The sequence below is a fragment of the Mytilus edulis genome, chromosome 3 (genome assembly GCF_963676685.1).
Source record: "Mytilus edulis chromosome 3, xbMytEdul2.2, whole genome shotgun sequence".
Lineage (NCBI taxonomy): Eukaryota > Metazoa > Mollusca > Bivalvia > Mytilida > Mytilidae > Mytilus > Mytilus edulis.
The window spans coordinates 12,697,094-12,755,589 of record NC_092346.1 but is presented as its reverse complement, the minus strand read 5'-3'; the positions used below and the strand labels follow the sequence as shown (position 1 = coordinate 12,755,589).

Genomic DNA, 58,496 nt, shown 5'->3' with positions numbered 1-58,496 from the left:
TTTCAAATATTTAGTGACAAGAGTTTTTAAAATAAATATGCTATCAGATGTTCTGTGATTTGAACGAAATCCAAATTGATGACTGGAGAACTTTTTTTCATAATACTTTACTAGTCTTTTATTCAAAATAGAGCTATATAATTTTGCTAGACAGTTTAAAATAGAAATACCTCTATAGTTACATATGTCTTCTTTATCTCCAGACATATGGATTAAAACAATAAAAGCTTTCCTCCAGTTGGTGGGGTAAATACCAGATGATAGAATAAGATTAAAAAGTTTAACTATGGCTGTAACTGTAACAAAGCTACTATATTTTATAATTTCATAAGATATTAAGTCAGGTCCAGCGCTTTTCCCTGATTTTAATTCTTTTATACAGTTCTTTAGTTCTGATATTGAAAATGGACTATCAGTACAAATATTATGTTCTAAAGTACTCTCAAGCATATTTAAATCTTTTTTTAACTTTTAACTTTTTCTTTAAAAGAGTTATCATATTTTTCAGCTTTACCAAGATTTTGAAAATGTTCTTCATAGTTATTTAATTTAATATTTGAACAATGATCCTGTTTAGTGTCTTCATTTTTTAATGAGTTCCCAATATTTTTTTGGGTCATTTTCTTGCAAATTTGTTAATGTTTCATATAAGTTCTTTTTAAATATAATTTTCTTTCTCTTTACTAATTTTTAAAGTTTTTTCGCATGTGTAAAAAAATTACATTTTAGCTCTAAATTAAATGGTTCTCGTCTCAGTTTAGCTCCTTTTGCTTTAATAGTTTTTTTAAGATCACGTACTTCATGGTCAACCCATGGTTTTCTGTTTAGTATTTTTTGTTTAACTTTTTTTATATCTTACAATTTTACATGATTTATTTGCTAGGCTCTCAAAAATATTTTTTATATCAGAAGTGTCTCCCTTTGTTGCTGTGAATCTGCCAGTGTCAAAATTGTTTTGATGATTGTGTTTGTTCTTTGTCATAATATGTTTCTAGTCAATGTAATAATTGTATGAAATCCATACCCGCAAGAGTCCATTTAATTGGTTGAATAAACTTTACTTTATATATAAGAATTTGCCAATTCGTTCCACATGTATTCTCTGTTTATCATTTTTTTTTTAGTTTTTGTAATATCTGTAGTCAAACGACATCTGCCTTTTCCTTGAGCACATTTTTTGGTGAAAGGAGGAAGGTTCAGAGTTGCTTTCCCTTCCAGTAATAAATCGCGAATCAGAAACCCTCTAACTACCATAACTCCATCTCCTGCTTTGATTTTATCAAGAAATCCGGAATGCTCTGTCCGATACATTACTACACCACAAATTCGAAATTAAATTAAATGCTCCTGTAGTAGTAATAGACACACGCATTTTGTATGTAGTATGCTGCTTGTATGTGCTGAATTTACGGGCTTGAGCTGATGGTGTTGTCGGTTTCTGAATAAATATCTCGGTACAGTCAATTATACATGTTGTTTTAGGAAAAATTGTTCTAAAAGATTTTGGAAGATGTTTTCTGACCTTTTTCTGAATTTGGCCACTTTAATAAAGGAGCAAAAACAGTATTCATAAAATTGATCCAGGTTGAAAAAAATTGTGAAAAATATCTCCAAAAAGAAATGAAGGTAAAGCCAAACTGATTTTTAACCCTCTTGCTGCCGACCGGTTTTCAAGGTTGCATTTCATATGCCGGAAAATACGACAGCTCAACGTCTGTGACGTAACATGCCAAACAACAACGTCATTCGATATATGACATCACGACAAAATGACCACTACATTTGGGACCAATTGGAGAAAAACATAACCCTGTTTATTCTTCCGTATTTTAATTGAAAGAGATACAGCATTGATAAGAAGCTTGCATAAATTTATCCATGGACATATGTGTCCCTCCGGCACTGCCGGTTTGGACATATGTGTCCCTCCGGCAGCAAGAGGGTTAAAAGTGTAATTCTAATGCAAATATTTTGTATCAATGGTTCTGATTGGATGACAGTTAGCGTAAAATTCTCTGTCTCCTTGTCTGTAACTAAGGAAGCCGACATTTTGAATTGCTGAATGTATTGACATATAATTTCTACAATAATAAGCCAAAACACTCACATGTTGCACCTAAAAATCTTCTTTTTAATTAATTTTATTACATTTTGAAGCGGCACAGAAGCCAAAAAAGGCCCGATGTTAATGTTTGACGCCAGAAGCATACCCATGACGTCACCTAGTGTAGGGACCAAAGAAGATAACATCTTTTCGCGAATTTTTTTTCAAAGAACATTTTACACTGAAATAATGATTGCAATTTAATCATGAATTTGTTTTGCATTAGAATAGAGATAACTTTATTGTATTTGAAGCTTTGCGGACGTCCATCGGTAGTTTTACTGTCGCAAATACCCGTTTATTTGTCTCCGCTACGCGTCGCCAGGTAAACTAAATTTGCGACAGTAAAACTACCGATGGACATCCTTAAAGCTTCAAATACAATACAGTTTTCTTGAAGGACCAGGTTTTTTTGTTCAGCTGTCTAACTGGTATTTTGCATCATGATGTGTTCCTTCACTCCAGCTCTTCAATGATGGGGATGTCGTCAAGTAACTGAAAAGAAAATAATATTTATCAGTCTATGGCTTGACTACAGATTCTAAATCCTAATAATAAGATGAAAGAGCCATAAAAGTCCATTAAAATACATTGAACAAGGTCAGAGTTGATCGTACATATATGATGTGTTGCGTACACTTTGTCTTTATGTGTTAAACCTGTTAAAAAATAAGCGAGGATAATGAATTTTGCAAACACATGCTCATATGGAATTTATAGCTAAAGTATCAATATAGCATGATATGTAGGTATAGGTCAATGATACAGCAACACGGTGACAAAATAAACTAATAAACATTTACAGGACAACAATGTGTAGTCCTCAGTTATTTTTTTTTTGTTATTACATGCACATACCATATGGTCTTCATAATTTGAATCATTTAAAGCATATTTACAAAAAGATTCAAAAGATTTGCCAAGAATCATGTTGAAAAGAGATTATTTTCAAATGCTCACGGATTTTTTTTTTATATTCATGATCAGTTGAATGATTCGGTTTGAGTTACAAACAGTACAAGGATTCTCACTAAAGTGTATTTGAGTCTTGGAAATGTAAAAATCTTTCAAATCTGTTTACTGCAAGGATGATGAGAACCCTGAATGTATATGCTTTAATGCAAATTATTACATTTTGTATTTACCAAATATCCCAATAAAAGCCACTACTGACGGAATGCCAATGTATGAAGACACATTCTTGTCTGTTGAAGTAATTTTGTCTACAAATTCAGCAGTCAAACAAAGTTTTTTTCTTCTGTCTTGACTAAATTATCTTAGTCAAACTTCATCTGCTTTAAATTAGCCTCTAATTCAAATATATTATTCATCGACAAAAGTGTTTGGGTCTCTCTGTCACAAAATGTTGGGTGATAAGGAATTTGATTTATGTACTCGTGATGTAAAGGCATCTCTGAAAAATATTGTATACTAAATTAAGTTAGCTGTGTCAGTGGAGTAATTGTTAACAGCGAGCAATACTGTTGTTGAATAAAAAAAAAAATAAAAAATTAAGTCTTAAATCTTTAAGGTTAATCCAAAGAACAATAATCTATTTTTCTAGTTATAAAATTAGACAGTATGAAGAAAAACATACATTTTGTATGCATTTAGCCATCATTTTGAGTACACTAAGATACTTAATGAACATTGTTTCACTGCTAGTTGGATTCTTGGTGGTTTCTACAGTCACTTCACTATGATTTGAATATGGCAAAAATATAGTATGACAGTTCCCTTCTTCATCAACGTGCAATAAGCAATACATATCAATATAAAACTGATGAATTATATCAAACCTATCTACAAAAATGTACAATTTTCCAAAGAAAGAAAAAAATTATACATAAAAAGGCATATTTAAATATAATACTGAACTAATTATATATATATAGTATTCATAAATCTATGTGTTATTGTTGAAAAAATTAAAACTATAATTTTAATGTCTTTAATCTTGAACTAAAGAAATTCAAATATAAAAAGGACAAGGTATTGCGAATAAGTTAATTGTATTTAATACAAACAATATAAAAATGAGCAGAAAACAGACGTGGTATGATTCCCAATAATACTTGTAACTAATAACAAAAACAAGTAGAAGATTTGGTTTGTATTTATATTCTGCTTTCAACAATAATTTAGAAAATATGGTGTGACAGCTTATGAGATTGAAATACATAGATTAAAGAAGTTACATGTAGCAATGAACCCATAACAAAATTAAATAGAAAGTTATAATAGTCAGATAGATAAATTAAAGGCCCCAAAAAGATAAGAACAATTATATTTCTACCTGGAGTCTTATTTTCAAACTGTTGAAAGAAAAGAAAAACTTGTACCAAAAATTTTAAAACCTTAAAGAAAGTAGTTACCAGGTATGATCTTGATGTCTGTTTATTGAAAGTCTCTCTAACATCAGTATCATTGCTGTGTGAATGTGGTGTAACTGTGTTTCAAGATTGACGATTTCCCCCTCTGATCATTGACTTCCTTGTAGTTGTTATAGGCGAAAAACTCTGGGTACGGGTGCAGCACACCTGATTCTCCATCAATAAAATAACGAGAACACAGACGGGAGAACTTGCCAGGAACAAAATACTCTCGCCTTATCAAGTCCGCCCATCTCTTCTTTTTTTTTTGGTTTGCAAGTGAAGGAAACGGGAAGAAACGTATGCCTGCCGTAAATCCGTATCTTCCTCGTTTCCTGTCGTCGGCATTGCAGCTCTCCGCTGCACAGGAAGACTTTGGCATGTTTTTCAAATGCAAAATTTCACGGGTTTTCAATGTAAATAATAAAACCGGAAATAAACATGCCGCCTAGTTCATTGATATCACGTGACTCATGTACAAAATAATCAAAGAAACATTGACGGAATGGATTAACATGAAAGTTGTCTATTGTGAAAACTTTAAAATAAATGCAAATGGTTGTTATAGGCGAAAAACTCTGGGTACGGGTGCAGCACACCTGATTCTCCATCAATAAAATAACGAGAACACAGACGGGAGAACTTGCCAGGAACAAAATACTCTCGCCTTATTGATATCACGTGACTCATGTACAAAATAATCAAAGAAACATTGACGGAATGGATTAACTCGAAAGTTGTCTATTGTGAAAACTTTAAAATAAATGCAAATGGTTGTTATAGGCGAAAAACTCTGGGTACGGGTGCAGCAACAAGTTTAAAATTTTAATACGCTAGAAGTGTATTCTACCTGGAGTCTTATTTTCAAACTGTTGAAAGAAAAGAAAAACTTGTACCAAAAATTTTAAAACCTTAAAGAAAGTAGTTACCAGGTATGATCTTGATGTCTGTTTATTGAAAGTCTCTCTAACATCAGTATCATTGCTGTGTGAATGTGGTGTAACTGTGTTTCAAGATTGACGATTTCCCCCTCTGATCATTGACTTCCTTGGGATAGACAAGTACACTTCTAGCGTATTAAAATTTTAAACTTGTTGCTGCACCCGTACCCAGAGTTTTTCGCCTATAACAACCATTTGCATTTATTTTAAAGTTTTCACAATAGACAACTTTCGAGTTAATCCATTCCGTCAATGTTTCTTTGATTATTTTGTACATGAGTCACGTGATAAGACTCCAGGTAGAATACACTTCTAGCGTATTAAAATTTTAAACTTGTTGCCTTTTGTTGGCTGTTGTTCGTGTGATTCTTTGTCAATTGTGTTCTCCAATTTATTTATATTGTAGTCCTGTGTTGTCATTTTGATGTTATATTTCATATGGCCATAAAAGTGCGAGGTTTGGCATGCCACAAAACCAGGTTCAACCCACCATTTTTTCCTTTAAAAATGCCCTGTACCAAGTCAGGAATATGGTCATTGTTATATTATAGTTCGTTTCTGTGTGTATTACATTATAACGTTGTGTCGTTTGTTTTCTCTTGTTTTTGAGTGTAGATTCACATTGCGATAAGACGTGTCACGGTACTTGTCTATCCCAAATTCATGTATGATGTTATATATATATGTTATATTTGTTATTCTCGTGGGATTTTGTCTATATGTGTTACATTTTAGTGTTATGTCGTTGTTCTCCTCTTATATTTAATGCGTTTCCCTCGGTTTTAGTTTGTTATCCCGATTTTGTTTTTTGTCCATGGATTTATGAGTTTTGAACAGCGGTATACTACTGTTGCCTTTATTTGACATTAGATTGTGCACTGTATAACATTTCAATTTTTTGGTGAAAGTATCCGGAGAGGCGCTCTGTCTGCAACTTATTGTAAAAAAACTACTGCAGTTCCTCATCTTAACGAAGTTGATATGATTCAAGCTGAACATGACTGACATTATTGACTTTAAGCTTTAATTACATTCACAAATTTATAATTAATGTCAAAATATACTACTCTTTACATGGAATTATTTCCATTCATATAAATAACTTTCTATCAAACATAAAGCCCAAAGAACTTTTTATATCATTTATATTAACAATAACAACAAACACACATGTTGGCGTATAAATAGATAACGTCAGAGTGAGAGGATGAATGAACAGTCATGACCATTTTTTAAAATGTGATTGAAAAGTGAAGTTGCATCTGGATCAGTTTTCAATATCAGCAATTTCAATGAAACAATTGGGCAGTGATCGACTTCATATGAAAACATTCGTTTTTCATTTATAGTCTTAATTCGCCATGCCAATTTTTCTGTTTCATTTCGTGTGACACAAAATTATCCAAACATTGTTTAATTCCTTAGTTTCAATAGTTGTGAAATCCAATACTTGATCCAGGCCTTTCATAAACCATTCTTAAAAATAACAAAATAAGAAATTCAATTTAATTTTCAAAAATAGGAAAGAGGAAATTTTTTTGAGAGGTCCAAGGTTCAAATCCTGGTCTGAATTTACATTGTTTTATTTTGAGTGTATGCAACTCGTTTAACTGAGTATTACAAAATCATAAACAGGGTTTCTAAAAGGTTGTATTTACCTTGGAAAACTTTGACTTCCCACTTTATGTTTTGTTTGGTTGATTTAGCCTGTCGACTGTCTTGCAGGTCTTTCAGTTCTTCTGGTGTAACAGTTTCAAATCGTTTCTGTGTTTTTTTTGCCAACGGAATTCGCGATTGGGCGCATGGTTGCGGTTGTGGTGCCAATCCAGGATTTTCGAGAGCAATATGAAGCTCAGTATTTTGCAAGTCATCCTTTAACAACCATCCCAATAAATCTTCTTCGCTGTACGAGTCCATTTCAATCAGCTTTTCGCCCCCCACCGATATAGACGTCCGGAACCTCTTCCATCTTTGCCTTACTAGTATTGAGCAGACGACAGGAGTCATAGTTTGGGGGTAAGATGCATGGGAAGGATAACACAATTTAAACATTTACCACAACAGTTTTTGGCTATACCTTTTGGACCTTTTGGATTATAGCTCTTCATCTTTTATATCACTGAAGAGACATGTACTGTCGAAATGCGCATCTGGTGCAGGAAAATTTTCTGTTAATGTTATTATTATACCCCCGCTTTAAAAAAGGGGGGGTATACTGTTTTACCTCTGTCTGTCAGTCCGTCCGTCAGTCAGTCCGTCCCATGAAACTTTCGTCACATTTTTCTCAGGAACTACACATCCACCCTTTCTGTAATTTGGTATCAACATTTATATATGTCAGCCATACCGTGTGATGCGTTTTCAGATTCATCACTTGACAACTTCCTGTTTACCGAACACTTGTCTGATTTTACACATGATAGCCAAGTTGAAAATTTTCGTCACATTTTTCTCAGGAACTACAATACAAGGATTTCTGAAATTTGGTTTCAGGATTTATATAAGTCAGCTATACCGTGTGATGCGTTTTCAGATTCGTCACTCGACAACTTCCTGTTTACCGAACACTTGCATATTTTTACTCTATTAATATTATCCACTTGCGGCGGGGTTATCATCAGTGAGCAGTAGCTCGCAGTTTCACTTGTTGAACAAGCCTTAAGGCCGTTAGTTTTCTCTGGCGCTTCCGATTCTAATTTTGGAATTTCAGTAATGGCGTACTCGCAACCACTCGCTTCTATTACAGTCTTGTATTGAAAAACCTTGACTTGAATGTTCCGAATGTATCATTATTTTTATCGACCAATGGATATATTTAATGTATGTATTAAGCTATGGGTAATCACATAGCGAAATGTTGAACCACTCGTTAGGTAAACGTTATTGAATGCATTTACTGCTCCTACATAAACATAAACATACGCGACCAAAAATTCTTCTTTTAAATAAAACTATTATTCATTTAACAACTTCCAAGTCAAATTTTCAAATATATTCATTTGATTATACCGTATTTTTTTTTACAAAATCAGGTCAGGAAAGAGCTTTAAAAAGACAGTTTCATAAAAAAAGACAAATGAAGTAAAAGTTCTACAAAGTAAGCTTGCACGATCAAGAGAACAGAAAAAACAATATTACAGACTTTATTTACAAGCTAATAGATCACATATTCAGTTAAAACAAAGGATACCGTCAGGTGAAATAAAACTTACCAATTTACAGAAACAAACGGAACAAGATTATGCAAATTTGAATGACATTAATTGTAAATTTCAAGAAAGTGAACAAAGTTTGCATAATGTGCAAGATCTTTTCAACGACAATTTTGAAATTGAACTATTCGACAAATCATCAAACAAATACACTACAGAAACTGCCAGGTGTGTCATGAATCTTACCAACTTAGAAGTGCCATCTGAAAAAGTTGGTAAAGTTATAAACGAAGTTTCCAAATTGCATGGTAAAATTCATAATGCAGTTCCTTCTGCAACAGCTGTTAACAGAATTGTAGACAGTTGTTAGCATTATCACACTAACAATTAGATAAAGTACCAGAAGGAAAGGAACAAAATACATTATACACAGACGAGACTAGAAAGTATGGTAAATATATACACATATATTCTAACGGACGATACAAAGACATCTTACATTTTAGGATTACGGGAAATTTTTAATAAAAGTGGGCAATGTACTTTAGAAACATTTAAAGAAATATTAAAGAATATAAACGAACATTGTCATCAATCAGAGGGAAACAGAAATATGCATGCTAGGTATCAAATATTGGCCAGTATTAGGGATACAATGTCTGACCGTGCATCGACAGAAAAGAATTTTAATAAGTTGTTAGAACAATTTAGAACTGATATTTTACCTGAGGTTATTGATAACTGGAATGAATTTGATGAAAATCAAAAGACTTTATGCTTAAGGATGAATAATATTTTTGTGGCCTCCACTTACTTGTTGGACTTGCAGTCTCCAAGGAGCCTAATTTATAAGTGTCCTGTTTTTTTCAGGATTGAGGATACGTTTTAATTTATCTATATCATTTAAATTATTATATTTATTATCATTTAAAAACTATTCTTATTATAATTAGTTGTTAATTTATTTTACATTTAAAAAAGAAATGAAACTCATCATCTAGTACATCACAATGTGTACATAGTCTTAAATCTCTGGGAATTTTCCTGTATCTACCAGTTTCTATTAATAAACAGTGGTCACTTATTCGAAATTTACAAATTAGTTGTCTATGTTCAAAGTTTTGAGAAAGTAGGTATGGTTCAAAGTTATAGTTTTTTTTTAATTTTTTAAAAAGTTGGAGTTTACTATTCTCTTGTAAATTTAATATTTTATCATTATATAAATTTTCATAGGAGTTTTCTAAATTTTGTTTGTATATTAGCCTATTATTTTTATCCTTATTTTGGTTAACAATTTCTAAATCATTTTGACTTCTGTTTAAATGTAAATGAATATTTAGCAAAATAAGAATGTTATTGTTTGCAAAATAATTACTAAAACTTGTATTCATGGATCTCTAATAGTGGTTTTGAGTCATATCCGACGAACTATTTTTCATTTCGCTATATTTATTTTTTTTCAAAAATGGATTGCCCATGCTCTTTAATTGTCAGTAAAGTGTTTAATGACTTAAATATGTCCTATAACTGGTGACAATTTTTGTTGTTGAGTAGAGAACCCTCCCTTATATGGCATACTTGAAAGTGGTACAACAATAGCAATTTTTAAACGCACTACAATTGTTGGTACAATGTCTACATACTTGCTTTAGTCTTTATAAGCACCCATGATGATACATGTGTACTGTTTGTACTCACTGATCACCTTGTGTTTATTACATCAACCGTTTTCTCAAAATGATGATACAATGAGCTAATTTGAAAGTCCATAAAGCGTACATTTCAAATATCAAATTAACGTCCCCCCAACAAATGGGTTGGGTGACTCATTGAGTGAAAGAAATATTGTCTTCTAAGGTAAGGTTGTTGTATATCAAATGACAGGTAACAGGCCTCTACAATAACTTTTTTTTTAACTTGTCCTGTAGGACAAGTACTTACCAAATTGAACTTGTCCGAATGGAGCTTTACTTGTCCGAAAAATAATTGTGAACTTTTTTTTCTTTTAAAAATATATAGTTAATTTTTATGTTAATGCACAACGTGAAATAAAAAAATATAACAGTTATAGTTTATATATTTATTATCTAGTGACATCCTAGTCAAAAATGGCTACTGCATTTAGTCAAAAGGATTCTAATTATCTAATTGGCATCAATGTCATCATCAGAGTGAGTCTGTTCCACGTCAGGATCTGGTAGTGCTCTCAGTCCTCTAAACTCATAAGGGTTGTAGCCTGGTCTTTTCTGTCTTCCACTTGACCACCAGTGATTAAAGACTGAGTTTGTATCAAAATGATTGAGTTCAGGTCCTTTAACAGTTATGAATAGTAACATTATCAACATTTCTGGTTTTAGGGAAGATCTCCAGTCAGTTTTGACGCTTTTCATAGCAGAGAAGCCTCTTTCACACACAGCACTATACAGAGGAAAAGAAAGAAGCAGCTCTAGTACCAAGATCATATTAATAAATCTTCTTTTCAGATCAGCGTAAATAAAAAAGTTTTTCAACAGCCACTGTTGCCTTGTGTCTCCCTATATATGCCTTAATTGGTTATCAAAGGTACCAGGATTATAATTTAGTACGCCAGACGCGCGTTTCGTCTACATAAGACTCATCAGTGACGCTCATATCAAAATATTTATCAAGCCAAACAAGTACAAAATCTTTCGATTCCCCGTTTTGGTCCATGATTGCATCTAAATTACATCCATTTCTTTCCAGAATTTCACGGAAATTCTCTAACAGGTATGCCAGATCTTCATTCCCATATGTGGCTAGGTCATTTCTATCTTGTGGCCATTCACTAAAAGAAAGAATGAGTGATGCTGCCTTAAGTACTGTGTCTTTCTTCATGGGTTCAAACCTGTTGTCCTGAGCAGCAACAATCAAGTCAACTATTACTTGTTTCTGTCTTGTAAAATCTTCATCTATGTTCATGTTTGAAAGTTGAATGTCTTTATATGTACTGTTCTGGGAATCTACAGTAGCAAGAACATTTGTCAACTCTTTGCCATTTACAGTTTTTAGTTCAATCAAAGACAGATTTGCAGTAGAAATTGCATCAAACATTCCTGACAGGGTCAGGTAATCTTGCTGAAATTTTAAACTAAGAACATTGAGTACTTTTAAAATGTCAAGGAAAAAAAATACTATGTACAGAAACTTGCAATCTTTGAGTTTTTTGCTGATAAAAGTAGCTCTACCTTGGACCTCTGCAGATCCAGACCTAGACTCCCGAATATGTTCAAAATGTGCTAGCAATACTCTGGACTCTTTAACTAAGACTTCAAGGGCCCTGTGAATATGTGGCAGCCATCTTGTACCAGCAAGTTTTGTGGGCTTTTCTTCTAAAGCTTCCCCTGTCTGCCTTAATTCTCGTAAGGCCTTTGGGGAGTACTGATAGTGCTTATACAAATACTGCAGCAAATCCTGAATTTCTTTCATATGTTTGTGGTTTTTAATTGCACTATTTGCTGCTAACTCAAGCCTGTGTGCTATATAGTGTGTAATAACTAAATGTGGAACATCACGTTTAATCAAAGTGGCTATACCACCACGGCATCCTAAATTTACAGAGGCTCCATCCGAACCAAACCCAATCAATTTATCCTTCCAATTGGGTATCTCATTCCTAGTGAAGGCCCCTTAAATTTCTTTCAGAATCCCCTGGGTATCTGCTTTTTCTACATCTTCTACACTGAGGTAGTGGTTAACTGGCCTTCCGTTTTCAACAAATCTAAGATAAATTAATTTTTTTTCTGTGACAGAAGAGTCTGTAGCTCCATCAATCAGAATTGAATAAAAGTGCAAATCATTCTCTTTTTGCATCTTCACACCTTTGAATAAGTCTTCATATATATAATGGATAAATCTGAAAATATCAGGGATGATAGTGTGAGAAAAAACACATCTATAAAAAAAGAAGATGTGGTATGATCGCCGATGAGACAACTCTCTAAATAAAGTCACTTGTATTAAAGCATAACAGCAATGATTGATCAGTAATATTGGGTAAGGTATATTAGTTTAGCAACCATGATCATACTAAAATAAATAATTATATCATACAATACATGAATTGAAAGCATAAATAACAGATGCAAGAAAAGTGCAAGTAGAAGCAGGTATATTATCAGAAGGCTGCTGTAGTGCAGACTAGTACATTGTGATGATGAGGATGATGATAAATATACTAGTACGTCATGTATACAAAGTAAAACTCGCAGTATAAAAATCTAATTACAATATATTTGCTAAAATTACAAATAATTGAGTAATTCAGTTTACCTTCTACAAGCATTATCAGATCTATAAAAATTTCCCATGTCTAGACCATTAACCTCTTGTAACTCAACCAATCTTGGAAAGTCTGTAAAGGGCTTTTCATGCTTGCAAATAAAGTAGGCAGTGTTGATTAGTTTCTTGATTTTGTTCTCATTTTCCTAACACAGGACAAAAGAGGCCCAGACTGAGAGGAACTACAACTTCCAGATGCCTCAATTTTTTTCATTTCATCTGCTTTTTTCTTCTACTCACATTTCCTGTGTGAATTGCTTTTCCAGTGAGCGAGTAATGTATCTTTTCTGAAAGCACTTGTTCCTATAAACATAGAGCAAATTCTATCTGCTAAATCAGGATAGTTGTTACACGTTAGGCATATCATAGTTTTTGATTTTGACTAATCAACCTTCCCATCATCGTCCGTATGAACAGCATATTTAAACCCAAGGAATTCCTCTTCCCAGCTCAGAAATAGGTCCTCTGTCTTTTAAGCTCGTATTCTTTCTTCCTTTCTTTATACTCTTTTTCGTCTTTTGATTTTTCTTTTTTCCCAGATGTAGTGAAACCAAATTTTGTTAAGTCCATGATTGTATCGAAGTGGTTTGTTTATAAAATGTCCGTCTCAGTCAATATTGTTATTTAAATCTCAAAGCTGAGTTCCGTATCGTTAAAGCGCATCACTAATAAAGTTTCTCAAGTTGAGGTTGTTCTAAATGGTCAGATGAAGATTCAGTACTAAGAGTGTCGTTGACTTGTTTACGTTTACAGAATGTGTTTTTTTCTATGCCGTAGTATATGACAAGACAACAGATTAAATTATCGATTGATTTTGTAATCTTAAATAACATTTTTAAAACCTTATTTTCTACAGATTATTTTACTTGTCCCATCGGACAAGCTCTACTGGGGTTTTACTTGTCCGCCCCTTTTTACCTGTGGTAGCGGGCAATCGGACAAGCGTTATTGTCGAGCAGTGGGTCATAATGTGTACATTTTAAATATTAAATTCCTGTCCTCCAAAAATGAGTTAGATGGGGTTATTAAGTGCAAAATATCAACCTTTCTAGAATATGGCAGTGTCGCTACCAAATGATCGGTAATCAAGTCTACATTACAAATATCATACTCCGGATCTCAACAAATATAGTGGACGGGGTCATTAAGTGTAAAAAGTGAAATTTTTCAGAAGGTATGCTTGTCGTAAAGAGTACATTACAAAAACATCACTTGACAGGAAAGATCTTTCAACTGTTTTACAAACAATTGAGATGCTAGTTGTTTAAATATTTTTTTGACGATGGTCTGTCAGTTATGTCCAACACACATTCTCCAACTATAACTACTTTTTGTTAGTCCAACAATACAACCAAGCCCTGCAGCTATATCTGAAGAGTTCTTGGGCTTTCATGTTTCTTGTTTTCTTGTTCAGAACTACTTGGCTAATTCTTTGGGAAGCAGTAGTTTGAGATTATAAATTAAAGAAAGTCTGTTATCTGGTCTTTATCCGTGTTGAATTGCGGAAAGTCAGAAGATCCGACTCTCCATCTTAACCTATCCATATGAAAATGTGAATCCACTTACTAGAAGTTGATATTACCTGGAGGTCTATATAGTTGAAAACTTTTTTTCTGTAGTTATATCAAGGTATCTAGAATCAAAAGCGAGTAAACAAGGTACTTTACAATGAAGAGAAGAATATAAAGTGACGGCTGGGTATGGTTTCGTGTATGCTGTATCCGGTTCTAAAGGGTTTATACGGTTGCATGGTATCATACGTAAAATTAATGCAAAAAAAAACAAGGTAGCAGAAAACTGAAAATTAAAAGGAATGCCTCAAGGGACTCTTTAATCAAGTTAATGAGGACACGTTAAGAAGAAAGACCTAAATTCAGCATGGAACTGTTAGAGGGAACATCAACTGCAAATTTAAAGAAAGAGTGCCATATGTAAAAGATTTAAGTGCTTCACGATGCACATATCCTTTATAGAAATATTTCTGATACAAGTGATCAGGCTATATAGCCAGTGGAAGTAATACAAATCCTGAACATAATGTGTTATTACCAGTCATATCATCACCACAGAGACATTAGAGGCCATCACATATGAGAACATTAGCTGTTAATGCTAATGCTACTGTAGATCTAATGACCCGAGTGAACAGAGTAGTGATGAAGAACTTCCTGGTCCAAGTTTAAATGGAAGGTAAAGAGGGAGAAGATGTTCCGGAGCCATGAATCTATTGATGTTACAGAAACATTAAATCGTTCTTAAACTCCTGGATCTGCTCCAATAAAAGTCTTAGTACAACTAGACAGAAGAACGACAAAAGGCAGAAAATTGGAATTAAGAGGCAGAAGACCAAACACAAATTCTGTAGTAAAATTATGAGTGCGATTCCTGCAAGACGTAAATTAGTTAGAGATACAACGCAGAATGAGGTTGAGATAGCGATAAAGACTTAAAGGAGAGATCTTCAAGCACAACAGAATGTGGAATATTAGAGGTGTTTGTCGACAGAAAAAAAAGAAAAAACTCTAGGAAATGACAAGAATAAACATAACTAATAACAATTAATTTGAGTAATATTGTTGACCGACAAAGATTAAACTTTTTTTAGAACTTGGAGAATAATTGATTGATTGATTAGTGTTTGCTTTACGCCGCCTTTGCGCTAAAAGGCTATATCGCGGCGTGAGCTAAATCACATATTTGAACTTTTAAAATCAGACAAAAAGGTCCTTCAATATACGAAAACTCAAGTCTAAAGCAAAATTGATTATTTACAAATAAAATTCAAGACTAAGATAAGGCGATAAAAATGAAAATCATTTAAAATTTATACAATATTTTACAACATTTTTATATTGTAACATTGTATTCAGATGTATTTATCATTCAATATGTATGTAAAAGAATATATGTTGATCTTTCTTTACTTTGAACGACAAAATTATTTCATGTCTACCTGTGCGAATTTCAAACGCGCAATTTTCACCAGTACTCAAAACCCTCCTTCCTTGATGGGTGCATTTTACATAGACAAATAAAATCGTATAATATAATCAAAATGAGGATGTTAATTTGATGTATGCCTTTTTGTGCTTCTTCATTACATTTGTTGTTTTTATAGTGATTAAGATGATAACACAATGTTGACTGCTGTACCCCTATTTTTGACATTTTTACCTATTGTGTCTGTTTGTTTTGTTCACGCATCGGTGACAATATAATGGAATTTGATGCGACTGTCATACAAGTGAGAGGTTTAGCTAGCTATAAAACCAGGTTCAATCCACCATTTTCTACATTTGAAAATGCCTGTACCAAGTCAGGAATATGACAGTTCTTGTCCATTCATTTTTGATGCGTTTTGTTATTTGATTTTGCCATGTGATTATGGACTTTCCGAATTGATTTTCCTCTGAGTTCAGTATTTTTGTGATTTTACTTTTTACATTTTAATGAAATAAAGACATTATCACTAAATGTTCAATTTGTAAATTTTTATTCATATTTCATCGTCACAATGAAAATATCATTTTATACTTTGGTGCTTCCTAACTGCTTTTCTAGCTTTACCTTCATCAGGAATGACTTTTTAGGATACACTGCAAGAAAGTTGTGTAATGCCAAATTGGTTGGCGAAGATGGCATTGCCATAAGTTGCCTTTTTGGCTTTTTTTGCAAACATCAAGTAATGTTTTTGAGGAAATATTAATTATCAACAGCTCGTCGTCAACTGTTACAAATTCAGACAGATACCATGCAAAATGTTGTTGATTATTTAATCCATGCAAAAGCTTATTGATTTTATATGACTTTCCTATAGATATCATTTACACCATTATACTGAAATTTTCATGCATCAGTGTAATTAAAATCCTGTCAAAGACCAGATAACTACATATATGCAAGATGTGTGTACTTGGGTGCCATCTTTGTGGAGGAGATTTGTGCACTGCCTTTAGCACTTATGGTCATGGTTGTCAGCAGAGTCTTTTTGGTTGTAAGTGAGAAATTCCTGTTTGATATTATATCAGTTTTCTGCAGCCGACATTTGGGATTCATTTACACCACAAATTAGATTCTGTTTCATGACCATTTCACTTTTTTTCCAATAGATGCGAGATTCACCGAATTTTACATATCTACAATTGCTTTTGGGAAACAAAACGGAATTGACAGTGACAAGACCGACGTTCTTTGTGCATATGAAGATCCACAACTGGTAGATTAACGCCTCGTCATTGTCCATTTTTTACATCGCGATGACCGTATATGAAGTGTGTAAGAAGACAGCTCTCAAACCCATAACTAAAGAGGGAAGACAAAAAAGGAAGAGAAAGAGATTTGCAATAAAATAAAAATGAAATAGATCAAATGAAAAGAAAATTATTACTACTTGCAAAGAGTTATGCCTGTGGCCTTCAAGACCATTATTCAAAGAACATAGGTATGCCTTATCTTTAAACAGCAGTGTTAAAATTCTTCTACTTTCTTTTTCAGATATGCATTGCTTCATATGTGCAATTACATTTTTTTTATACAGATAAATCAACATCCGCTGAGCCTTTGTGTCAGCTAATGACAGGTATACTAAGTTAGTATTGTATATATTAATTCCTCAACTCCTGGATCTGCTCCAATAAAAGTCTTAGTACAACTAGAAACAGAAGAACAACAAAAGGCAGAAAATTGGAATTAAGAGGCAGACGACCAAAAACAAATTCTATAGTAGAATTATGAGTGCGAGTCCTGCAAGACGTAAGTTAGTTAGAGATACAACGCATAATGAGGTTGGGATAGCGATAAAGACTTCAAGGAGAGATCTTCAAGCACAACAGAATGTGGAATATGAGAGGTGTTTGTTGACAGAAAAAAAAGAGAGAAAACTCTAGGAAATGACAAGATTGATTGATTGATTGTTGGTTGCTTAACGTCCAGTGGCAAATATTTCATGCATATTCAGGACGAGAACAAGTTCACAATAAATACAATAGGTAGGTCTTGTCATAATAGAGGCCATAATGGATGATAGTCGGGGAAATTTCGACTGCCCACTGGAAAATGAGGGTATATTGGATAGGGACAGAAATTTTGCCTTACAACAGGCCACCTACGAGCCCTCAAAGAGCTGTTGTAAGGGTTCTTAACGTGCAAAGAGCGTGGCAGCCCTCTTTACAAGAGACATCGGATTTAACGTCCCCATTCTGACCGGACGTGACTGCGAACTTAATACATCCTGCACAGCAAAACGGACGCCTCATTTCGGCAAGCGTTTTACTGCCGGTCAGGAGATGACCAAGTGACCATATCTCTATTCCCCAGTCACCCTTGGGGGTGGAAATTACAAGAATAAACATAACTAATAACAAATAATTTGAGTAATATTGTTGACTGTCAAAGATTAAACTTTTTTTAGAACTTGGAGAATAATTGATTGATTGATTGGTGTTTGCTTTACGCCGCCTTTGCGCTAAAAGGCTATATCGCGGCGTGAGCTAAATCACATATTTCAACTTAAAAAATCAGACAAAAGGTCCTTCAATATACGAAAACTCTAGTATAAAGCAAAATTGATTATTTAGAAATAAAATTCAAGACTAAGATAAGGCGATAAAAATGAAAATCATTTCAAATTTTTACAATATTTTACAACATTTTTATATTGTAACATTGTATTCAGATGTATATATCATTAAATATGTATGTAAAAGAATATATGTTGATGTTTCTTTTACATTTTAATGAAATAAAGACATGATCATTAAATATTCAGTTTGTAAATTTTTATTCATATTTCATCGTCACAATGAAAATATCATTTTATACTTTGGTGCTTCCTTACTGCTTTTCTAGGTTTACCTTTATCAGGAATGACTTTTTAGGATACACTGCAAGAAAGTTGTGTAATGCCAAATTAGTTGGCGAAGATGGCAATGCCACAAGTTGCCTTTCTGTTGTTTTTTTGCAAACATCAAGTAATGTTTTTGAGGAAATATTAATTATCAACAGATTGTCGTCAACTGTTACAAATTCAGACAGGTACCATGCAAAATGTTGTTTTATCCATGCAAAAGCTTATTGATTTTATATGACTTTCCTATAGATATCACTTACATCATTATACTTATATTTTTCATGCATCAGTGTAATTAAAATCCTGTCAAAGACCAGATAACTACATAGATGCAAAATGTGTGTACTTGGGTGCCATCTTTGTGGAGGAGATTTGTGCACTGCCTATTACACTTATGGTCATGGTTGTCAGCAGAGACTTTTTGGTTCTGAGTGAGAAATTCCTGTTTGATATTATATCAGTTTTCTGCAGCGGACATTTTGGATTCATTTACACCACAAATTAGATTCTGTTTCAAGATCATTTCACTTTTTTCCAATAGATGCGAGATTCTACAATTGCTTTTGGGAGACAAAAAGGAATTGACAGTGACAAGACCGACGTTCTTTGTTCATATGAAGATCCACAACTGGTAGATCAACGCCTCGTCATTGTCCATTTTTTACATCGCGATGACCGTATATGAAGTGTGTAAGAAGACAGCTCTCAAACCCATAACTAAAGAGGGAAGACAAAAAAGGGAGAGAAAGAGATTTGCAATAAAATAAAAATGAAATAGATCAAATGAAAAGAAAATTGTTACTACTTGCAAAAGAGTTATGCCTGTGGCATTCAAGACCATTATTCAATGAACCAAAATATGCCTTATCTTTAAACAGCAGTGTTAAAATTATTCTACTTTCTTTTTCAGATATGCATTGCTTCATATGTGCAATTACATCTTTCTATACAGATAAATTACCATCCGCTGAGCCTTTGTGTCAGTTAATGACAGGTATACTAAGTGAGTATTGTATATATTAATTCCTCAACTGCTGGATCTGCTCCAATACAAGTCTTAGTACAACTAGAGACAGAAGAACAACAAAAGGCAGAAAATTGAAATTAAGAGGCAGACGACCAAAAACAAATTCTATAGTAGAATTATGAGTGCGAGTCCTGCAAGACGTAAATTTGTTAAAGATACAACGCAGAATGAGGTTGAGATAGCAGTAAAGACTTAAAGGAGAGATCTTCAAGCACAACAGAATGTGGAATATGAGAGGTGTTTGTTGACAGAAAAAAAAAGAGAGAAAACTCTAGGAAATGACAAGATTGATTGATTGATTGTTGGTTGCTTAACGTCCAGTGGCAAATATTTCATGCATATTCAGGACGAGAACAAGTTCACAATAAATACAATAGGTAGGTCTTGTCATAATAGAGGCCATAATGGATGATAGTCGGGGAAATTTCGACTGCCCACTGGAAAATGAGGGTATATTGGATAGGGACAGAAATTTTGCCTTACAACAGGCCACCTACGGGCCCTCAAAGAGCTGTTGTAAGGGTTCTTAACGTGCAAAGAGCGTGGCACCCTCTTTACAAGAGACATCGGATTTAACGTCCCCATTCTGACCGGACGTGACTGCGAACTTAATACATCCTGCACAGCAAAACGGACGCCTCACTTCGGCAAGCGTTTTACTGCCGGTCAGGAGATGACCAAGTGACCATATCTCTATTCCCCAGTCACCCTTGGGGTGGAAATGACAAGAAAACATAACTAATAACAAATAATTTGAGTAATATTGTTGACTGTCAAAGATTAAACTTTTTTTAGAACTTGGAGAATAATTGATTGATTGATTGGTGTTTGCTTTACGCCGCCTTTGCGCTAAAAGGCTATATCGCGGCGTGAGCTAAATCACATATTTCAACTTTAAAAATCAGACAAAAGGTCCCTAAATATACGAAAACTCTAGTATAAAGCAAAATTGATTATTTAGAAATAAAATTCAAGACTAAAATAAGGCGATAAAAATGAAAATCATTTTAAATTTATACAATATTTTACAACATTTTTATATTGTAACATTGTATTCAGATGTATATATCATTAAATATATATGTAAAAGAATATATGTTGATGTTTCTTTTACATTTTAATGAAGACATGATCATTAAATATTCAGTTTGTAAATTTTTATTCATATTTCATCGTCACAATGAAAATATCATTTTATACTTTGGTGCTTCTTAACTGCTTTTCTAGCTTTACCTTCATCAGGAATGACTTATAAAGATACACTGCAAGAAAGTTGTGTAATGCCAAATTGGTTGGCGAAGATAGCAATGCCATAAGTTGCCTTTCTGGCTTTTTTTGCAAACATCAAGTAATGTTTTTGAGGAAATATTAATTATCAACAGATCGTCGTCAACTGTTACAAATTCAGACAGGTACCATGCGAAATGTTGTTGATTTTTTTATCCATGCAAAAGCTTATTGATTTTATATGACTTCCCTTTAGATATCACTTACACCATTATACTGATATTTTTCATGCATCAGTGTAATTGAAATCCTGTCAAAGACCAGATAACTACATAGATGCAAAATGTGTGTACTCGGGTGCCATCTTTGTGGAGGAGATTTGTGCACTGCCTATAGCACTTATGGTCAAGGTTGTCAGCAGAGACTCTTTGGTTGTAAGTGAGAAATTCCTGTTTGATATTATATCAGTTTTCTGCAGCGGACATTTTGGATTCATTTACACCACAAATAAGATTCTGTTTCATGATCATTCCACTTTTTTTCCAATAGATGCGAGATTCTCCGCACTTTACATATCTACAATTGCTTTTGGGAAACAAAACGGAATTGACAGTGACAAGACCGACGTTCTTTGTTCATATGAAGATCCACAACTGGTAGATCAACGCCTCGTCATTGTCCATTTTTTACATCGCGATGACCGTATATGAAGTGTGTAAGAAGACAGCTCTCAAACCCATAACTAAAGAGGGAAGACAAACAAGGGAGAGAAAGAGATTTGCAATAAAATAAAAATGAAATAGATCAAATGAAAAGAAAATTGTTACTACTTGCAAAAGAGTTATGCCTGTGGCATTTAAGAACAATATTCAATGAACCAAGGTATACCTTATCTTTAAACAGCAGTGTTAAAATTATTCTACTTGTTTTTCAGATATGCATTGCTTCATATGTGCACTTACATCTTTCTATACAGATAAATTAACATCCACTGAGCCTTTGTGTCAGCTAATGACAGGTATACTAAGTTAGTATTGTATATATTAGTTACTGCATGATTTTATTGATATATTTTGCAACTCATATCAATGTTTATGCAGCTCGATTTTAAAGTTTAAAGTTTTGTGGATGCCAATCATAAGTTTGATACCATTATGGAATAAATATGCGACAGACTCAACAGATATGATCCAAGTGTCAAAATAGGAAATACTTGCTTTATTTACTAATTATGAAAACAATTAAAAGAGGTTTAAACTGGATTTGTACATGTACATGAGCATCACAATGGGAGTCACTTGCAAAGCTGAATTGCCAACCACATGCATATATGTGAAGTACTTTATTTTGAACATAAATTTTGCACATTCAGCCAATGTGGAACGTTCATTTTTCAGATTCTTATATTACACTGTTCAACAGCTAAGTCACTTTGTGATTTTTATTTGCTAAGAAATCATCCAATACCATTAGTACTTGATCAAAATATTTAATATATGATGTGAAAAAGCTTACCTGTTTAAATATATTCCTAACATACATTTTTCATTTCAGGATGTTCACTTGCCAAGTTTAGAAATTTTAGTCAAGATTTTCGAAATCTTCAAGGTTTTTTCATTTCCGTGCCTTAACATATTTTCCCATTCACCCCCATTTTTCTTTTAATAAATTTTGTACATGTACAATAACAAGTTATTTGTAAAATCTTACTAAAGCCATATTATTTTTACTAGTTATCAGGAACTAAAATTTAGCGAGTCTTTGGAGGATCAGACATCACATACTACAAAATCCACAAACCCTTAGATAAAAAGAGTTGCATGATCCGAAATTGAGGACCCTTAATATATTGAAGATATGCATACAGCAAACGAGTCTATAGAAGCACACACTATCATAAATTACCTAAATACCTCATGGGATTTTAATAGCTCATTGGAAAGCTGAAATCGTGTAATTTTTGAAAATCAATGTGAAAGGTCGTCACTTAAAAAAATCCTATTTTCATCTGGAGAAACAATACCAATGAGATATTTCGAAATTAATAATCTATTCAATGAATTATATGAATAGTATTATGTAGAAATGCGTTGGTTCATACAAAATCTTTTTCATATTTGCACAATCGTCAGAACAACGTTTATTTAACTTTAAGCTAGTCTGTGTTTACTGGTATACAAATTATAATGCCTAATAAAACACAGTAACAGAATAACCTTGATATTTGACCGCGACAAATAGCATTTCTTGAATACTTTATGATAAAAGTTTTCAAAAGAGTATCCGAAATGCATAGTTGATAAATCAAACAAAATGTGCAGTCAACTTAAATTTCCTTTCAGTTTTCAAGGATTCGACATGTCACTGAGTTTTGAATTCTAACTTCTAGTATCTCCATACAAGATACCTTTTCATATAATATAGTTTTGGGAGTGATATTTATACTGCACTCGTTCTATTTGAGCAGTTAAAATGCGTTGACCGTATATTTCTATGTCATATACAGTCACTGACCTGATATCACTTTTCCTCATCAATATTTAATTAGAAATTTCCGAAATTATAACTAATTATTCATACGACCTATTCAACCTGTTCTTGTTTCCAATTTATACAACGACTCAAACTTATTTCTTTTGCAATTTTTAGAAAAATAACATATTTCACTTGATAATATTTTTGGTTTGCTAACTATAAATTATTATGTTTTATGGTTATTGCTGATATTTTAGTTCACTCTCAAACAAACTCGTTCACCATGTACATTTCATCGTGTTGTATATTTCACCGCCTGCATGATATGAGGCCTTTTTATAAAAGGGAGAAGTTTCCCAATATTTAAGCAAATAATAACATTAACACATTAAACAACAATTGAAAATGTTTTTTTTTAGATTGCAGTATAAAGACAATAATAGTGCATTGACTTGACATTCCAACGATATAAGGATTCGGCTCAAAACGGGGAAAAAGCTCGGCAGAGCCTCGCATTTCCCCGTTTCTAAGCCTCATCCCTATACCGTTGATATGTCAAGTCAACGCACTATTATTGTCTATATATATTACTCAATGTGGGCAAGCGTGTTGTAGAACAAATTCATAAATTGCGACGTGACTGTTTTGATATCTATTATAAGTTTATTTTCATACCAAATGAAACGTCGAAAAAATTATAGAAAATTAAAATAAAGTTACCAAGTAGTACAACAAGAACTACTTTCATGTTATTTCATCTGTGTCATCAGCTATGTCGACTTATTCTGCCTAGCCATTTTTACAACTACCTAAATTTGACAAAAACAGAAATCAGTACAACTTGTTGAAGACCCTGGTCCTTGCAAACACATGCGGCCTGGCATGCTTTTGTCCCCTTACAAGAACAAATTAAATCTTGTAGAAAGTCTGATGCCATTTGTCCCTCAAAGACAACTGGCTCTAACTTATCATTTTGCGCAGTTTTCCAACCAAAAGCACATGGGGAGTTAGGTACAATTACTAGACAATTCGATGTCAGACAGATCCCTCTCTTCATATCATTCTAAGAATTACGTACAACATACCTGGAGTCTGTCAGAATGGATCTTTGCAAGTGTTTTAAAGTTCAAGTGTATTTTGACGTCGCGACGGTTCGCCTCTTATTTTTGGTTTTGTAAAGGGTAAGCACTGCATCATCGAAGAAACTTTTTCTTCATAGACTAATTCCTAATAATTGTCCTGTTTCCCTCAAACCGTTGTCTGATACTAAATCCGAGTGTTCCATGTAGAACTGAATTTTGAAATATATCACGCGCCATCGAGAGAAATGTTTTTACCGTCAATCGTTTCGGTATTGATGTCAATATTGTCCACATCTTCTTGGATTTAGGAACCACAGCTATACTGAATGAGACATAACAACCACCTTGTATTTTTTGTTATTTCAGCATTCGCTATACTAGTCAAAAACCTCCGAACCTCATCATACTTGACACAGAAACCATGTGCATTTAAATTTTCAATCTTTGTCAGTGGATTTTGGTCTATATGCCTAGTATGTGGTCAGACATGCTGCGTGGTACACTGCATTATTGAGAAAATAATATCTTGCCCTATTCGATAATTTATTTCAGCATCGCATGCTCTAACAGCAACATGTTTAAGATTGACTAACCTTTCAGCAGATGAAATTGTATGTAATGTTTTCACCCTTTTATGAGAATTTTTTTTGCAAATAATACACTTTCATGTATTGTGATTTATATTTTCAGGAACCAAAGAATTAGATAAATCGGAATTTATATCTCGTGTTTCCTTTTCAGCTGAATTACATGATAGTGATTTTAAATTCTGCTTAGCTTACTTGTGTAGCTCTTATAAAATGACATATGATACCTAAATATGGGCAATTCACTTGCTGTTTCATTGCAAAATTCGTTCAAATAACTGAAAAAAAATCACCACGTCTCTTTGCTGCAGCATTTTATCAGACACCAACACCCACTTTCATTTTTTGGCATCTGGCGAGACCAGGTTTAACGAGACTGTTAAATTGTCCATTTGATTGGGGAAAAAAATCAAGCACACCTGCAAACCAAACACACCCTTCAAGGAATTTAATATTGTCATCTAAGCGACTTTTTCAACATTTGCCGCTCCACTAATATACTACCAACGACAATATTAATGTTCCATTACCTGTATGACGTAGTGGCCACCTGTAAGGAATTTCTCTTCGACATTCTATATTTTTTGTGGTTGATTTATATCAGCAATTTTCATGAACTTCAAGGACGATTTTGGTTAATAAACAGTATATGAATGGCAGTAAACCCCTGGACAGAATGACGGTGCTTGTTGTACACGTAATGAAGATTTGTTTCTAGATTTTAAACTTTACTTCGACTTCCACAGATCAGTTATTTAAAAAAGAATCGATAATATATCGTTAAAGTGTTATTTGGCCTGTCTCGCTGAGCTCTATGGTTACCCGAGGGGTTGATACAAGCTATGTTTAGTGTAAGAGTGCCCTTACCTTCCTACAAGGTGTCAGTCCCAGCTAACCTCGTCTAGCCCCAGATATCAGGCGCATTGCCTTGCTCGTTCCGTGGTAAGAGAGCGATGTCATCGAGGAAGAGGCTGGAAGTACCCAACTGTTACGTCATGTCATGTGTCCCTTCGGATCCCTCGGTGATGTACCAGTACCCGTGTGACAGGTTGGGGAAATCCCCTAGAACTACGGGGCAATTACACTACACCCCCCTCCATCTTAAAAAGGAGGAACTACAGTTCCGACAAAAACGACTGTATAATATTACAAAAATTCCCAAGGGGAAGACTGGCAACGTCTTTTACTAATTAAACCATGACACAGGGTATCCTAAGTATCCACCCCCTTAATCCTGGATAAGGGGAAATTTGACAAAACTTAATATTTCCCAAGGAAAAAAAAATAATTTAATTACCCATGTAAAAATAAACATATGAAAATCGAGCTCTGAACAGCTATCTTATCTATGGAGTACCAAACTCCCAACAATTTACACACCAGAGTTGCCACAGGGTGCCAACCTCAACAGGTTCTTCAGGACAAATAACAGCCGAACTCCAGGTCGACCATAGCCATATGCTATTCCAACTTATACAGTCCTGGACATGGGTCTCATTACAAGACAATAAACTGCGTGCTCAACACGTCTAAAAACCCTGACTCTGTGTAATGTTCACATACATATACATGTATCAACTGTTCAGACCTTAACTGACAAAAATCATACTTCAAAATATAAAACTATTTCAATGTCTAAATGACAAGTTCATTAATACCACCCTGAATTTCCAAATGAAACTAACTAACATGTACATGTATATCTTTATACATAATTTACAACCGACTTAATACTATAGGTCTATAATCCCAAAACTGGGAAGGATGTACATGATCATAAATAATTTGACTCTTGTCAAAAAAAAAACACATATATAGTGCCTCTATATAAGGATGCATTTAACTATTTTACTACTTTAATAGTTAGTATCACCAAAATTTACATAATAACAGGGTCATGACACCACTCTTATATATCTGTTTCAACTATTCAACATATTTGTACACTTTACATGTGAGAGTGTGAAGCCAAAAAAAAAAAAAAAAAACTAATAAAAATCACAGAAAATACAAAACTGGTTCACACTCAACATAATTTCAAAGGCGCTAAATCCCAAACTGGGAAAACTGTTCTGTTTTGACAATTTAACTACTGAAGGCGCCTCACCTCAATGTGAGGACGGTGACCTAACAGGTCAAAGCGTACACTGTCATGTAAGACTGATCCTTCACAGATCAGTGAAACATTCCCACTTTCAGGGAAACGTTCTGTTACTACATTGTACAGTTCCGTCATAGAACTTACACTTGCCATACACTGCAAACCTCCATACTGTATAACCACAAGTGTTGGAACTTGAGGGCTCTGACTCAACTTGAGCTGCGAAGAAGAGTGCTCTACCTGGGATTCAGCTAGTTGTGAAACTTGGCGTTCCAGGAGAAGTGCGATTTCATTCTTCGGAGTATGGTGTGCATTTGTGTCATTGTCAGCAATATTGGACTGCAATTTTCTCTTTTTGCTAGATGTTTCAGTGTTCAAACTTTCACTCTCATAGTGAATTTCTTCTATTTCGTCCATTACTATGGTACGTCCTTCTTGTTCAGACTGAACTTTGTCTTCCTCCCCTTCTTTTTGAGGGATTGCTGACTCATCTTGAGCTTTGTTAACAAACACTGGCCAGAAACTGGCATTCATCTCAGCAAGTTCCTCAGGTTCAGGAGGATTTCTAGGATTGTAGCTAAATCCTTCGGCTACCATATCTTGTTGTTCAGGGCTTAAAAAGTTTAGAACTGAAGTAAGGACTCTCCAGTTGAGTAAACAGGCAGGGCTGTTTATCGGTCGCAAGCTATATCTGAAATAGTCTGTCCATCCCATCTCTTTACAAACTGTACGATGGACTTGCATTTGTATCCCTGTAACATGTGTAGAACGGGGCACAAAAGACTTCTCATTGAGGAAATTCACCAAGTCTTTGGCAGTCACTGTTTCCTGCCTGGTTAACCATTTTGCTAGGAGCATAACCACATAAGCTCTATGTTGGTGAAATCGTCTATCCCCCATCAGTCTTTTGGAATGATAGGTCTGAAAGATTTCAGAAAGATGTTCTTCAAAACAATGACGTTTTACGTCTCTTCTATCTACCACTACTGGGCAGTTCTTTACAGGACATTTACGGTCTGTTCGACTTTGAACACAAGTCCTCTCCCTTTTTCCACTTTTGGGACAGGTATAAAACTCAAGGCTCTCTCTTGATTCTACCTTGTCAACCCTACTGTCTCTACATTGATCAGGCTCAGATCCCTGTGTAGATGTTGAGGCCCTCATGGCTAGGTTAGACTCTACTTGAGGAACGACTGTTTCAAGATGAAATTCAGCATTGCTGGCTGGGAACCTTTGTGTTGACCCTTCTGTTCTGGGTTTCTCATCTGACGATGAATCTGAAGTGTTCTTTCCATGAACAACGTTGACATTAGGTTCATGAGTTATATTTTCATCTCCTAGTATTAGTGGCATGTTCCTATTCTGTACAGTTAATGTTAGTTCTCTTATATTCATGACAACTCTATTATGCATGATAAAGTCACATCCCAGTATCATATCACATGAAACTGGAGCTACATACAGTTGTTGATTGAACTGTATACCTCCAATCTTAAACTTTATAGGACTAGAAAGCCTGCATGGCATTGTCATGTTGGTACCAGCACCATGCATGGTAGTCTCCCTGATAACATAGGGCTTAGGCTCCAAAGTGTCAAAAATTGTGTCCTTAAGAATACTTACTTCAGAACCTGAATCAACTAGAGCGAGTACTTTCTTTCCCGCAATATATACTTCAACTCTAAAGAGTTTGGCTGATCCTAGTGATCTAACTGTACTGATTCCAGATACTACTCCTTCAGATTCATGAAAATTGTCTTTGTTATTCTCATCAAAAGATACTTGTTGAGATGTTGGCTCTTTCTGTACTGTCTGTCTTTCTGTTTCTTGTACATAAAGTTCTGGACAGTCTTTGATATAATGACCTTGCTGGTGACAATTAAAGCATTCATTATTATAATAACCCTGTCTGGTATATCTCCTGTCGCCAGAGTTATTCCCTCGCCCTCGACCATAATTACGAGTAGGGGAATAATCAGAATACATGTTGTCTTGATTAGGTGACCTAGAACTAGGACTGGTTCCATGTTTGGCTGATTGTTCCTGAACCAAACTGGTTACTGTTGACATCATTTTCTTTATATGTTCTTCTATGCGAGAGAGACGATTATCCATACTAGACTTGGTGCTACCTACACCAAGAACTACTGGTGAGTTAACTGACTTCTCTGAAAGAGACTCCTCCTTGCTAGTTTTCTGAATGGCACTGACAGCCTTCCTAGTGTGCTGACACCATCTAATCATATCCAAGGCTGCATCCATGGACTTTGGTTTAGAGATACAAGCTTCTGTTCCAGCAACTGTATCATCACAACCCTGACAAAACCTCATGATTGCCTGTTCAGTCATTAGTTGTTCACTGTACCTGCTATAGGCTCTAGTGGCGAGAGTCAACACTCTTTCCGACCACTCCTCCAAGGTCTCCTTTTCTCCTTGGGCACTTGTCTGGAACTGAACCTGTGAGGCTTCTGGCAATTCTTGATGACCAAATCTCTTATTCATATTGGATACAATATCAGAAAAACTTGCTGTTTTGTTATTTTCTAGGATTAAGGTGTAATACTCACTGGCTGCATCATCTAGGCACCAGCAGAGCTGTTCCCTTTTTTGTTTATCTGTCCACTCGGCCATTTTAGCATAACTAGAAAACTTGGTATAAAAGGCTTTCCAGTTGCCCTTCCCATTATAGCGGAGCGTTTTCGGGATCGAGGACAGAAATTGTCTTTTCTCTATTTTCTCCTTTTGTCTACTTTCCTGACTGCTTTCAGAACTTTGACCATCTGTGTCAGATTCTGATCGGGAGTCACTAGACATTCTAGACCTTCTAGGACTTGAACGACTACGGTGTAATGGAAAACTCCTTACACTTCTTAAAGGTGAGAAATCACGCTGTTGATTCTTATGAGGTCTGTTGTACTCAGGATCTGACCTTCGCTTTGTTCTGGACTGGCGGTATGCTGAAACATTTGACATGTCAGAATCACCTATATATTTATGTCTAGGATCACTTCTTTCTTGTCTCCCATAGTAATCACTATTATATTCATTCTGTCTTGCTGAAGGTTGGTTATAATGCAGCTGAGGTGCTCCTGATGGTGGAGGTTGCTGCTGTGTGCCAGGCATAGGTAACTGAGGCACGTGTAATAGTTGTGACTGACCCAAACTTGGGTACGTTAAACCAGGTATGAATTGATGGTTGTAAGGCATTAAATTTGTTGGTGCTTGTGGCGGTGGTTCACCTCTAGGAGGTTGATACATAGAAGTTGGGTGACCAATCATCTTATGTTGTTGAACTTCTGGTACAGAACTTGGTGGTTGAAACCTTGGTTCTGGATAATTTGGTTTTTGATGAACAACTTCACTAACCTGTTGTTGTAGCCGCTGTTGAGGTATAGAAACCGGCGCTGCAGCTAGATGTTGTTGTTGCACAGGCTGTGCATAGTTAATGACCCCTTGTTGAAGCTGGTCTAGCCGTTGTTGTAGGCATTGTACTTTATGTTGCATTTGCACTCTTTGTTGACTCTTGTTGACTTCCAGTCGGTGAAGACTATTGAAGCCATGTTGATATTGGTCGACATAGTGGTGCTCATGTTGTACACTTGGTGAAAAGTGAACATGGTCAGATGTAGGTGTATGTAAGAACCTTGGTTGTTGGTCATAATCAGAGCTATTATATCTAGGCGGAGTCTGTTGCACCTCTTGTTGATGGTTGCAATCTTCCTGTTGATGGACTACAGGGTTTTGAATATGCCAGTTCTGGCTAAGCGGTATGAACATTCTGTCATATGGGACATCACCGTCCTGTTGACTGTCTGGTTGAGGGTGTGCAACCATGTTGATCCTTGGTGGTTGAGTATGATACTCATTGCTACAAACACTCAGGTCTGAGTTCAAACTCTCTGAAGAAAGGCTCTCCTGTGATGGTTCACAATGTAACTGCTCTAACATAGTTAAATGTTCAGAACGACTTTGTATTTGTTCCAGGCGATGTTTGTCCCATTCAAGACTGGAGCAGGCTCCATCCTCTGAGCAAGATGATTCTACCTCATCTTGAGTACCTGTATCCTTAAAACTTGAACAAGGATACTCCTCTGGCTCCATATCAACAATCACATGATCAGGCTTTGGAGGCAACATACTCACAGAACAGGCTCCGTCATGGACAGCTTCCCTGAGCTCAGCTCTTGGTCTTCGTGAAAAATCAATTATACCCAGAATACCTTCTGTCACTCTCAAGTGTGGAATTTGGAATAAAACATCTCTATCAATGTGGATACCTTTTGCCCTAATATCCATGATCCTTCCTGCTATGGCCTCCCCTATGCCAGGTATGCAGGCAAGAATTACCTTAGGACAGGTGTTAATATTGATCATGTACCCCTGCATAGTGACTTTGTACTTTACAAAGTTATAAAAATTTATTTGACTTTATTCAATATAATTCACAAAATTATATATATATACACGGATCAACAATAATTTTTTATTCAATAAAAACTCAAGTCAAAAATAAATATACACGGAACACTATAAAAGCAAACTGCTCTTGTGTTTGTTTACATCTGTAAACAGAATCCAAGATGGCGACCAAATCTCGCCGCTGACGTGACCTCGCTATCACTAAAGCAAACTTTTCAAAAAGTTTTTCCTCAGCCCAAAAACTATGCAAAAACGATGTATTTCTACTGACTTTCAACTAGAAAGTATACCATCGAACCTGGTTTGTCTCCCTTAGACAAAATACTTATTTTTAGATTTGACTGAAGGCACTCAAAATTTTGGAGTGATGCCAAAATGGCGTCCAATCCCCTACAGGACCAAAATTTAAACCACCCGCAACTACCAGTAAAGTGTTATTTGGCCTGTCTCGCTGAGCTCTATGGTTACCCGAGGGGTTGATACAAGCTATGTTTAGTGTAAGAGTGCCCTTACCTTCCTACAAGGTGTCAGTCCCAGCTAACCTCGTCTAGCCCCAGATATCAGGCGCATTGCCTTGCTCGTTCCGTGGTAAGAGAGCGATGTCATCGAGGAAGAGGCTGGAAGTACCCAACTGTTACGTCATGTCATGTGTCCCTTCGGATCCCTCGGTGATGTACCAGTACCCGTGTGACAGGTTGGGGAAATCCCCTAGAACTACGGGGCAATTACACTACATCGTGTTGCTTATTTTCAGGCACCGTTTGTAACCCTGTCCGTCCGGATAAGAATAAATTGTTTGTATTGGTGTCAAGCGATGACTTAAATACCAACGAGCTATTTTAATTTTCACTCAGAAAAAAGGGGACTAGAATAAGTGGCTCCTGCACGGTAGATAATGCACATATAACTTTCCGCTCTGCCAACGACAACATTATTTCACATATATAACCGTGTGACCTTACCACAGAATTTTAATATGAATTGCCACATTCAATGTCAGCCTCTCTACCGACATGTTGAACTATATATCTAAATTTATAAATCACCTGATAATATTCGTCAGATTACAGGTAGTTTGTCTTTAAACAAAGACATTCGATTGTATTCATATCTAAATCGGCACAATATATAATGATATAATGAACGCTAGTACTACCACCGACAATATTATTTTACTTGTACTTGTGACGTATTATCTAATAATACCCCTTAGCGCAAGGCCGAATGTACTCCTCATGTAGCCAATTTGTAATCGTAGATAATTTTACAATATGAGATCACGTGTCCTGTGTCGATGATTCGATCATTTTAGTTGTTATGGAACAATTTGTTAATTGTGTGATATATTTAAAAAAAATGATAAAATGTCTAATCGATGATATAAATATAATTTTAGTATGAAATTTGTTACTTAATATTTTAGTATGAAATTTGTTACTTAATATTTTAGTACTTGTTAACTGTAATTGTGTATGAAGTACAATATTACTGCTGATTTATAACACATCCGCGATCTTCAAGTATGTGCATATGACAGTCGACTTGTTATCTATTCGTTTGATGTGTTTGAGCTTTAGATATTGCCATTTGTTTAGGGACTTTCCATTTTGAATTTTCCTCGGAGTTCAGTATTTTTGTGTTTTTACTTTTTACACTACATTATTATTGTCAACTAATATAATATAAACTTAAAAAACTGGAATATTATAATTTACCACTCAAATAAGCTAACCTAAATTTTCATCAAATTCTTGTTGGATGTTGAATAAGAAACAGGACTTCAGTTACACTCTTTCAAGATTCGTCGGTTCAATGAGGTTGATAACTATTAGCTATGAAAGCGCACATGGTGCACCCCTTGTTCAGTTACTTTGTTTCAATTAATTCGAAATTATAAGTTATGTTGTGTGTTGTAAGCTGGAATTAAATCATCATGTTGAAGTCATCTTGTCGGAATGATGTAGAAAAAATTGCATTACAATGTCGTATTGCTAATTACATACAAATGTAGTAATAAGAAGTCAACATGTTGAATTCAACTTGTTAATTGATTAAGTCGACAGCTTTTTTATTTGAATTTTATCGGAATGATGTAGAAAGAAATCCAATACAATGTCGACTTACTAATATAAATGTAAACACATAGTATAAACAAGAAGCCGACTTGTGAATTGATTAGGTCAACTTATTTATTTGATGTTAATAGTTATCAAAGGTACCAGGAATATAATTTAATACGGATTGTTATAATAACAATATTCGTTCCAACGGTCAGTATTTTACTTCATGTGCTGACACATTAAAGATGGAGATCGAAAGCGGCAGCAGGAGCAGAGTGAACGAGTCAAAAGTAAGGTTTGTATTTGTTTATTGGGGACGTAGCGTTATATTTCACTTTAAAGCAATACTTGGAAATAGAAATCAGTGGTAAAAACGCTACCTAGACACAGCTTTCATAAAACAAAACTAGATTCTAATAGAAAGTATGTCCAGTAAAAACATATTTTATCTCTGCTGATACGGCCATCTTAGTGAGTGAGTGGGGTCCGATAAAATTCTGAGAGAGACCCACCCTACAACCATTTTACCAAAGTGATGTTCCAATTGAGAAAGCAGTTCAAAACAAGATTTGTTAATAGATTTGCCCGTAGGGTCCTATGTACATTAATTCCGGCTGTGGCGGTTAGTGCCATCTAGGTTGGCGGTTAGTACCATCTGATACAATTCCGAGAGGGACCAGGCCAATGAACATTCTACCAAAGTTTGGGTCCAACTGAGCAAACATTTTCAGACTATAAAATTTTTAATGAATTTTCCATAGGTCTATTTTAAACTAAGTCCTACTGTGACGACCATCTTGGTTGACGGGTAGTGTCATCGAATATAATTTTGAAAGAAGACCATCAAAGGACCATTCTTACAAAGATTGGTCATAATTGACCGAGCGGTTTCAGAGGAAGATTTTTTTAAATACTACCCCCTCCTTTTAGTAACGGCAGCCACACTAGATTTCCGATCACCACCCTGGATATAATTCGGAAAGGGGACCATCCAAGCACCAAAGTTTGGTTCCAATTGCCCAGTGGTTCCAGAGGAGAAGATTAAAATGTGAATTGTTGACGGACGTCAAATGATGACAAAAGCTCGCATGGGCTTTTAGGTCTGGTGAGCTAAAAAGCGGTTATCACAGACAGCAAATCTATGGCAATAGCGTTAGTGCAAGTGAGCTATAAAAAACCCGTACAAATAAGCAACATTAGAAAAAAAGATATTAACCAATGATCAATTCGATTTTGCCCCCAATGCTGACTGGGGAATAGAAGTATGGTCACCATTGGTCTTCCTCCGGCTGGCAGCAAAACACCCGCCAAAGTGAGGCTACCGTTTTGCTGTGCGAGGTGTACAAATGTACAGCCACGTCCGGTCAAAATGGGGATGTTAATTCCAATGACTCTCTTAGTGAGTGCTAAAGTTTTTGCACGGTAAAAACCTTTGCAAAAACTCGTAGAAGGGACTGTCCGTAGGTTGCCTGTTGCGAGGCTAATTTCTGTCCCTATCAAAAAGAAAAATCACAAAAATACTGAAATTAGAGGAAAATCAATTCGGAAAGTCCATAATCACATGGCAAAATCAAATAACAAAACGCATCAAAAACGAATGGACAAGAACTGTCATATTCCTGACTTGGTACAGGCATTTTCAAATGCAAAAAATGGTGGATTAAACCTGGTTTTATAGCGCTAACCCTCTCACTTTGACAGTCTCATCAAATTCCGTTATATTTTCATTGATGCGTTAACTAAACAGACACGATAAATAAAATAGTCAAAATATGGGTACATCAGTCATCATCGTATAACAATTTTAAAAGGAACAATTTAACAGAACACAAGAACATCTATCTACAATCACATCCATTATCTACAAACACATCCATTGAGTGGCTGACGCCAGAAAATTGTATACGTCACATAGATTTGTCGTTCAATGTGCATACAAACAATTTTAAAATTTACATAGGCAATGTGAGCATACAGGGTTACAAAAAATCAAAGTATGTAAGAATAAATTTCAGAAATAGACCCGAGATTTAAAATAGTCCAAAACTTATATATAGAATCTATAAGAATCCACAAATAGTTAATTCCACTACGCATTTAATGATTTTAAGGTTTGTGGTTCAACGTATTTTGTAATTCATAATAGAAATATATCATAATGACATAAAATAGAACAATATCATACTGACGGGATCTTTTAAAGTACAAAGTCGCATATACAAAACGCACCACCAAAATATGAAAGACAATACAAACACATTGACGAGATGTATAAGTACCGAGCCACGTCAATGTGTTTGTATTGTCTTCAGTAAGTTGGGAAATATATATCCCATATGCAGGTGAAGTTGGTATATTGCTACAAATGGTTTACTTTTATAAATGGTGACTTGGATGGAGAGTTGTCTCATTGGCACTCATACCACATCTTCCTATATCTATGTAGCCGAAGGTGATATCCAAAAGCTGTATTCCAGAGGTATATTCAGTACTGATCACCAAAATAAAGTTTTCTGGGACATTATGTTGAATTTTAGAAGGAGGGGACAGGAGGGGCTTACTGATTTGGAGAAAACAACTTCTGCAAAATGTAAAGATGACAGAGGACAAGAGTACTACAAAATGACGTACAATGAGTGTGACAACACACACCATGGTTTCGACTCAAAAGAAAATTCAAGGGATGTACGCTAAACCTGGAGACATTCACTGTCCAGTGTTTAGCTTGGACTTTTATCTTTGCCTTTCATCCCCAAGGTGTATACCATTTTTTCAGCAACCGCTCCAGTATCCTAATCCAACTAGATGGTATGCTGCTCAACAAATTGGCAAGTATGATGTCAAGAATATCTGAAGAAGCCGATCTTTCTATTAGCGAGAAATCCACTGTCCGATTTAAACATTTTCACAAACGGTACAATCACTGGGGGAACAATCCATATTAACGTTTTAAATAAGGAATAAATGTGACTTTCCTTCATGTGCAACTGTCTCCCGCCATTTCCACCATCGTAATGAGGTGTGACGTAAAGAAATCTCTAAACAGAAACAAAAACTTGTTGTTTGATATTAATTGTTCTATTTTAGAATATTAAATGTTAAAATTATTTATTGAAGGCTTTTTAAATCTGTTTATTTCACAGTTTCATTGGGTTACCGTTTTTTTGGTATATTTTGTACACGTTTATCTGGGAGGAAATAGGAACAGCCAAACATTCCTTATAGTCCGGCGGCTACAAGCATATTTCAGACGAATTGTGCACATCCTGCTACACGCATGGAATTTGGCACAGACCTTCCTCAACTATTACTCTTTTATTTCAGATAGGGAGGCATTTGAAAAAAATGTCGCACCTCCGGTAAAATCCAAAATGGCGGATTTCATACTTATATCAGCCCAATATCGAAGACTAGTATTTGAAAAGGTGTTATAATCATGCTGCTATCATAATATTTGGTAAAAACCTTTTTTTTTTTTTTTTACTACTGTTGGATATATTATATAGATTATATGTCTTCAAAAACCCTACTTCCGGTAAAATCTAAAATGGCGGACATTGTACTAAAATAAGCTTATTTTTTAGGGAGGGTTAAATTGAAATGTGTTTTAATGTATTGCTACTTTAATTATATTGTGCAGGAACCTTTCTTTGGTGCTTCTCATGAATACAATGTATAAGAAATCTGTCTTCAAAACAAGTACTTCCGGTAATATCCAAAATGGCGGACATAAAAATATCAATTCATTATTTAAATTTTCAACTTTTTTTCAAAATGTAAAGACAATCTTGTTTTTGTGCTGGTCATTAAACTTTTGGCTTTAAGTTATCCTCAAAACCCCTAATTATATTCTGTTGTGAATGTTTAAATACAAAATATGGTGTAAATTTCAAAGATGAGTCCTCAGTCCGTTTCTTGCGTGTAGAGTTTTGGATAGATTGATTAAAACAAAATAAAATCACTACAATACTAAAACATTTTAAAAATTACTATTATACCAAAAACACATGTTTATTTACATTCACCACCATATGCACACAAAGCAGTGCACGGAATACTCGATTTTTCACATAAACAACGACCACGACATCCTTTCTTACATCCACAATGTACAAGCTTCTTACAAAATGATGAAGTCTCAGAAAGAGTTTTTTTTAAAAAGAATCCTCTTCGTGCCTTCGCCATCCGTTAGCGCCTGGACTGGGTAGCATAAGACCCAATCCAAATCTCTTCCCCCTTAACACCTGTCCTATTATATTGCACGTTTTACATGCTGGAAAAGACTAGACCAAGTTGAGGAAATAGCCTCAATTAGCCTTCCCTTTTGTGCAAATTGTTATTTTCTTGCTTTGTTAACCATGTTAGCCCCATCTGATAAGTTTGTGCGATTTTACAGTAAAACCCCGGTGATTTAGGTTGATCAAACATCATTCTTAATGTTAAAGTCACATCTTCCAATGCAATCATTTCTCACACTCAGTCTTTTTTCCTTTCAAGCAAAGAGAGAACTGTATCACAACCGGTAAATGCATTGATCGCAATAAGTGTGTGTGATCACTCATTGCCTAGTACATTTTAAAGGCCATTGATAGATATTAATCCAAAGTTTTTTGCCTTCCCAAACACAATACATATTACGTCTACCCCTATGTCACGGAATAGCGAAACAGTAATGACAGCATCATCAGAAGTGGCTGTTCGAATCATGACTCGTTTAATTTCGTGTTTAACTGCACCAGACACATACACCATGATTCTAGTGTCAGCCACTTAGTGTGAACATGGTGCTAAACTTGAAATACATCACGTGGTGGATAACACTGAGCATTTGTTGCTTCAACTACCATACTCATCAAAGATTTCATCCACTCTTGTTACAGTTTCAATGTATTTTATTAAAGGAAGGACATAATACCCAATCAGCATACTCGTTAGGAAACACCTTGAAACTAAAACAATAGTGAATGTAGTCTCTGATGCGTACATAGACAATACTGGTAGTTTGAAGACCGTTACGAGAAGCAAGAGCTACATTTTTGGGAAAGGGAATACACAGACGAATCCAGGGTCAAAACAAACTCCTCAAAATTGGCAAAGTTTTGTGAGATATGATGACAATAAGAAAGAACTTTTTAGTTTTCAGTCACAGCAGCTTGCTCAATAAAATTTTGAGGAAAATGTAGTTGTATCAACAATACTGAAGGATGTTCAGTGTTATCCGCCACTTGATGATGTTTCAAGTTTAGCACCATGTTCATATGAAGAAACGTACACTAGAATCAAGACGGATGTGTCTGATGCAGTGAAACACAGACTTAACTGAGTAACATGTAAAGATGTATAACAGAGACAATGGTCATGTAATCCCTAGTTGGTTGTTGCCATATACAATAGCTAAATCAATATAATGTGTTGTTAGGATAAATCTAACTTTGTTCTTCAGTTTTTGATTCTGTTGTGTCTTGATCCCTCCAATAGTTTATTTTTTTCTGCCTTCTTCTGTAGCCATGCAAAGACACAAGTCAACATTGCTAATGAACATAAATAATATTGGATAATATAACTCACTGCTTATGTACATTTGTAATGAAAGATGAGACTGTTAAATAATGCACAAAATCTATGTTAATAATTTTGGATTTTAAATGTTGGGTTGCTGTGCGTCATATTTTTTTTGTTGGCTTAAATCGCATTTTTCGTCAGGCGATTGTTGTATTAAACTCTTATTAGCAATCATTCCACATCATCATATTAAAGCAAGTTTGAGCAGTAAATAATTATATAAACATATACATGTATTGTACCTGTGTAGAATTTACAAGATTCATTACAGTATATAGACTTAATTCTTGGTAGACCAAAGACTGAAAAGTCGCAATTGAATTTAAAAACTGTTTATGCATCTGAATTACCCTAAAAGTTGAAGGTAATTCATAAATTTGCACGAAATAAATTAAACTGTCAAGCGACAGAATGAAAAGAAGTTATGATATTGGGACTAAGATACAAAAAATTGATGCAGGAAATCCAGTACGGTTGCACAATACTCGTCGTTTAAAAGGATTATGTCCAAAGTTACAAAATAATTGGCAAGGCCCATATTTTGTTGTAAATAAACTGAATGATGTAATATATATGTAACACTCCCAAACGTGTCCTTCCCCCCAAACGTGTCCGTAATATTCAATATTCCCTAAACGTGTCCGATTTCAGAACCCGCAAACGTGTCCGATAATTGTTATTCGCCAAAACATGTCCACTATTACAAGCCAGAACGTCTCACGTCTTTTAGCGCTAATACATGTATGTCTGAAATGAAATCGATAACGTTTACGGCAATTCTATTAAGAGGGAAGCAATGAGGTTGTCATTTATTAGTTTGTTCAATGCCGGTTGTTAATGATTATCATAATTGCAAATTTAATCTGTAACATATAAATTAAATTTTGACTGAAATTGCTTATTGTCCAGTTGCAAGTATTTTATGCTCATTAAAAGCGAACATACAAAATATTAAAGGTAGTAGTATTAATTGTTACTGTGTAAATTATTTGTGTATTATTAACTCCGGAGATGTCTTTTATATCAATCCTACAGCGATCGTTCAGCAAAATTTACTTCCATTTATTCAACAGTTCTGATATTTAAAAAGCGCATCAAATCATAAACTGTTATTCAGTTTTTTTTAATAAATTTTAGGTTTCGAGCATCACTTAAGAGACGAAATGTTTCATGCATTATTTGATTGACATCATGTTAAAAAGTAAGATAGGTTCTTCAAATGTATTATCATACCGGGAGCCAGTCCACATTTGTCAACAGTGGTATCACGCAGTACTTTGATAGTGAACACATGTATTTTGTGGAATTGTTTAGTAAAATTCCCTGGAAGATATGACCAGCTACAAATACTTGAATAAAGGAGATATCGTTGATTACAGAAACAATCCTGCTATGAACAAAGGGACTGCTGTTAGTAGCGGTTTCTAGCGAAAAGGTGTAGCAATATGAATAGATAAGTGTCCTGGACGAGGCACATTTTACAGGTTAAAGATGATATCACAGACTTCTGTTTTCAAATAAACAGACACTAGATAAGAATGGCACAAAAAAAATGTATTTTTACTAATTGCAAATTAAATTTGTACTGTATCTATTAACTTTAGACTGTTGATTGCGTTTTGTCCAGTTGCAAGTATTTCGTGCATATTTAGAGAGAACATACAAGTTTAAATGATTTTACATTTTTAGTGTATAAATTGGCTTTAGACTGTTGATTGCGTATTGTCCAATTGTTTCATGCATATTTAGAAAGAAAATAACGCTTGATATGGACACGTTTGGGGGATAGTTGAAAAATGGACACGTTTGGGCGCCCATACTTGTTTTGCAGTTCAGTGACGTCGATGTGGACACGTTTTGGGGAATCGGACACGTTTGAGGGGAAGGACACGTTTCTGAGTGCTACATATAGAATACGGAAGGGACCAAAAATCAAACCTAAGGTGATGCACCAAAATCGGTCGAAGCGCTATCTAGAAGAACATGTTCCGATTTGGTTTACTTAAAGGTATAACTAAGGACAAATAAACCCTTTAATTCCAGATATCTATCCAGTATAATACAGTAAATAATTTATTTATTTTATGAAAATATGTAAAATTACAATAGCAAGCTTTTTACTTTGGACAAAACATCCCGGTAAATGGACTTATGTTCGTTTTTAATTTAATTTGCATATTAAAACTTTGGGAATAAATAATTTTTACAGTAATCAGTCAGTTCCAAGACGGCTATCCGTCTAATTTACATAAGATGGAATGTCCATCCTCAGTTTTAAAGACGGATTTTCCATCTTATATTGAATTGAAATAAACAAGACGGAAAAACTGTCCTTAATATTTTGTCAAATTCACTAGACAGTTTTTCCATCTTATCCAAAACAAACATGCTTTAGACGGAAAAACGGTCTTTTATCATTTATAAACTCATAAGACGGATAAACCAGTCTCTGGTAAAAAAGGTACCTCTGAAGACGGTGAAACCATCTTCTTTTATTTATGGTCATGCACATAGTTGTTGAATTAGCTGCTAAATAAGCACAGTTCTTTTTATACGAGTTTAACCAAAGTTTACCATTCATTAAATATGCAAGCTGCTGACGATGAACATTTGGTTAAGATTTCATGGAGCATCAAAGGATACCATGCTTTCCATATACGACCACCAATAAACATAGACTTAAATATAGAAATAGAAAACAACAACCGGTATGATGAGAATGCTGTCTTGGTAAAGATTCCAGTGGATTTACCGGAACATGTTCTTAACCAGCTGCCAGAGGGAAGCAATCAACGACCTTTGAGGCAGCTGGCAGGTATGTCAACACAATGCAAATCAATTTGATCTTGTTTAATACTGTCATCACTATTGAAGGACAGAGGGATGGAGCGTTTTAAAGCCAGGGAATTCGAGAAAACCCTTATCGCGATTAGGGATCACCCATTTCTGAGGGCTGCATGTCAGGGGTTTCTTGATTACCAGGGCATTTTATTTTTGATTATTTTTTAAATTACTAATTTGAACATGTAAAAACTAATATAGTCAATTCTCCATTATATACACATCCTCAGTATGCACGATATGAGTTTTAATAATAGTGGTTGAACATTTTTTGAGTTGCGATTGGTTACAGATTTACACAAAATATGGTTTGTGGTTAATTTCTATCTTATTTCATTTTTAATCATACAGATATGGGAATGATTTGGATCCAATTAGACATGTTTTACCCCACCAACGGTATTGCCCCTGTTCAGATTGTCAGTAACCTGCTACTTGGTGTGGGTTCCACCTGTTGAAAATCAGGCAGTGACCTCGAAATGTTACTTATTATAAATTTACCCAATTTTTATGTTCTGGTATGTGTTCCACCTATTTCTATTATTTATTTTTTAATTCAGATTTTTTACACGACATCACCTTACACTTCACCTCTATATTCTAATTAAAGAATGATAAAATGTGTTTTCTTTTTTCATTCTTAGGAAGGCCAGTAGGAAGAGTACCAGCTAATGTATGCAAGGCATTTAAACAGCTACTCCAGACGCAAATGGCCAAAAAAGTGATTTGCAGGTATACTGGCATGGCTGCTCCGAGTCGCAATCCCCCCTCACACCAAAGATTCCACAGGACAAACAGGATATTTGATATACCTGGTGGAGGAGCTGAACTTAGTTGTGATTATTTCATTTTGATAAATAAATCACACTTCAGAGAAGCCATGAGAGTTCTAGAAAACTGCATTCCATTCCAGGATCTTGATGCAAGGCTTTCTGCATAAACTTTATTACTTCCAATAAAAAAGTTGAAATCTGACATTTGTTTAAAGTTTTATTTTCTTGAACTCCCAACAATGGAATAAATGAACAGTTAACATAGAAAAAGATCACAAATTAAAGGAAACACAACAAATAAAATATAACTGCTATAACTTAATTTGATATGTAACATCAAATTTCATTGGCTGAGCAAACTAATTTATACTGTATAATATCAGTTGAGGATCCTACCATAAATGGAAAACATTATAAAGATAAAATAGCCATGAAATCTTCATTTCATCTTCAGGAATAAATCTGAGCATTGGTCTTATAAAGAATGTGTGTTATGCTACAACAAATATATCAAGCTTCAGGAGTTTATTTTATAAGACCTCAATAAGATTTCATAATTTAACCAAAAGAAAAGGCCAAAAATTGGTAAAAATAGCTAACAATAAAAGATAACAATAAAAGATAACAAATAATTAAAAAAACACCAAAACAACATTAGTTGTATGCAAGTCGAGCTAAGCATACCCCCAATCATGCCCCACTTTTGTCTATCGTTATATATACTGGATAATTCAGAGTTCCACGAAACATGAAGTTGATATCTGAGGGCGACAAAAATCACTTTAATACACTTTATGGTACATATATATAAAGCTGTATACCAAATTTGAAATTGATCAGATCAGTTGGAGCGAAGAAAAATATGGCAAAAGTTTAAATGTGGACGGATGGACAGAGGGACGGTAATTTGAACCATGAAATGTTTATGGCAAATATAGACACACTCAAAGATTTTCACATAAAAATGGTATGGATTTACAAAGCATTCTGCATATTTGTATTTCAATGTTTATAAATAATATGCATACATATAAACAGTCAATTGATGACAAAGCTCATGTTGTACTAAATAAAACATCCGAGATGGTAACCACATGGAGAGCAGCGAGCAAATTCTAGTCCTGCTTTGGTCTTTGACGACACAGGTTTTAAAATCACAACATGATAAAAATGCAAATTTCTATATATATCTATCAATACAACAAGTAGTTGACCAGTTGACTAGACTTAAAAGAAACAATATTAATTTGCAACAAGAGTATTCATTTGGTACATAATATCACAGAAAAATAACAAGTAGAAGTTTATAATAAATATATATCTTTGATATAAATAATTGGAGAAAAATACTAAGGAAACAAATCTTTATCTTAATCTGGATTGATAGTGTTGAGATACCACAGTAGCAGAGGTCTAGGACATGTGCTGTGGTATCTTAACTCTAGCAGCAATCCATATAATAGACTTTGAAGCTGGAAGACACTATTACAATAACATTTTTATGCTTAGTTTTACTTTAGTAATCAAACTCTCATTTACTCTTGTAAGGGCGGTGTAAAAGGTATTATTCCCGGCTTGGAATAAATGTCAGCTGTTGATTGGCTGTCGACACGTTGGTTCAAAACCCATGGCCCCTGGATGTTGGTAAGCAGCTTTGTGGGGAGGTCTTATTTACGTCATGTACGTTGTCAATGTAAAGACTACACAATATTTTGCGTAAAACAAGTAATTTTTTCACATTATTAAGATTATCCAGGCTTCTGAACCTCGTGTTACAATACTCCCTGTTGTTGCTTTTCCATAATATTTATTTCAACATTATACCATGTTAAAGTTATTTCACACAAATTTACAGAAGATGTTTAAATTCAGGCCATTCTGAACTGAAATATGCATGAATGAAATTCTTTGATATGTGTTGGGGGAACTTAACTGCGGTACTGTAGCTCTTAATGTCGTTTTTTTGTGGACCATAGATCTACGGATCTGACCTGATTAAAAACTTGCTATTTTGCATTATTCAGAATAAATTAGCCAGAATAAATACCTTTCTGTTCAGTCTTTTGTTTTACCATTTAGGATAAATATGGAAGGATGTAGATTAATAGTTCCGGTAATAAAATAAATCCTCTTGGAACTCCAGAAATATAAGTGAATTTGTTATCAGTACACAAAGTGCGACTCAAGCCTGGGTCGCAAAATCGCAAGTTTTTAAACGGGTCAGATCCGTAGCTATATGGTCCACAAAAAAAAGGACCTTAAGAGCTACGGAACTTAGCTATGGGGGAACTATGACGTTGTCGAAGTTACATATTCGCGCTAAAACAGAAGACATCAATGTACAGCCAAAATCTAATGTAAAATGACGTAAAACTATGGTACTCTGAGGATTGTACCAAAGGTACATCCTCGACCTGTAAATGGTTGTATTTTCTGCATAACTATCATATTTATTTCAACGCGTAATGAAAAAGACGTTGGAATTGCGTCGCTTACATTTCATTTATGATGCATGTACTTTCCGTATTGAAGCCAAGCCGGGGATAAATCTGTTAATTATCCTTATAGCCATGGGAATTGAGATTGTACCACCCTTCAGCACAACTGTACAACCTTCGGCTACGCCTCAGTCTGCACAAAAGTGCTTCAGGGTGGTACAATATCAATACCCACGGCTTTAAGCATAGATAACTGATATACTACAGCTGCTGGATATTTAGTCAACCTCTCTACCTCGCCCTCTCCCTCTCCCTCTTCCCCTACCTCTCCCTCTATTACTTCCTTCCACTTCTACTGGTTTGGGTTTTTGTAATTGTCTTTTCTTTCTGGTAAATATTCTCTTCTTCATTGACTCTACGCTGACATGATCTTCCTCAGGAGGTGACTGAATATCCAGCAGCTGTAGGTTGATCAGCTGGGATTGTCTGACATTTTGTCCAGGCAGAAATCCCATCTGATCAGGACCTTTTGTTGGGGATGGCTGCACTGCAGTTTTCAGTATTTTGGCTTTATTTAGCCTTTGAATTATAGATTCCTGATTAGCATGGAACATTGTATCATTAAATGGCATTATAACATTATTTGATTTAAAATTATCAAGTAAATTTGTAGAGCCAGTATAATGCACCTCATTTTTGTGCTTCACAACTAAGAAATATTCTGACTCATCATGATCCTCCCCAAACTTTGTAACCTTCTCCATTAGGGAGTCCACATTTCTAATAAATTTTTTTCTGTCAGCCATCTGTCTCCTTCTTTTCATCTGTTCTGGCGTCCCAGATTTAACGGCAAACCGCCCAGTTCTTCCATCTCTTTTGGTATCTGAAAAATAGAAAGACATATTTAACAGGTTCGGTCCAAATATGTTTTAGCTATCCCCCTTTGTCATAATTTACCTTAAATGTCTCTATCTTGGTTATTTCTGTGAAATGCATCTTTAGGCCACACCAATTTGATTCCTTGTTCGACGGACCCGCCCGCACCTATTTTTTTCAAAACAGAATTTTTTTTATTTTTTTTATATTCCCGCTTCCCGCATCCGGAAATGTAAACATGTCTATTTCCCGCACCGTTTTTTTTAAATATTATAAAAAGATATCAACATTGGTTTCTTTTCCCCTTACTTATATTCCCTATCCAAAATGTTCCGTTGTTAGAATAAAGTACAAAGAACTTCTGAAGGATTTGCCTTCAACTGCAATTATATTGTATGCTGGCAAAACAAAACTATCTATAGCCGCTGCATGTTTATGCACCTGTCTTGATTGATTCAGGGGCCGGTCGTTCAGCAGTTATCGTTTGTTGCGATGTTGTTCATTGGTATTTTCCCGTTTGAATATAGAAATTAGATCGTTGGTTTTCCTGTTCGAATTGTGTACGCTTATAATTTTGGGATCCTTTATAGCTTGCTGTTTGGTCTGTATCAAAGCCCTGTGTAAAAGGCCGTACTTTGACCTGTGTTTGTTATTGTCAGCTTGAGAACAACCCTCCCTCAGACAAGGGGTCATTTTACTGATGTAGAAAAGAAAATAGAAATACCAAGGATTTGTATAGTTCTTCTATACAAAAACTTTGAAAACTTAGAATTTTGTACTCAAAAAGGGGAGAGTTACATCATATTTTAAACAACTTTTTCTAAAAGAGGGGTCCACTTATTTTAAATAATATTAAACTGTTAAAGTAAATGTGTTAATTTAACATGGTTAAAGTCCAGGAATATTACAAAATTCTTGGACATGTTTTGACCATTTAATACTAGCTATAGATAGATATATAGTTCTTTGAGAAAATATGAGCCCTTTTGTACAAACAAATATATTATAACTTATATGATCCATCATAAAACATGTAAAAGGGATATTTATAAAATTAAGGGGTTGCCCCCAAACTGATTATGACTTGGATGGAGAATTGTATCATTGTCAGTCACACATACATAGACCAGATTTAATTATTTCTTGGTGAACAGGGAAAAAATACTTCAGAAATTAAAAAAATGTCAAAGTACAAGTTATAAATCAAGTTTTAATATTGTCAAAACCTACTATTTACAAAAAAAAAATATAATCGCTCGCCTTTACTTTTCAAGCTTCGCCTCAAAAAATTTCAAATTAAATATTTTTTTATTAAAATTTTCAAATCGCTCGCTCGCCCCAAATTTTGGAGTCCAAAAATCCGTAGAACAAGAAATTAATTTGGTGTGGCCTTATCATATTATATAACACTTCTGAAAAATTGTGTATAAAAATGTTTAAATTCCTTTGATATGTATCTACTGTAGATTTTTATTGGACCATTAAAAGAAAGTAAAACAAGAATGTGTCCATAGTACACGAATACCCCACTCGCACTATCATTTTCTATGTTCAGTGGACCGTGAAATTGGGGTCAAAACTCTAATTTGGCATTAAAATTAGAAAGACAACTCTTGCAAATGGGAGATAATTATGCAAACTGGGAAGATAATTGTATTGTATTTTAAGCTTTGCTGTCGCAAATTGAGTTTACCTAGCGACACGTAGCTTCAAATGTTCATGAAATCTCACAAAAGGTATTATTCAAAGTATGAAATTCATTTGTTTTGCCAAAGTGGCAGAAATATTGCATTTGGATTTTATCATTTCAAAATGGTGGCTGTGTGAAAGGCTGCAGCTTAGTTACGGCAAGACAATCGTGAATTTTTAGTAAAAGGATAGCCAATCACATCCATTGTTACAAACAAATAGTATTAAAAAATAATAAACATCATACTGTGAAAGTACTGGATCACAATTTTTGCTAGATTTTGCTTATGTCGCTAAAATGTATTTGGACAGGACCTGTTTAATATTTAGGGATTATTTCATTTTAGTACCAAGCTAACTTAAGTTGGTGGGTATATCATGTATTTTAAACATGACCACCTGTTATCAATTTTATTTTTCAAAGTGTAAATTGTTGTGAAATGAAGGGAAAAACCTCAAAGAAAATGTAAAAGGCCAAAATAATGGGGTTTTTTTCACAATCTTCAAATTTAGGTAGCTAGTAAATCCGAAGAACTAGGAATTAATTTAGTGCTTACCTTTTGACATGCCAGCTTTTTCATTTTCATCTACATGAATCTCTGCTAGTGGTTCTACTATAGGATCACCTATCATTGTTGGAGATCCTGAAAAAATAGTGAAAATCAAACATATTATTTCATTCCAATAACTTTATTTCAGAACATTTTACAAAAAAGATGAGTGATTCAGGCTGTCTTGAACCTTTAGTTGTAAAAAATATCAAAAACCTGTATTTGTAAAAAAATAAATAAATCCAGATCTTAACATGGGTTAATAATTACATTAGATGTATGTTTCATTATAATACTTTATTCTGATTAGCTAACAGCACATCACGTGTTATTCCGTAAGCAATTGTATCACTCAATAAAACTTTTCATTCATGATAGCACGTGGTCCCACAATAAAGTGCACAGGTTAATTAAATAAAAACAATATAAAATTCGTTTTTTCTTGATCATAGCTAAAAAAATGTAATTATAAGTATTGAATGCTTCTTTTTGTAACTTTATAGGGTTGTAAAAGCGTTGACCATGCGTACATTTTTAGAATGAAGCGCTTCCGCGCTTCATACAAAATGTACTTCGGTCAACGCTTTTACACCCCAATAAATTTTCAAAAAGAAGCATTCAATTCTTAAATGATATTATATCATCTTTTCTTAACAATTAATTGCATCAATTATGTGAACTTGTAGATAAGTAGAAACTAGCCCTATCCTTTAATTTCATTTTCCGTTACATAGATGACGTTTGTCCTTGAATAACAACAGATTTCAAGACTTTTAACATCTCATCTGTCTACTAGTATCCTATTGAACTTGAAATTAAGAACACAACAGACACACCAAAGTCAACTTCATATTTGGATTTATTTCTCGAAACTGACCACGAGGGATATCTCATAACTAAGTTATACAATAAGTGTGATGACTTCAACTTTCCCATTGTCAATTTCCCTTTCCTTAGTGGCAACATACCAGCTTTACCAGCATATGGTGTTTACATTTCTCAGCTTATCCGTCACTCTAGAGCATGTATTACTTATCATGACTTTCTAGAGAGAGGGTTGCTGTTATCACAAAAACTGCTCAGTCAGGGTTTTGTCAGGGAATGGCTGGCTTCTTCATTGCGGAAGTTTTACGGTCGTCATCACGAATTAATTGACCGTTACAATGTAACAGTGACACAAATGACATTATACATGCTTCCATTGTCATAAACATGTCTTGTTCCTATCCTGATTGTGACACATATCGGATTGACTTTGTTAGACCTCACGACGGGTGCTGTTGACAGAGCAGGAACTGCTTACCCTTCCGAAGCACCTGGGTTCACTCCTGGTTTTTATAGGAGTTCGAATGTATGTTTTTCCTTGAGCACAAAGTCTGCTTGTATTGCACATTGATATGATGCTTAAAACAGTTCTTCTTACCCAATTTTGGAAGTACAGGGGACAGTTCTAGAGATGGATCATAATCATGATCAGCATATGATGAATGTGATGAGGATGGTGGTGGTGTGATGATGCTACCTGTCAAATAAAATAATAACACTTTCACAGTAATTTTTCAAAATTAAAAAATACAGAACTAAAATCAGAGTTGAGCATTTTCGTTATGAAAGTGTAACATGCTAAAAGTAATTTTTTTCTTGTAATCAAATAATTTGGCTATCACTGTTGATATGTTGTTTTTTTGTATAGACGTCAATGTTAAATTTATAGCGTGCAATATATTCCCATACAATAAAAGGATCATTGCATGAATATTGTGGAAGATTGTCCCTCATAGATAATTTCTGTCTCAAAAAGAATACAAACAAGAAAATCTATATTAATCATTCTTTTTTTGACAGACTCACAGTTTTAGAAAATTTTGACTTTAAATATATTACCTATTGAACATGTTGAAGCTTCTACATGTGCACTGCTGGAACTAAGTACCAATTCTGATGAAACTGAAATAGAATTATAATTAGATAGGACTGATTTATAACTTCCAAGTTGATTGCAAAATATTTCAAATTTCTTGTGATGATTGGGTCAAAACATTTTTCCTCCGAATCTGCAACCTCAAATCCACAAACAAAAATATAGTTAGCAATGAAATGAGATCAGAATATCCTGCACTTGTGCATCTTCACTAGCCAAGGGTTCTAATCTGTCCACTCCTACAAGAGGAGTAGGTGGAATTGGAACCCTTGGCTAGCGAAGATGGAAATTGTGATACTTTAATATCCCGCTTAAAAGCAATAAAAACCTTATGATTTTTCAAGGAAAATTTAAGATGCATGTGGTGAATGTGCATTGTGACCAATTTGTCTCTGCTTTATATTTTTATGATTGCCATTTTCAACTTAGTTTGTTCTCTTGAGCATATCGCTGCATTTGTTGCGTTTTCCCAGATCTGTGCATTTTTCAATAAATTTCTATTGATAATAAAATTGTTCAGAAAAACGTCAATGTATTTTTTCTATTAACTATTACCATTGATTACTCAAACAAATATCTTTATATTATAATTTTATGAACTGATTAAATAAGCGGGGGTGTAATAAATCACCATGGACTCCAGCAATATCTGTGATATCTGTAATGTCTGTAATGTCTGTAATGTCAAGATGATCGAAAATGAGGGGATACAAATGATCTTCTGGTACTGGCATTGATTGAGGAGTATTTTCTTTTCCGAAATCTGAAATAATTAAAAAAAAAAAGACTTATAAATAGTTAATTTTCACTTACCACTTAATTAAACAGAAAATCCCTCATCTAGATCGTCATTATCATTATCATTACAGTCAGGTTGTTGGATAGTCATTTCGGTTTGATTTTCTATTGTTTCATGGACTGTTTGTAGCACATGTAAATGGTCCTCCTTCAAACACCTCTTCTTTTTTATTGTTGTTTGAAAAAACTCCTCCATTGTTTTTTTTAGCTTCCTCATCTTGGATACGTTCCAAACCTTCCTTGATCTTTACATCAATGTCTCTAATGCACAAGTTATGAAATGATAGGTATTCTGCCTGCTCTGCATAAGTAACATATACAGGGAAATTTAGTGTTGGATCAGATGGCGGTTCCTGTTGAAGAAGCATGTCTAAAATTCGGTATGACCGTTTTCTGCTTGCATCTGAGGTGAATTTTGAAAGATCTGGACACAGGATATCTCCAGATATGGATGTCAAGGCAACATATTTGTAAAGGAAACCTGTTTTCCTTAGCTGTAACCTCCATTCGAATATTTCTTCATCAAGATTTATATTTCTACCATCTGTGATACTTTGAGATTTAATTTGTGAGAACACATGATCCCTTATTTGCTTCAAGTACTGGTGATTTCTACATGTGCTGAACCACATTTTGTCTGTCGGAGTTCCCCTCTTCAACCATATCTTTAAAGATTTGTTTTCTTCCTCTAAAATAAAGTCGTATCCCTGACCTTTGCTAGGGTGTCCTGTTTTTGACATAGTAGCATTTAACCTAACAAACTGTTTAACCTTTTCAGGCATAATATGCTGAACAAATTGGTCGTATATCTCAATGTCTTGGTACTTGGGATGACTCCGACCATGGAACAGTTCCTTAGTCATCCATTTTGCAGATTGTAGGAGGGTCCAATTGTTCCGCCTTGTAGCCATTCGAAAATTTACTATTCCCTGAGTATACTTGCAAACCATTTCAAAAAGGTACATATAATTGGAATTATATCCTTGTTTCTTCACATAAGTTAAATATCCTTCTGCCGATGGGTTTTCATTTCTTCCCTTTTCATATGCTACATATGGTATAACAAGTTCACACATTGTGCCAATGTGAAATGTCAGGATCATTTGCCATGCTTTGTGATTGTCAGAACATTTCTTAGCCGATTTCTGTGCAGCTTCACTTATCCATCCCATCTTTTGGGCAAAGTTTTTCATGAAAACCTCCCAATTTAGTTCCATAAAACTTTTAACTAGGTTCATCTCGTAGTGTCCATCACCAGTTAACAATAAAACCCAATCAAACTCGTAGTAGAATGAAACTTTACCTCCATGCACTTTCTTAGCATGTTTTTCCATTTCTTTTATACCAAGGCAACCAACATCACATTCAGAACAATGTAGATATTCTTCAATAAGCCTTCTAACTAAACTGTGAGGAAGCCCATCACAGCAAATGACTGTCCAATATCTCTTACCAGAACTAACATATCGCTTTATGCCCGCTTTCTTACCAATATGCCGCAAAACATAGAGAATGTTTTCGATAGAGTTCGGATTAGCAAGAACCGGGTCAAGTACACTTACATCAACACCCTCAGAAATATGATTGCTAGTAATATGTTCATATCGATAAACAGACTCTAATGATTGTTTGTCTTCATTAAGCCCCTTATTGTTTCTTTTCTCGTATAATTTTGCTGTACATTTCTTTGACTTTTCTTCCTCTTCAGATTCTTTTTGAGCTACTTCTTGATTTTTTCTATATTCTGACATAAGAATGTGACACACTGGACATTTCCTCTTATTCTTTTCCAGCAATAAATTGCATTTAGGACATCTTACTGACTCATTTAATTCTTCCAACTCTTTAACAATTTGGTCAATGTTGTCCATAAAGTTACCTGTTTTGTCATCTAGATACAACTGTTCTTCAGTTAGATTAATGACAAAGTCTATCTGTCGATAAAGCTCTTCATAATGAACGCTTTTCAATTTTTCAAAAAAGGTGTATCATTGTCTTGATCATCAACTTCTTCCTTGAGAGTTTCATCACATAACTTTAATATTGTATCTTCGTTGCCTGCTGATTTTAACCATTTCCCGGGCATCAGTTCTTCTACTGTTTGAATACTCTCCGTATCATCATGGCTATGAACAGCAGCTACTGCAACATTTGTAATAATTGAGGATTTGATTCGATTTTTTACCCTGATGTTCCAATTTCGTCCAATTACTTGCTCATTGTCAAACATAAATATGACATCTCCTTCTGGGCAAGGAGTTTCTTCTGTGCTTTCAATATCTGATAAAAAATTTGACAGTGTGGAAAATTTGGCTGCTGGTACAGAAGTTCCAAAGATATTGCAGACATTTTTGTTTTTTGAAGCTGAGAAAATAACAATGTTTTGTAAAAATGACCACTGGTCTATAAATGAACTATCAAACAGACGATACATACATTCCATGACTGTGATTGATTCTGGTAAACTGTTCATAACTTTTGATTTTCCAAACAACCAAAATAGTAGTTCTACAATAAAATCGTCAAAGCAATCAAAGTATTCCTTTAGATCAAATTTTGAAAGTGAGGTTTTATCATTGTATGGATGCAGTCCTTTAAATTCTTCTATTTTTGATTTCAAATCAATTTCTTCTTTGACATTGTCAATTTGTTTTTGCAACAAGTCTTTCTTTTCGTCAAAAGAAAGTGTTTTAAATTCTGTGAAAATTTTATCTACCTTCGATAAAGGGGTTTGGTCTGAAAATGAATCCACATTGTAGTCTGGATAGCATAAATCACAGTTATGTGAGTGTTCCACAAATGTCACTGGTGTATCATGCTGTTGTGAAATCTTCCTTTTTTTAGTAGGTGTGTTTCGATATCGTCTTAAGGAACATCTACATGCATTACATAGTTGAGTTGGATGAATACTTGTGCTGTCTAAATAGATATCAATGTTGTGGCGTTGCAGCAATTCGGTAGCAAAGCATGTTTTTTCACAACTACTCTCTTGTTTGACCCCTTGACCACATAATCTACACAACTCTTTCAATTTAATTTGGTGTGAATGCACACACAAGTCTGAAAAAAATTGATTTCAAAATTATACTTTATCAGATATTTTATTCAAAATTGTTTATAAGACATCTTATAAAGATAATCCAATACCTTATTGACTAAAGTATAAGATATCTTATAATACTTCATAAAAGATATCTCACATTTTCTGAAATATATTTAAGATATTTAAAAAAAAAAGAAGAAAATATATAAGATTTATGGCAAGCTGTATTTACATTTAATATATTTGTTTTATAAGGTATCTTATAAAATTTATGAGATATCTTATAAAATATATTAGGTATATATACGTATCTCAGGAACATTATGAGATATCTTATACAACTAATCAGATATCTTTTAGCAATAACAGAACATTATCGGCCTAGAAATATATTGAACAAATGCCCCTCCTGAGCCCCCTCCACCAGAACCAATATAAACCCCTTTATTCTGACCCGACATGGTGCCAAGGAACAAAATAAAAACAAAATTTTGGAAATCTGCACAGAAATAAACTAGAGGCTCTAAAGAGCCTGTGTCGCTCACCTTGGTCTATGTGCATATTAACAAAGGACACAGATGGATTCATGACAAAATTGTGTTTTGGTGATGGTGATGTGTTTGTAGATCTTACTTTACTGAACATTCTTGCTCCTTACTATTATCTCTATCCATAATGAACTTGGCCTGGTAGTTACAGTGGAAAATACTTTGTAAAAATTTACAAAAATTTACAAAATTTATGAAAATTGTAAAATATTGACTATAAAGGGCAATAACTCCTTAAGGGGTCAATTGACAATTTTGGTCATGTTGCCTTATTTGTAGATCTAACTTTGCTGTACATTATTGCTGTTTACAGTTTATCTCTATCTATAATAATATTCAAGATAATAACCAAAAGCTGCAAAATTCTCTTAAAATTACCAATTCAGGGGCAGCAACCCAACAACGTGTTGCCTGATTGGTCTGAAAATTTCAGGACAGATAGATCTTGACCTAATGAACAATTTTATCCTCATCAGATTTGCTCTAAATGCTTTGGTTTCAGAGATATGAGCCAAAAACTGCATTTTACCCTATGTACTATATTTCAGCCATGTCTGCCATCTTGGTTCGCGGGCGGGGTCATCAGACACATTTTTTACACTAGATACCCTAATGATGATTGTGGACAAGTTTGGTTAAATTTGTCTTAGTAGTTTCAGAGGAGAAGATTTTTGTAAAAAATTACAAAAATTTACGAAAAATGGTTAAAAATTGAATATAAAGGGCAATAACTACTTAAGGGGTCAACTGACCATTTTGGTCAAGTTGACTTATTTGTAGAGCTTACTTTGCTGAACATTATTGCTGTTTACAGTTTATCTCTATCTATAATAATATTCAAGATAATAACCAAAAACGGCAAAATTTCCTTAAAATTACCAATTCAGGGGCAGCAATCCAACAACGGATTGTCTGATTCATCTGAAAATTTCAGGGCAGATAGATCTTAACCTAATGAACATTTTCAACCCCATGTCAGATTTGCTCTAAATGCTTTAGTTTCAGAGATAAAAGCCAAAAACTGCATTTTACCCCTATGTTCTATTTTTAGCCATGTCGGCCATGTTGGTTGGCAGGTGGGGTCATCGGACACATTTTTTAAACTAGATACCCTAATGATGATTGTGGCCAAGTTTGGTTAAATTTGGCCTGTTAGTTTCAGAGGAGAAGATTTTTGTAAAAGTTAACGGACGACGACGGACGCCAAGTGATGAGAAAAGCTCACTTGGCCCTTTGGGCCAGGTGAGCTAAAAAAAGAATTTTGAAAATCAGCCTAGATATAAAAAAAGGTGAAAAAATTAATCTCTCCTTTTTGCCCCTTCCAAGCCCCCTCCACCGGAACCAACATAAAATCCTTTATTCTGACCTGACATGTGACAAGGATCAAAATAATAAAAGAATTTTGAAAACCGGCCCAGAAATAAAAAAGTTGAAAAAATTATGCTCCCCCTTTTTGCCCCTCCAGAGCTCCCTTTACCGGAACTAACATAAAACCCTTTATTCTGACCTGACATGTGCCAAAGAACCAAATAAAAAAAAGAATTTTGGAATATGTTATGTTTATATATATACTATAGACTATAGTATAGTACAATTGTATTATATTATAACAGGGTTTTTCTGCGGATACAGAAATTTCAAAAAACCCAGACAAGTGTCACACTTTAAAAATGATTTTCTATTGTTTCAAAACAATTTTGTTCACTCACAAAAATTGGGGGGGGGGGGGGGGCGTGGCGGGGGCTTAATCTGCCATTGTCACCATATACCGGTATGCCTTGAACTAAAGTATCAAAAAATGGTCCTTCTATAAAAAAAATGAAGGTTTCCGACTATATATCAATTAATGCATCTTCATCTACATATCAAGATCCAAACAAAAAAGTCAATCAACCATGAAATTAAAAAAAAAATCCCCCTTTGCACTTTCCGGAGCCCCACCCTACCACCAACTTAAGGTTCTTCTTTAGTCAAAATCCCGGCCTGTTTATAATGTCTGTTTGGAGCAAACTGTAATCTGTTATATCATATATTATACATCAAAATAATCGTCTTTACTCACACTACATGAATATGACATTGAAAAAGCATAAATTCACAACTATAACTTATTATTCAGAAAAATGCACTCCCCTATAAAAAAAAAAATCCAGAGCATTTATATTATCATTTTTGCTTGTGAAAGTATGCAAAATGTGTTCGTAAAACATCAATGCAGGGCAAGCTGTCCTTTTCAGAAATAAAACCTATTTAAAGTCAGTCAAACGAAAAATGTGTTGAATACTAAAATGAAAGTACAATTTGAAGGACATATAAACCTACTTTCACTTTCATGTTAACATTTTGTTTTTCTTTCTGGTGATCTAATAAGCAATTTTTAAAAATGTCTGAAAAAGGACAGCTTGCCCTGTATGGATTTTTAAAGAACACATTTATCATACTTTGATAAATAAAACGAATAGTTCAAAACTGCTCTGGACTTTTTGCAAAAAAAGGGGGCTGACATATAAACCTACTTTCACTTTCATGTTAACATATTGTTTTTCTTTCTGGTGATCTAATTAGCAATTTTTAAAAATGTCTAAAAAAGGACAGCTTGCCCTGTATGGATTTTTAAACAACACATTTATCATATTTTGATAAATAAAACGAATAGTTCAAAACTGCTCTGGATTTTTTGCAAAAAAGGGGGGCTGTTTTCCTCAACAATAAGTTATGTTTGTGAATTTATGGTTTTTCAATGTCATATTCATGTAGTATTCATGAGTAAAGACAATTATTTTGAGGTATAATATATGACATAACAGATTATGGTTTGCTCCAAACTTTTGACTTTAGTGAAACTTTATTGTCTTTAAAACCCCCTGATTCACAGAAAATTATGGGGAACAAAAGGTCCCCATTGTCTGTTTTTCAGTTTGAAACTGTTGCCTTCATCTGGTGCCTATGCATTTCATCCTTTAGGACCTCATACTATTTTAATGCAGCCCTCCCCCTTTTCAAAATGTAATGGAAAGGCACGTCCATGCTGACTCTGAGTAACGTAAACATAATTAAAAAATTAAGAGTCTACATTGATTTAATTTGAGAAGACGGTAAATCCATCTAGTGTGCTTTAGTGTGTAGACGGAAAGTCCGTATAGTTTTCTTTTATTTGTAGACGGAAATCCTGTCTAGTTTATTTTATGTTGTAGACGGGGAATCCGTACAGTTGTTTTTATCTCTGTTTTTTGTTCAATTCGGTCGGCTTAGGTCGCTGTGTTAAAACATTAAAATGCCGTTTGTATTAGGTTTTTTCATTAATTTGGAATGTTTTCTTTCTGATTTGCAATTATCAAATTGATAGAAACACGCAAACATAAAATATTTGGACTTTTCTACCCACCGATATCGACACTTGTGTCCTCCATTTAGGTGCAATTCTGGATTAAAATAGCCGGAAATCTCGCGAGATCTCGTAAAACTCGAACGGAGACTACTTTAGACAAGGGGGTTTCCAATATATTTCTAATAATAGGTACGCTCAATATATATATATACCGAACGGAAGAAAAACTGAGATCCGTATTGATAAGACGGAATATCCGTCTGATATAAATAGACGGATAGCCGTTTTGGAACTGACTGGTAATGTTTTGTGCACTGTGTACACAATTCGAACAGTATGCTAGAAATTCTGAAGTCTGGACTAAAGTGGGTTGAAAATCTTACAGGGAAGATTTGATTAGAAATCATGAACGTACAAGCTATCATCAAGTTGCT

General features: G+C 34.5%; 2 protein-coding genes and 1 long non-coding RNA gene across 4 annotated transcripts; 1 reads left to right on the top strand and 2 right to left on the bottom strand.

Annotated features, from left to right (window-relative positions):
• The first annotated feature begins 41,997 nt into the window (after positions 1–41,997).
• Positions 41,998–43,072, top strand: LOC139514787 (uncharacterized). Its single transcript, XR_011662700.1, has 2 exons — positions 41,998–42,071; positions 42,742–43,072. It is a non-coding gene; the product is annotated as an uncharacterized lncRNA (long non-coding RNA).
• A 2,374-nt stretch (positions 43,073–45,446) lies between these two features.
• Positions 45,447–53,014, bottom strand: LOC139515836 (uncharacterized). Of its 2 annotated transcripts, none has more exons than XM_071305553.1 (5): positions 51,159–52,960; positions 50,309–50,371; positions 49,848–49,946; positions 48,431–48,517; positions 45,447–46,191 (listed from the first exon to the last, which is right to left on the bottom strand). In XM_071305553.1, the coding sequence occupies exons 4-5, from the start codon at positions 48,504–48,506 to the stop codon at positions 45,587–45,589; spliced, it is 681 nt and encodes a 226-aa protein (XP_071161654.1). In that variant the 5' UTR covers positions 48,507–48,517; positions 49,848–49,946; positions 50,309–50,371; positions 51,159–52,960; the 3' UTR covers positions 45,447–45,586. The 2 variants fall into 2 exon arrangements, 1 of the variants encoding a protein (XP_071161654.1); XR_011662850.1 differs by having other exon boundaries at positions 46,059–46,191; positions 51,159–53,014.
• A 95-nt stretch (positions 53,015–53,109) lies between these two features.
• LOC139515837 (uncharacterized) lies at positions 53,110–58,153 on the bottom strand. The gene is made up of 2 exons (XM_071305554.1): positions 58,120–58,153; positions 53,110–54,203 (listed from the first exon to the last, which is right to left on the bottom strand). Exons 1-2 carry the CDS (start codon positions 58,142–58,144, stop codon positions 53,110–53,112), a joined length of 1,119 nt encoding a protein of 372 aa, XP_071161655.1. The 5' UTR covers positions 58,145–58,153.
• Between the last annotated feature and the right edge of the window lie 343 nt (positions 58,154–58,496).

What these genes read in the sequence shown, in the direction of transcription:
- LOC139515836 (XM_071305553.1), bottom strand. Translation starts at nt 48,506, where the DNA reads ATGATAGGTGATCCTATAGTAGAACCACTAGCAGAGATTCATGTAGAT. An exon ending in AAAAGCTGGCATGTCAAAAG is followed by an intron (nt 46,192 to 48,430) that starts GTAAGCACTAAA and finishes TCTATTTTTCAG; the next exon opens with ATACCAAAAGAGATGGAAGA.
- LOC139515837 (XM_071305554.1), bottom strand. Translation starts at nt 58,144, where the DNA reads ATGGAGGACACAAGTGTCGATATCG. An exon ending in GGACACAAGTGTCGATATCG is followed by an intron (nt 54,204 to 58,119) that starts GTGGGTAGAAAA and finishes AATTTTTTTCAG; the next exon opens with ACTTGTGTGTGCATTCACAC.